The sequence below is a fragment of the Trichogramma pretiosum genome, unplaced genomic scaffold (genome assembly GCF_000599845.2).
Source record: "Trichogramma pretiosum strain Unisexual culture from Peru unplaced genomic scaffold, Tpre_2.0 scaffold3, whole genome shotgun sequence".
NCBI classification, from domain to species: domain Eukaryota; kingdom Metazoa; phylum Arthropoda; class Insecta; order Hymenoptera; family Trichogrammatidae; genus Trichogramma; species Trichogramma pretiosum.
Genome location: NW_019641698.1, coordinates 4,117,913 through 4,188,039, shown reverse-complemented (window position 1 = coordinate 4,188,039; position 70,127 = coordinate 4,117,913). Strand labels below are relative to the sequence as shown.

General features: G+C 39.1%; 8 protein-coding genes across 13 annotated transcripts in view; 4 read left to right on the top strand and 4 right to left on the bottom strand.

The window, feature by feature from the left end:
* Positions 1–3,474, bottom strand: part of LOC106650964 (MAU2 chromatid cohesion factor homolog) — a 4,634-nt gene extending 1,160 nt beyond the window's left edge. Inside the window, exons 1-8 of the mRNA XM_014369273.2 lie at positions 2,242–3,474; positions 1,970–2,152; positions 1,621–1,899; positions 1,299–1,545; positions 983–1,230; positions 697–902; positions 413–615; positions 1–343 (exon numbers count right to left, since the gene is read on the bottom strand). The exon at positions 1–343 is cut by the window's left edge and continues 1,160 nt beyond it. Of these exons, the coding sequence (XP_014224759.1) occupies positions 147–343; positions 413–615; positions 697–902; positions 983–1,230; positions 1,299–1,545; positions 1,621–1,899; positions 1,970–2,152; positions 2,242–2,466 (1,788 nt within the window). The 5' untranslated portion in view covers positions 2,467–3,474 and the 3' untranslated portion in view covers positions 1–146. The remainder of the gene's footprint in view (positions 344–412; positions 616–696; positions 903–982; positions 1,231–1,298; positions 1,546–1,620; positions 1,900–1,969; positions 2,153–2,241) is intronic.
* A 2,027-nt stretch (positions 3,475–5,501) lies between these two features.
* Positions 5,502–8,126, top strand: LOC106650895. Its single transcript, XM_014369151.2, has 3 exons — positions 5,502–5,839; positions 6,549–6,741; positions 7,697–8,126. Exons 1-3 carry the CDS (start codon positions 5,585–5,587, stop codon positions 7,885–7,887), a joined length of 639 nt encoding a protein of 212 aa, XP_014224637.1. The 5' UTR covers positions 5,502–5,584; the 3' UTR covers positions 7,888–8,126.
* A 395-nt stretch (positions 8,127–8,521) lies between these two features.
* LOC106650966 (transcriptional repressor p66-beta) lies at positions 8,522–17,327 on the bottom strand. Of its 5 annotated transcripts, none has more exons than XM_014369277.2 (9): positions 17,221–17,327; positions 14,097–14,145; positions 13,692–14,020; positions 13,384–13,621; positions 12,981–13,266; positions 12,747–12,806; positions 11,968–12,401; positions 11,554–11,882; positions 8,522–11,428 (listed from the first exon to the last, which is right to left on the bottom strand). In XM_014369277.2, the coding sequence occupies exons 2-9, from the start codon at positions 14,132–14,134 to the stop codon at positions 11,148–11,150; spliced, it is 1,995 nt and encodes a 664-aa protein (XP_014224763.1). In that variant the 5' UTR covers positions 14,135–14,145; positions 17,221–17,327; the 3' UTR covers positions 8,522–11,147. The 5 variants fall into 5 exon arrangements, with proteins under 5 accessions (XP_014224763.1, XP_014224761.1, XP_014224764.1 ...); XM_014369275.2 differs by lacking the exon at positions 17,221–17,327 and adding an exon at positions 14,496–14,591; XM_014369278.2 differs by lacking the exon at positions 17,221–17,327 and adding an exon at positions 14,408–14,488.
* A 2,800-nt stretch (positions 17,328–20,127) lies between these two features.
* On the bottom strand, positions 20,128–28,201 carry LOC106650845 (double-strand break repair protein MRE11). 2 transcript variants are annotated; one of them, XM_014369073.2, is made up of 11 exons: positions 27,927–28,201; positions 24,263–24,431; positions 24,046–24,182; positions 23,329–23,519; positions 22,510–22,717; positions 22,114–22,371; positions 21,602–21,683; positions 21,389–21,533; positions 20,794–20,957; positions 20,611–20,737; positions 20,128–20,519 (listed from the first exon to the last, which is right to left on the bottom strand). In XM_014369073.2, exons 1-11 carry the CDS (start codon positions 28,099–28,101, stop codon positions 20,334–20,336), a joined length of 1,842 nt encoding a protein of 613 aa, XP_014224559.1. In that variant the 5' UTR covers positions 28,102–28,201; the 3' UTR covers positions 20,128–20,333. The 2 variants fall into 2 exon arrangements, with proteins under 2 accessions (XP_014224559.1, XP_014224558.1); XM_014369072.2 differs by having other exon boundaries at positions 20,128–20,546; positions 27,927–28,191.
* Positions 28,202–28,477: 276 nt separating this feature from the next.
* Positions 28,478–31,208, top strand: LOC106650846 (dynactin subunit 4). Its single transcript, XM_014369074.2, has 9 exons — positions 28,478–28,767; positions 28,851–28,921; positions 29,144–29,334; positions 29,400–29,542; positions 29,644–29,809; positions 30,036–30,219; positions 30,291–30,486; positions 30,545–30,735; positions 30,827–31,208. The coding sequence occupies exons 1-9, from the start codon at positions 28,639–28,641 to the stop codon at positions 31,068–31,070; spliced, it is 1,515 nt and encodes a 504-aa protein (XP_014224560.1). The 5' UTR covers positions 28,478–28,638; the 3' UTR covers positions 31,071–31,208.
* Positions 31,209–32,235: 1,027 nt separating this feature from the next.
* Positions 32,236–34,022, top strand: LOC106650768 (potassium/sodium hyperpolarization-activated cyclic nucleotide-gated channel 1-like). The gene is made up of 4 exons (XM_014368970.1): positions 32,236–32,441; positions 32,511–32,675; positions 32,745–33,252; positions 33,336–34,022. The coding sequence occupies exons 1-4, from the start codon at positions 32,236–32,238 to the stop codon at positions 34,020–34,022; spliced, it is 1,566 nt and encodes a 521-aa protein (XP_014224456.1).
* A 9,719-nt stretch (positions 34,023–43,741) lies between these two features.
* On the bottom strand, positions 43,742–46,434 carry LOC111694381. The gene is made up of 3 exons (XM_023462328.1): positions 46,189–46,434; positions 45,423–46,113; positions 43,742–45,348 (listed from the first exon to the last, which is right to left on the bottom strand). The coding sequence occupies exons 1-3, from the start codon at positions 46,432–46,434 to the stop codon at positions 43,742–43,744; spliced, it is 2,544 nt and encodes an 847-aa protein (XP_023318096.1).
* Positions 46,435–53,386: 6,952 nt separating this feature from the next.
* Positions 53,387–54,658, top strand: LOC106650766. Its single transcript, XM_014368969.1, has 2 exons — positions 53,387–54,070; positions 54,134–54,658. The coding sequence occupies exons 1-2, from the start codon at positions 53,387–53,389 to the stop codon at positions 54,656–54,658; spliced, it is 1,209 nt and encodes a 402-aa protein (XP_014224455.1).
* The last annotated feature ends 15,469 nt before the right edge of the window (positions 54,659–70,127 follow it).

The following is a 70,127-nucleotide window of genomic DNA, read 5'->3' as shown; positions in this document are numbered from 1 at the left end:
TTTTGAAATGATTGACTTTATAAGCAATGCATATCAAAATAAGAGCCACATACAGAAAATAATTGTTTTTAAATTAGAGTATAAACCAACCATAGAATTATTTTCTGTCAAAATGTACAATTTCAATAATTTAGCAACTTTAGATTCTACAGGATTGCCTGAGATGTAGAAGCAGGTGAATTATTTGGTATCATTGGTATTGGACCATCAGTCCACTGTAAAAGATTATGTTCACTCATCTGCGTACTTTGATAATGATCTTTTAATAGAGTTTGAGAAAATGCACAATGCATTTGATACGCCTCATTTTCACGATTTTGATCTCCACAGATTTTGTGCAAATCTAGAATATAAGCATTATTAAAGCTATGTTCAAAATTATCGTTTATTATAGAACAATAATTTTACGTACCTTTTAATATTGCAGTTGCCCACAATTGTACATGTACATCAGGTATCTTAGAAGCTAACTGCATAGCAGGTGTTACCATATTCATTGACTCACGGTGATTGCCGAGAGACAAAAATATATGACCAAGAAGAACAAGACTACACGACGTCAATCTATTTAAATCTTCTGAATTTGCCATTTTCAAAGTTTCGCGTAGATACCTCCTAAAACCACAAAATAAATAATTTCAGTATAAATTTCAATGCAGCAAAATTTTTTTTTTACTATATTGTAACGAAATGTACTTGGCTTCATTATATCGTGCACCAAAAAATGCTTGGAGTCCCTGAACATAATATGCTGCTGCTCTCAAGGAATGTGATAGCGAAGGCAAAGATTCTGGGTTTATCCTTTCCATAAGTGTACCCAATTCTGTATCTCTTCTCATTCTCAAGTATACAATAGCTAGATTTAAATTTGCAAAAGTGACTAATTCTCTCTCTTGAGATTTCTGCAAAATAAAAAATAAATACAGGTAATATATTCATTCAACATGTATAAAGTTTACTAATATTTGAATTGATCCATTACATTTAAAGCAGCAATTAGTTGTACTTCTGCTGCTTCCATGCAATTCATAGACATTGCATAAAGTCCTAATAAAACATGAAGTTGCGGCCTATGGTTTTGCATTAATCTTGGCTGAACCCTGCATACTTGACATGCTTGAGATATTTCTGACAAGGCTAAACTTTTGTTTCCCATTACAAGACGGCACATTACAATATGCTCCAATAGCATCAGTTGAAAGACAGAGAGAATTGGTTTGTTATCAATTACTACAAAATTCAATTCATTATTAAAATGTTATGTTTTTATGACTTTTGATTAAAAATCGGAAGCTTACACTTTAAATTTTCTATCTGTGCAAGAGCTTTGTCTGTATATTTCTGGGCTTTGTCCATGTAGCCTGATTGCATGGAATGCATTACAGTAACTAAATAAACAAGCACAAACAAATATTCTTTTGGCATCCAAATAAACATATCGCCTACTTGAGGACCAGTAACATTTTCATCCGATGGCCACGTTGGTGCCATAATGACTTGAATACTTTGTTGCAATTGTTTTAGACAGGGTTTGACACTTTTTACCTGTATCAATCAATATTTTGTAGAATGCAAACTTTAAAGAATAATGAATTCAAGTAAACCATAATTCCAACATACCTGACCAGACATCAAGTAATGACAAACTTGCAAAACTAAGAAGAACACTTTTAGATATTCTTTTTGATGTGGATTTCCTTGCCAATTTTCCACTTGATGACCAGCAGTATTCAACAAAGGCAACACTTCTGTGAATTTTTTATCGACAAGTAAAAGCATACATCTACTAAGAATAAATAAAGCTCTTGTGTAATTGACATTGCTTATTTGTGAATAATCGGCACCAACAGCCAATAAGCCTACGGCTGCTGTGAAATCCTTTTCCGAAGCATGAATTTGCTACAAAATAATACAAGAAATTAATAACTTTACTCATAAATAATAAGATAAATAAATGTCATATAATTACAGCCAACTGGAATATAAGTCTACAATGCCAATAAACGTTGTGTTGAGAAAGTTCCACAGCTTTACGTAGTATAGCTTGGCTCATACTAGGCTGTTGATGCTGCTGTTCGTAGACATCTGCCAAAATACTGGCAGCTTCAAATTTGACATCATCAAAACCATTTATAGTCTGACCAAGTTGCCACTAGAGTGATAACAAACAAGAAATGTCAACAAACTTATCTATGAGCTATCAAATCACTCATGTTTAGGTTAAAAGATGACAAAACTTACAGCTTTCTCCAAATGAGTCCTGGCCAAGTCGATGTTTTTCGTATGGGATAACAAAATATTACCGAGCTGTAGGTGCGTACGAGCTTCAACTCGTGATGGGGGCTTGAAGTTGAAGACCGCCTGAAGACACTGTATGCAGCATTTTATGTTCGGTGGGTTTGTCGTCCGAAAGTTTTCAGCCAAGCCGAGGAGAGACAGGTACCAAGCGTCCTGAGACGACGCCATGATCAAACTCACATCCAGGTAGGGAATCGAGTTTTAAATTTCAACCTCGATGTGGCCCTTGGAGTTTTCAATCGTACTAATGCTATATGGGTCCGTACATGACTGTGAGATGGGTCTTGTTGTGGGTGAAAGGCGTTGTAGTTTTTGAACCGAGATGAGAGAGAAATCAAAACAGGACCGCAGCTGTAGCACAACACTTTGGCTTCTCAAACTTGCCTCATCGCCGTGAAGCGTTGAAACACTCACACATGCACAGAAAATAACAGCGGGCCCGAGAGAGAAACAAAGCTTTTTCAGAGTAGCAGCACTGAGTAGCACAACTCGGTAGCACAACTTATATACACAACCCAACGCTCGGCGAAAGAAATAAAACGAGATAACCGTAGGTGTATGTATACATAGATTTATACACTGTGCAATTGTACCAGCAGGCTTAGGTTAGAAATGCCTTATCAAACACAGTGGGAAAACATACAACAACGCGCGCGCGAATCCAAATTTTTGCCAACGCTTATGTGCGTGTGTACGTATACATATGTACGCTGTGTATATAGTGCATCAGCGAACGTCTCGCTCGGCGCAGATCGGAAAACGCATATATGTATATGTATGCGAGATCTATACTATACAACACGGCCGCACCACACGCGCGTCTGTGTGCGCCTGCCTGCGCTGCAATGTATATATGTATACAAGAGAGAAAAAAAAAGGAAAACTTTGCTCGACTGCAGCGAGGACGCGCGCGCGCTCGACACCCAACTCGAGCCCTATTCGAGATTTTTACCGCTCTAGCAAGCCATTGGACTCGTGCACATCTTATTGTGCTGGCCCTGCGTTTATATGCACTCGCAGTGTGTATGTACACAGGAATTTCAATCGTTGGCCTATACACGTACCTTGCCACCTGATCGTGGCGGTGGACGCATTTTTCTGTTAGAAATAGTTCCTTCTCTGTTTTTCTCTTTTGGCTTGATGTGTAGATACACACACGGAACACATACGCGTAACGCGACACATCCCTACCCTGTACTCGTATAGTCGTATCGTCAGTTGGGTGCGCGAGAACCATTCGCGCACCCATTTAAAGATATATATAGGTATAATCTTCGCGCTATAGCGTACACGTCCAAAAGAGAAAGACCAAACCTTATGTACGCTCTGTATGGGAGAGTTTGAGACGTAAAATTGTATAGCTATAGGTGCATGTGTAGTTACATGTCCGATTACGCTTGTATTATCATCGGTCTACTCAGCTGCAGCTCGAACCCAATTCCGAAGTTACACGCGATATTTCGCCAAAAAATCTATTTTTACATTACTTTATTTTCTTTCCGAATTTTTGACATTTTTCTTTCGCTCAAAGTTGACAAGATTACGAGTAGGAAGAAGTGCGCATTTTTCGTTGTATTATACTTAGTAAGCCGAATGTACGTTCGGTAGCCAATCATCCAGGGGTATTTCGCGAATATGTATATGACGTCTCGAAACTGCAGCAGGTTTGCTGTAATAGTTGCCGTGTAACGTGACAAGTAATGCGTATCTATAACTTTGCTGCTCTTGAATTTAATTTTTTCAAATACAATAACTTAACTTCAAACTTTTCTTCAGTTCAATCATTCCCATGTTACATAAAAACATTTTTTAATTCTTTTCTCCAAAGTTTGATTTATTCAATTTTAGATTAAATAAAAATTTCAAAAAGTTCATTTTGATTGAGCGAGGGTTTAAAGTTTGATTAAAATAAAAGCCAAATCGAAATGTAATAACTTGTTGTAGAAAAATTATATTCAAATGAAAGTAAGCTTCGTAAAAGCTTTGAAATATTATAAACTTGCAGATGATGTTACCTTTATTTATAAATTTTCCTTTGCAAACTGATACGGTACTTAACATTAATCACGATTGAATATGACGGACAAACCGATGTTTTGAACCGAAATTTAAAAATAACCACATAAATTGAAATAGTTGACATTTTTTTATGATAATAAAATATATTCATACTGCATCTGATTGACAAAACACTCCTACCTAAGCTCTGAAATCCGAATCACATTTATCTTTTTTCATAATACTAAATATTGTGATTGTGTTTGCTAGTTACGTGATTCTGACGTGAGTTCTTCATCAATATTGAACAGTGGGGTCTCAAAATCTTTAGAAAAGTATCTTCTTACACCTAATCGAAGCAAAATTTAGAAAAATAGCTCATAACTTAAAATTTACGCGTCAAAGTACAAAAAAATTTAAAAAAAAAACAATATTTTATCAACGGTAAATGCCATATTTAAGCTCTTGGAAGAGGAGCAAACAATTTTTTTAAATTCTGCTCCACTTAAGCGAGAGAGGATTTTACTGAAAACTTTGGGACCCCATAGATCAAAATTGATGGAGAACTTGCTTCAGGAACATGCAGCAAGTGATTATAGGAACACAATATTTAACATTATGAAAAAATTAATGATTGGAATTTCAGGGCTTGTTACTATCATAAAAAATTTCAAATATTTCGATTTATATGGCTATTTTTACATTTTAGCACGAAACACCGGTTTGTCCCCTTAATGGAAAAATAATCAGTATTAAAAAAATGTAAATTTGTAACTGTCTTTCGTGAGTGAACACGAAAAATACATGCGCAAGCTTTTTAAAACCTTGCTGGAACCGCTAGCTTATTGAAATGATTAAAATTTTTAACAATCGAAAAGTCCTTGTTGAAATTTTTTGAGCTCTCAGTAAGAAAAATTTAAGGAACTGCGACAAAAAATTGCTCGCCAACGAGTTTTACACTAAAAATGAAGCAATCGATTCGTGCCGATTACGCGTAGATGCACGAACTCGATCGACGCCACGAGGATATCGAGTTTATTGTACATGTGTGTGGGTACATGAGCCAGTACGTCGATTGGTTTTTAACACTCGTCGCGCACGTCGTTTAGTCGTACAGAATAGCTCGAGCGCAGTCACAGCAGCGTGCCTATGTGTGAAAAACGCGAGCGAAGGTGTACACGGCAGTGCACGCGCGAGTACTCCGTGTGCATATATACCGATTCAGTAAACGAGTCGCCGGGCGCGCGTTCGGTCGCCAAGAGAGGAGCGCGTCGATTATACAGCGCAAATGATTCGCGCAACTTGGACGCCGATCGCGATCAACATGGCCTCGCAAAGTTCCATCGTTTTAGGACTGACGCTTTGCGCTTTTGTCACGGCGATCGCGGCATCGTCATCCTCGTCGTCGAATTACCAAATCACGACGGAAGCATCGACAACTGAAGCAGCATCGACGACGATAACATCGGTCAAGAACATGAGCAGCGAGCATCGCCTGGCCAAGCTCGTCAAATTGTTCTCCAAACCGGGAGCTTTCAATCAGGTGAACGCAATACCTCTCGATCTTTTTTAATTTAACGAATCACCTCGTAACTCGTTTATAAATTGCGGTTCGCGTGGGAGGGAGGAGAGGGGACACTAAAGTTTCTAATTCATTGGCATTTTTAGTTCGCGCACGCATTCACAGACACACACATTGACAGTGTGAACCGCAATTCCTCCAGAGTGCATGACCAGTATGATATAATTTGCAGCGATTCGATATGTATACACCGTGTTTTACGTTCACGCGAACTCAATGAATCAAAAAACATCTTCACAGAGTTGAATCAACGGTTCGCGATCAGACTATTTCCTATGCACTTAAAAATAGCTAATTGTCGTTGGGATTACGCGATTGTCTGAACATGTACTGATAATAATCATACATTTCCGGATATACCGATTTTCTCTGAATTTCTCTGCTACAGTTGTATTTTCGTTGCGCGAGATTTTAATGTAAAAATTTAACTCAACTGCATATATGCATGCGGTTCGATTGAAATGTCGCAACCGATCGGCTGACGCGCGGCGCTCGCGGCTGATCCAGTCGCGGATTTACATTTTTATGACAGGTTGAAGGCTCGCGCGTGCATATTCAGACACGATACATTTACTTTTCCTATTTTCTCTAACAAGCCCCCTCGAAGACTATCTAAATACCCACACGTTGACGAATTATTAATTGATTTATTTGTCGCGTGCTTTTATAGATCGACGCGATATTCAGCGAGGAAGAGTCCGAGTACGAGATCAACAGTCGTGAACAGTTGCAAGCCGCGTCGAGATTTTCGAGCCAATCAGCGACTACGACCACGAAGACCACGACCACAAGGTGTCCCGACGGCGAGCAAGGTCTGGAATGCAGACGTGCGGAGGCGCGACGTTCCGTCGATTGTCCCCGAGGTATGGTATTAAGCATGTACACATTTGCACACACGTACGAGTGTACGGTCGAAGCGCAGTGCAGTGCTTCAAGTCTCTCTCGCTCGCTCGCTCGCACGCACGCACGTGATTTCCGCGATGCAGGCAGTGTTGTGTACTGCACGCTGTAAATCGGCGCAAATGTTGCAGCGCGCCGATGCCCTTGACAAAACATTGCGCGCTTCGCACATCCGAACGCGTATTACACATGTACGTGTATAAAACCGCTCCCCGGTTTTATTCTCGAATTAAAATTTTCATCCTGACAATGACATGTACGTACACGTACGTACATGGGTACGCGCGAGCTGCGTTTTGCGCGATTTTTTACACGCACGTGTCGGTCGTACCGTACCTGCACATTACGAACACGATCGCATCGGTAAATATGTTCGTTTTTGTCGCATACATTTTCGCGTTTATAATGTGTGGGTATATTTATATAGTAACTCGTAATCATTGCGAACGAGTGAAAGTATTATTGCACTGATTTTGAATATATTTTTTTTACCGATTGATTGTTAACTAGGGATATAAATATATCTTCATGATTGCAAAGTGAAATCGAAATATTGCCAGCGATCGGTGGGTCTTTTATCTATTCTCGCGTGCTCATTTTTCCCACTTCTATTGCGGGAAAAATCGGTAATCGGTTCAGATATGTCTTTCGAAAGTTTAATCACGTTTGGCGATCGAAATCCATCGCGTTTCGAAATTGGCCTTATCACGGTGCAAGCATCATTTTTACCTGAACTTAGCTAATTTAACAGCTTCGAAAATTCAAATAATTAAAAACCCCTCGAAAAAATAATTTGTTCGTCCGACGCATCGTTTCGTAATTTACGCGTATATATAATCGCAATCGCACAAATGCACACACGTACACATTGTATATAGACTTTCATATAAAAGTATAATATTTTAACATGCATCGCAGGTGACTGTTTCTGTTACAACTGCGCGAAGGCCGGACCCGAACTATGGGTATCTTGTTGCAAGGAGAGCCTGAAATGTTGCTCTCATCTGGCCGCAGCCTGTCGACTCTGCGATCAACCGGTCCTCTATCCGTTTTGCGCAAAAAGCTTCAAAAAGTGCCTGAATCAACTCAACGATAAAAAATTGCTCTGAAAAGAGACATACACCTCCTTTCCTTCTCGGTTCCAGCCTCGCTTCACGACAGGATCTTGACCGATTTTTTTTATTTTTTCTTTTGAATCAAATGCTCGTATACTCAAAATAAGTGTGAAAAATACCTCATGTTCGTGGTTTTTTTACGTTCAGATAGGAATTTATGAATTATTTATTGTACTGAATACTGGCATAAGATTAAAAATACGTAAAAATAAAAAAACTTATTTTCGATTAAATTTGAAGCTCGGTTTACTGAGACTCCTTCATTTTCTATTGTACTCCTAAGACTCATTATAAAAAGCGTTTTTCAGTTGTTAGAGTGGAATTCACTCTTATACATAGAGGTGTGCACGAGCATTTTATAATTGCATAACGGTCTTAGAACAATAAAACGAGCAGCCACTATAAATATATAGCGGTTGTACCCTGACGTCAAATTGTAATACAATCGTGTTTAGACACCTTGATTAGGGTAACAAAAAAAAATAATTTCAATATGTATATATTAAGTTGTGTAAAAATTTTTTTTTTATTGTCCAAACTAATGCTGTGTATCATATAATGATAATAATAATAATAATAATAATAATAATAATAATAGCAATAATAATAATAGCAATAATAATAATAGTAATAATAATAATGATAATATATAATAAAGAAAACCTACACTTATATTCATAGAATAGTTGTATGTAATAATTTATGTACAAATTATTTTCCTTTTTTGTCAATTAAAAGGAAAAAGTGTGGATAAATCGTTCGCATAAAGTGAATACGTATATAATAATTATATTATGTATAGTGTATATACGTATACAATAGATATACATATTTTTATCGTTAACTTTATCAAGTTTTTTTTCATGATAATGTAAAAATCGGCGATGATAGATCGTAAATTTATCCTATTAGATTGAATGCGGCAAGAACAGTCAAGTTTAATTTTCTTGTTGGAGCGGAAAAATTATTTGTCCATTTCGAGAAACTAATTATTCTTTGCTCGAGCTCTTGTCGTCATGTTTTGGAAACCACATGTGTATCTTTTCGACTGCTGTGGAAAAAGAACTTCTTAGCTATAGAGATGTTCATTGAGGTGCAGCAAGATTGGTTTATAAAACAATCAACAAATATCGAAAAGCAACATGAGCTCAGTCGTATAATACGATCGGGATACTGTAATATACACGTAATGCCTTCTCTTTCATAATCGCATCGTTTCGCCATTATAATATTATATATATATTATTTATATATATAATTATTATACAGACAGCGCGATATCATATTATTATATCAACACCCGAGAGAAAAACTAGTCCATTAAATAATTTGGCTGGGAATTGAGTACTTCAATTTCTATGACGTCAAAAAAGATTTTTTTGAACTCGAAAGAAATTCCAAATTTTTACTGCTCTTCAATAAATTATTTGGACATTATTTGAAGTAATTTTTGAAGTAGACTAGTTTGTTTCAGGTGACGATAAATACATACGTTTGTTAATGTGAATGCGCGCTTATTAAATTGCACGAGTTTTTTTTAAATACTTAATAATTTTTCCTTCTCTTTACGCATGTACAGAGCGTGATGTTTTTGTTTTTTAAAGGTATTTCGATTACATATGACTTCGTTAATTTGATTCAAGTATTTTAAATAGATAAACAGATGATTCAACCCTTACAGAGATATAATCATACGAATTTTTGTACCTCGACGTTTGTATTTTCGAGTTTTTGCTTTTTATGAAATACATATTTAAAAGAGATTCAAATACCTTATTACCTAAAATATAGTTATACATTAAATTTAAATTTGTGTCATACCAATGTACATTTATCTATAAACGATCAGCATAATTCAGTTTACTTGCTTTCACTTTTTCGTAATTAATAGTATGGAAAAAGTGATCATTCAATACTTATACACAAAGAAAAATATTTAGTATAGACGAGTAAAATAGACTTCCATGAGTTTTTATTTATATTATGAGTTTAAATTATAAGTTTTTGTTTAAAAACGCTGTCTTCCGAATGTTGCAGTACAATATAATTGACTTGAAAACCGATGGTGAAGTAGGTTCTGTGCGTGTGAGTGAAAGGTGAAGAAATGCGGTTAGACACAGCCAGTATTGTAATTGTTATAGAACATTGTAATAGTACTTGAAAAAAAAAATTATATTAGAAAAAAAATTAAAAAAAATTAAGTCCATTTTTGCTATAATAAATATTGTTTACAAATTGCTTGACCAGAGTATATATTATAATTTATCATTGCTAAAACAGCAGTTAAAAATAACCGATTAAAAATGTTCTTAAAGTATGGATACAAAAATGTATCATATTTGTTTGAAAACATATTTATCATTTGATTGATAATACGTAGTAATAGATCAGAATCCTAATACGTCATAATTTTTAAATAATAATCTGTGTTAATAAATTATCGCATAAATATTTAATAATTACACCTGATCACCTGATTATAGTTATAGAAAAATTTTAACATTTCGAAATTTACATTTCTGAAAAAAATCTTAATTTGATCATCTAAATTAAATCATTTTCGTGAAAAATCACAAATTGCATGCTTGCAAAAGCTATCGAAATACCTACGTATATATTATACATTTGTATTTTACCTTAATTAACCTTTACAACCTTCTACTAATTTTTAAGAAATTAATACTAATTTAATATTAAACCAGTCGATTGTCATTATGAATGTTAATCCAATCTTAACTCATAAAATACTCCTGATGGATTATTTTGTGTAATATTTTTTCCCAAATAAAAATTCAATTCTATTTCCATTTCATTGACACTATTGAATAATTATGTTTTAATTACAAACATAATTTCAATCAAAAGATAGATAAATTTACACACTCAACTTCACACCACTGTTTTTAATAAATAATCAGTGTTCAAAGCATGTTTTTATACTCGCTTTCGTATAATTTCAACCTAATATTAAAAATACACTTAACACAGTCAATTTTTTTGACGTCATTGTCAAAAATATTTGTATCTTCAGTTATAAGAAAAGAAAATGTTATCAGTATTAATAAGCACATTTTCAGAGACACAGGTGCAAATGTGTACGTGTGGCTAAGACAGCAGCGACTGAATTAAAATACAAGTCTCTCGGTCTCTCTTTTTTCAGCCTTTTTTATACTATCTGAATGTTGAAAAACTAGTTCAGAGCCTTACGTTAATCGAAGCGTGTCCAAGTTTAAGTGACGATTCACTACTTCTGGTTACGTTTTCCAGTTGTGCGGATGAGCTCGTGAAGGAGTTTGATTGGATTGATTTTGGGCTGCTTGAGAGGGTATCATATCCAACAAATATTGTCGTTGAATATCAGCAGTATGTCGATGAAGCTCTGCAGCTAAATTTTTACCGGCGTTATTTTGTGCGCTGGCCTGAGCCATTTGGTGAGCAAGTTGGTACGGGTACAGTAGAGGATTAAAGGTCATCATATGAGGCCCTATTGATTGATGTTGATTTAATCCACCTACTGGGGAAGACTTCGACAATTCTGAAAATTCATATTTTTTCATTAAATGAGTTCAAATTTTAAATTCAACAAAAATATTGAAAAAATTAATTTTGTTTTTCATGAAAAAGAACATTTTTTTTTAATTGCACAACACGACATCTTACCTCGTAAAAGCTGTTGTTGTAATTGTTGCGCAGCAGCTGCTGCAACATTTGCAAATCCTTGGTGTCCATATTTAGAAGATTCAACTAATTTAGCGAGTGCCTGCTGATCTTGCAAAGCTTTAGATGCAGGAGGAGTTGCTGAAATCTGTGGCATTTGCTGCGGTGGAACTGGTGGAGTGGAACGTCTTGTAGGGGTTGGTACTTTAGGTACAGATTTAGGTAAAACAGATATGTGTACAGGTGGATCTGGACTAGCGCTTGTCGTCTGCGCTAACCTTTCGTCAATTTCTTTTTCCTGTTTTAAAGCTTTGACGAACGCCGTCTTCAATCTAAAATAAATTTTAAATCAATTGAAATACCATTTTACAAAAAATAAAAAATATTTCATCATAATTGAATCAAAATTATACATACCGATTAGTGTGTTCAGCTTTGAGAGCTTTCTTAACATTGGTAGTTACACAATGTTCACAAATAACTCTAGGATCTCTAGGACCAGCTGATGGTTTTTGGAAAGTTGCATGACCCGTTTGTCCATCTTTTTTATTGCTACTAGCTGGTTTCTCCCATTTCCAGAGGGTTGTGAAGTCTGTTTTACACTGTGTGCACTCAAATGGTTCTGATGGTGGAGGTGTTGGAGGTACTTTAGTTATATAATCTACCACATGCTCTAAACCAAGAAGGTACACAAATTCTGGATTTGATGGGCTAGGTATAAAATGCATTTCTGGTGGTGGAGGCTTGGGAGGAGGAATCTGCAACAGGGTTTTTTCTAGTTGTTTTCTTAAAGCCTGTTTGGCTGCAGCTTGACGTTGCACAGGAGTTTGTGGATCTTCCCTGGTTCTTTCCTGAAAACATCATCAATTGAATAAATTACTAAAGAATCCATAAATTGAAAAACACATTAAAAATGGGAGAAAAAAACTTTAAGGAACAATCAATAAATAAGAACACTCAATTGTAGCTCTAAAAATGAAATCAATTGAGTAAAGCAAGTAATTATCTTATTTCTTTCAATGAATTTTAAAAATTATATAACTAAAATATATGATAAAAAATACTCAAAAATCATAATTTTTAAGCAAGCTCTGTGCATTAGTCAACTAACTATGCATTTGAGTAAATTTTTTATTACATATATTATGCACTTTGAGAACTTGTTCAACTCATAATGTAAAAGCATACATGTGTACCTGATCAGGCATCACAGGTGTATGAGGCACAGCAGATTTGTTATCTTGTGATCCAATAAGCTGGTTGATAATAATTATAAAAATATTTGTGTTATTGTGAATCAGTAAAGTTAATGTTAACTATTATAGGAAGTGAAACTTTGAGATAAAACATCCATATTAGTACTTCCAACACCATGCTAGTACAATCTCCACTAACCCTTTGTAATTATATATAAAATCATGAAAACTTACTTTTAAGTGTACCTGATGGGCAGGTGATGGCATTGGGTCTTTGGTTGATCTCTCTGTGCGGTCCGCAGAATGATAAGAACTTGATGTGTTGACAGTGTTTCTCCCTCTTGGGTGTGGGGGATGAGGTATTACCATATTTGAAACCATTCCAGTACTAGACATGGAGTTTCTACCACCAGTTGGAGTTAACAGCATTCCGGGGGGAGGACCATGCATACTGGTGCTACCTCTTGAGGGAGCTGGCTGACCTCTAAGCAGTGGTGGTGGACCCTTGCCAGTTCTGTGTCTGTGATCATATAAAAATTAACCATTAATTGCAATATAAATCAATTCCTCAAAAGAATATAGTAAATGCAAAGCTAAAATGAAAAAAGAAAAGTTTATAAATAAACACCGTACTAACCCATGCTGCGAAGGTGGTGGCACTGGTGACATTGTCACAGGCGGGGGTGGTAATTTAGTTGGTACTTTTGGTACAGCAGCAATATTTTCTTTAAGCTGTGATTGTTTAATTTTTTTTAAAAGCACAAGTAACATCTCTTCTGTTCTTACTTCTTCTCTCAATTTTCTCAATTGCTTTTCTTTTTCTTCTAATTCTTCAGGAGTGAGTTCTTTAATTGGATGCATTTCGACAGCATCATCTAATAAATTTGAAATTTAATATATACATAAAGTCACAGATCCAATTTATTAATTATTATAAAAAGTTACCTTTTTCATTGTCATTAGTGAGTGATCCATTAAGATAGCCATTCATTCTGTGTTCATCAGGACTTTCTGCATAACTTCTCTCAGTTCTAGGTCTGAGATTACGTCTAGTTTGGCGTTCATTGCGAGATTGATTAGCCAGAATCCCCCTCGAGGAGTTCTGAATATTTCTTGATGCTTTCGGCATGTTGCTTTCAGTATTTATATTATTTACGCAATTACCACCTAAATTTAATGGAACTGCCCTAGGCTCATTAGTTGCTGAATTGGTTGCATTCGATGATGCAGGAATTAAGTTAAGAGATATACTAGGTGACTCTCTCCTGCTATTCCTTTTATAGAAAGGAAAAGAAACCTTGAAAAATGGTATCTACCCTTCAAGATCATGTACTGCTATCAAAAACTTACCCCACGCTTAAATCAACCACATCAGTTTCGTATTCCATGGTGTAATAATCTGTAACAAAAAAAAATTCAAGTAAGTCATTTACTTCAATATAATCGAAAGTAAAATGGTACATTTGATAGAGTGCAAGTTGCTATTTTCAAACATAAATAATCAGACGACCTATCTATTCATGAATAACATTTATAAAAACAGAACAGTAAACTAACCAACAACAGAAAATAGCGTCTCACCGTTGAGTTAATTTAATAGCGACTAAAAATAAAAAGTTCTGTCAATCAATGAGCAATTACGAAAGAAGACAAAACCTAACCTTCGTTTGAAAGAGTTACCGTGCATCTCGGCAATTTTTGTGTATGTACGTACGAATATGCTATATGTACAACTTTTTTCAGACAAACCTGCCAAAGCGTTAAAGTGCATACAGATTCATACAGTTCATTATACAAAGCCTGTTTATTGCAGATCGAAACGACCTTGTGTATATGTATAACAAGTACAACAGGAGAAACGCATGTATGTATATTTAGTACCTGATATTTTGATCAGTTGCTATTATTTCCACCGACGAAGTCCAATTAATGATGTTTGTATAGTTGATTGACTTTATATGCGTGAGAGGTTTTTGTCCTTAACTTTGAGTAAATATAAGTAAGGAATTCAGCAGAAGCGACGAGAAAAATAGTCACCGAAACGAATGCACTTGGCACGTAACAACCCAAGTGTTGGTCGTATACTGTGCCACATCCATCAATTGATATCGGAACACCGTATGCGATACATGCCGAACGCCGAATGCGGCGGTATATGACTGCAGACCGTCGAGCGTATGATACGAAGTCACTTGCACACACGAACACACGCACAGCTTAAAGCGTGAAGATAAGTGCACATTTCGTGCGCGTGTGTGTGTGCCTTTATTTTAATGAGCGTCGCGGTGGCGGTGGCGACAGCGGTGCTCTGCGGAAGCGATGGTTCGACTACTTATACGTGCGCACGACTCCACGAGCGAACGAAAATATAATGCGATACATAAAAATAAAGGAGTCCGCGTAAGTAAATGCAGCGCCGCTGTTACTGCTGCTGCTGCTGCTGCTGCTGTTACTGCCGCGCGAGGCGAGGCGATACATATCGTGAGGCAAAGAGAGCGGGTGCGCGCGGCAGGGTTCAGCGCTCCAAACGGGATGGAGAGTCTCTTGCGGTCAAGAATAAAAAGTACGAGCATGCGTTGTAATATACACACGCGCCCGCGAGAGACACCGAGCTCTACTCGGAAAATTCATCAAGTGCGAGACGCCCTTTCGAGGGTTCGTAATCAGTACCGAGCGCAGGTTTTTAACAACATAAAACGAGCGTAAACTTCGACGACGAGTAAACACGCTTCTCTCCCCTCTTTTGCGAAATGGTATTTTTTTTTTCGTCGAAAATCATGAAAATGCAATTTCTCGCAAAGAAAGCCCACACCGCCGGACTTCTTTGCACGCATGTGTGCACGGACAGAGAGGCAATTATTGAAGCAGTTAAAGAGAAAGGCGCTATAGATCGGAGAGAGAGACCCATAATGAGAGCTACAAAAATTATATAGCATTGGAGCGCGAGCGCAAGGAGAGCCGCGCACGATATATACTGTGGAGTTTTCATTATGTACAGGACTGCATGTAAAAGTCCGTAGAATGCGGAAGTTTTAGCGAGTAGTCTTGCGCGAGACTATGCATCTCTAAATGCATTTTACCTATGTGTGCATACATAATATACATATAGGCCGTGTATTATAATATACATATGGGTATTGAATTAGGTATATGGGCTAATTTTTCATGTGAAAATTGACAAACAATCGAAATTATTAGTTAAAAACCATGTACGTGATTTCAAACCCCCATTGACACCAAATAAAATAATTTCATCAGTTCTTCAATGAAGATAAAATTATTACTTGAATATAGATTTCATTTTTTGGTTGTATCATATCATACTCAAAGTCATACAACCCGTATGTACGCGAATACTTGAAAAAAGTAATCCCCATAACAATGGCAAATTTATTTTTGAATTCGTTCATCGCGTCTTTCGTTCTCTCCACGCGTTGAACATGAGATTTATTAAAAAATGACATTATGAAATAAACGAGAAAAAATAACGTGTGCATTTATGCGGTCGATTTGTCGAGCTACAAAATACACGTATTTATGCACATCTACGTTTACGTAAAACACACATACGTGATAAACCAAGAAAGAGAGATAGAAATGAGTAGACAGCACGAAGCAAAAGAGAAGTAGAAAGAGAGAAAGAGAGAAGGCAGTAGCAATAATTAACGGGCGGACAGATGCGCGTTGCCAACGGTGTACCATGTATGTGCCATCGTTATACTCTCCTGCACATGTGTGATAGTGTGCACGTAATATGTGTGCATGTACATACGTACACTGTGGGGGCTCATGGTCATGGAGGTGGAAGCGGCAGAATACTGAATTTTACGAGTTTCAAGCCAGAGAGAGAGAAAGAGAGAGAGAGTGAAACAAACGAATTCGCGACTCTCTTCGTGCATTCGAGGCATATTAAAATTTTACGGAATCTCCGGTGACTTTTATGATATCGTCACGATTTCACACGCCTGCATTATTAAATATGCAGGTATGACTTAGAAAAGACCGCTCCGTTATTGTATCGAAGAATTAGCGATGGACACTATGTACGAATGATTCAAAGAAAATAATATTGATCAATCACGCAATCTAGACTCTTTTTTGAGTATCGACATCGAGTACGTGCTCGAGATAAGGCGCGAATTTATGTACTTTCGATGAGCCTCATTTCTCATTTACGAACTAGCTTATAAACTGTGTACATTTTAAAACGAAGCGCGTTTTTTCAAGTTTCCATTTAAAAAGATGATGGAAATGGTGAATAAAAATGTTTTAATAAAGAGACACTTTACCATTCAGAAAATGAATTGCCGAAATGAAAAAACATTTAAAAATAGAAAAATAAGTTAGAGGCACATTATGATAACAACTATCACTCGAGAAACCATAGAATTGTAAAGAAAAAACAAACAAACAGCAGAGCAACTTATACGCTAATGCTACTATGTTTAACATATCAAAAACACTAGTTACTTACCGCTGACGTTGGTTTGTTTTGATCTTCCAACAACAAAAACGAAGGTTGAGCCAAGCGCAGGAGAAAAGAAGCGATGCACAATCGCACGGATACTTAGCAGCCGTCTTGTGGTGGTTTTCTATGTCTCGATCTCGATTCGGCGAGACGAGTGCAAACTGCAAACCACTGCCTGCAGCAATTGTAACCTCAAAAGAGCGCGGGTGACGCGAGATTCTGCTTTGCGTGCATTGACACTGGCGTTGTTTCTGCTCGCAGCACGGAGAATGGTAAATATGCACACGATCGATGTAGCCTCGAATTCATGAAAAATTTGCAACGCAATGCCACTTCCGCGAGTCGCGGCAATATTCACAAATCGATCTTTAACTTTTTTTTGCCATCAATAATGCCAGACTGTCACGGTCTGATGTAGTGTGTACATTTGCCCTCGAGTATTGTAAGTGAGTGTAAAGGGGTACGTATGCACACGTCACTGTATCCAGAGTCACTAGTGGTCACTTATAATTGTTTTTTATAGTAATTCAATCATAAAAAATTTCACCGACCCTCAAGGATGCCGATGATCGCAAACTCGAGCAATATCGAAGCAGCCGATTACGATGCTAAATCGTCTGCGGTGCCGAAAAACACATACATGAATGGTTTGAACGCGGCAAACAGCATTGACTAGTAGCGAAGATTCAAGTTCGACTGTTCATCGGGGATACATGCGTACATTCAGTGACGCAGGTTTATTTTCAGTGACCAATACCTTCGTCAAAGAGTGTAGTTTTTATTTCTGATGAACTAAGCACAGATGTTATGTATCGTATACCGTATGATCTATGGTGTGCGTCTGCAGTCTGCGACTGCCGCCGTCTGCGAGTATACGATTGTCATCAACTGTATAGATATGTGAATAAATATGTGTGCGTGTGTGCGTCCGCCGCACGCACACAGATGCCAGCAAAATGGCGGCTACTGTCGAGCTAGAGGTGCATGGATCGAGACACGGCGACGAGTGGTGTGCGTGCGCGTGTATATTTGAACGTCAGCCTTGCTTACGAAAGAAAATAAAACGATGGGACTGCTGGCTTTTTGTATGATATCGTGACTCGCTAAGAAAATCGAAAAACAGAGCGGGTTCCGGTGCAATCGGTGAATTATTTCCGCGACTACTGGCCCACTGCAGCGTGAAACGGACTAGAGAGTACGCGGCATTCGTGTGTGTAAAAGCAAATACACTGACTAAACCTGTCACGACTTAATTAAAGTATGGATAGCAGTAAGTTAGCCTCTCCCGGGCCCACGTCCCGATGCAACTGCTACTGCTATGATACTGACGTTCTTTCTCTCTCTGTCTCTCTCTCTTTTTCTCCCACCTTTTGCAGTCGCGCGCGTCGAGTTGAAAAAGGAAGAGACAGAGAGCTAGCTATCTCCCTCTATTCGATACGTTGTATATGTAGTGTAATACCGGCTGCTCTGCCGGTCGCTGCTAATGCATCTATAGGATTTATACATATCGCCACCCCAGCGCGAAAACCCATTTTAAAAAACTTGAGGGCCAAAAATGTGCCTCAGTCCTATCTTTTTGACACAGGACTAAGGATATGAGAATGATCAGGGTATAATAAAATTGCATACTTCAAAAGTAAACATCAAAGGAAGCTTTCCAAAATTTGAGCTTTCAAGTTTCTTGATTCTTCATTAATACATAGGCTCAAAGTTGAATTCTCATTTTTTAAATTTTATTTTTATTTTATGGGAAAATACTGAAAAAAATATTGGTTAATGATTTTTTGTGTAAAGTTTGATGACCTCTCAATAGCCGATAAATTTTTCAGTCCCATTAGTTTCCATCGCTGGAATGTTTCCTTTCATAATGTAAGGTAAAGGACCCCATTATGGAACTTATGAGAAAATCAAAGAAACATGTACATAATTCCCATAAAAAATGTATGAAATATTTCATATGTGATTTAGTCGCTAAAACTTGTGCTTCTGAATATGAATCGACATTCAATATTCATTTTAAATAAAGAAAAAAAAATTATTAAAGTTGAGATCTTGTATTTAATAGCTAATTCATAATAGGGGCAGTTTTCAAAAATACTCCATAATAGGATCCGTTACCTCATGGGTGCAACTTATTGTTGTCTATGTATCGGTGTAACTTCTGTTTTTCTGTTTGTAGTCATAACTTACAATTCTATAAAGCTGATGCAGCCACTGTTGGCGCCTATGTCGGATTTTTACCCATTTACACATTATTGATAACGATGTCCTTGTTTTTTAATAACTTTAACAATCACTCCATGATACATGATCTAGCTAGTTTGATCTAAATTTAGTTTTAACGATAATATTCAATTTTATCAATTGTACAATGGTCTAGGTCATGAACAATGAGACCACTTGTTTTCAAACATTATTGTAGAATCTTCACAAAAAAAAATACTGGTATTTTTTTGTTTGATCGCATGGTCTTCACCTAAAATCATTTCTATTTTTATTATAAAGTCTACTTTATCTCACAAAGAAACAACTTTTGATAAAATATACATAAAACAAAAAATTTATGAATTAGTTCGGCATACGTTTGAATTTTTTTTAGAAAAAGTCTTTCAAGACCGTTTATCATCTACTTCTTTGAAGATTTACCATGAATTTCAAAAACCTCAGTGATTATGGAGAATACTTGATAAAGTTTCAAAGAAAAGCAATGAACAAATGTTAAAAAATAAAAGACAAGTCTTATTGTCACAATGATAAGTGTACCATTGTATATGGACCAAAAGGAATCATAAGTATTACGAAGTTAAAAATTCAAAGTACAGTTGATTTCAGAGATATTAATTACTGTCTTGAAAATCTATATGCTCCTTAATTAATACAATAAATTATGATTAATACAATAAATTATGAAAGTTTTTCAATATAAAAATGTTTTATTCACTCTTAGGAATTATTTTTGTGATTTAACAACGACATTATATTTAAAAACGTTTAAATAACATTTAATAAAAGAGTTTGAACAATAATATTGACACATAAATGTAAGAATTTGAATAACAATGTCAATTTTTTTATTCTGAATCAAAACTGATATTTTAAAATATCAAATAGATTCTAGTTTAAATTTTTTTAGATCCACTAGAAGTACTTATATCAAGAGCTGAAATTTTTTTTGATACTTTTGCTTTACTTCGTTTTGTATTATTTTGCAAGCAATCAGCTTCTTCATCATCAAGTTTTTGATACTTTCCTCTTTTTTTAGCAGGTGTGTCATCAGGAAGAGCATCATCGTTACTGTTTACATTCTTCACATTATGATTAAAATTTTTTTCCTAATAAGTTTTTATGATTAAATTTTATGAAGATAATAATAAATATCAGAATTAATTTACTTACTTTATTATCTTCTTCAGACAATTCACGAGCAATAGAATAATCTTTAATTCCTTCTAAAATATCTTGTTTATTTTTATAATCACGACCATCTTCTAGTAAATATGAGACAGTTTCCTTAACTTGATGCCTAAAAAAGCATTATGATTAGCAGTTATTCAATAATATGCCTACGGTCGTACTTACTCTACAAGTTCGTTGAAGGCGTTTCCATCATTAGTGTCTACGAAACGTGACAGTGCTCGATTAAGTTCATTCAAAGAGAGAACAGTGAGCTTGCCCACCTGGTCATCTTGTTTAAAGTAATCACTGATTCCTCCTTGAACAGATCGTTTCCAGTCTTTGTCCCCCTAAACAATAAGTACGGTTTAATTCAGTCGTACATAAAGTATGTGGTACTGAACTACAATAATTGATTTATAATATGACTATCTTTCGGTATTTTGACGCCGTATATTATCGAAAGAAGGAAGATTGATGTCTTAAATAAGAAAATGGGTGCCAGGACGGTTTGTGCTGTCTGAAGAAAAGTAGGAAGTTATAGTTTTTATAACGAAAATTGGGACTTTCACTTTTTGGCAAAGTAACTAATGTTCATCACACAAGTTATTATGCGTAGGGCAATCGCCAATTAATTTTAAATTATTATTATTCATTATTCATCAAGCATACACAAGTGGCATCCCAAATCGTTTGAACTTGCAATCACACAAAGCTAGAGCTTTGATACTCTCTTTGCTTCACTATAGTCAGCATAATCATAAGAAGTTAAATTACTTACCTCATCAAAACGAAATATTTCTTCTATTTCTCCAAGATCTTGATTAGATGGAATGATGTCTTTTTTTTTCAATTTTGACGAACATTTTCGGAAAAGAAATATATCATGTGGATTCGCAACAACATGGTAATACTTTTGAGAAAGCCTACAAGGAATTATTTTAACGTTCATGAAAAACAAACTTTATATAAATAAATATTTTAATAAATTTACCTTAATGGATCAAACATATCATTATCATTGCTATAAAATATTCTCAGTCTGATTAACGGTTTTTGAGGCTGCATTGGATGATCTGAAAATATCCGGAAAAAATGTAGTGTCACTCTTTGTGAAAAAATAAATTATAATAAGTGAGAGCACATATGGATTTATAAATATAAAAGTTATAAAAGACTCAAGCTTATAACCCATAAATAAATATATATGAGTCAAAATAATATTTTTTGAGAGATCACATTTGAGAGATTTTTTCTTTTTCAAGAAAAAGAGAAAAAGATTTTCAGATTTGATATCAAATAAGATTGCAATTAACTTCTGAACTTTTCAATAATTAAGTTCTTAAGTATCCGAAAAATCTGAAAAAATTCTGGTCTTATTGAACTGTTGAAAGTTACCTCTGTCAATTTTTTTCGATTTTTCAAGTGAAAATAAAACTTCAGAATCGGTACCGAAAAAGGGGCTATAATATTATAGATATCTTCTAAGAATGTAACAATACATACCAGTTAATAATTCAGTAGCTCGTGGAATTAACACGTTTTCAACGTAGTTATCAACAAACTCTTCTACGGCTTCAGTCCTACTTTTAAAAGTAGAAATTTCATCATTACATTCATTGAGTAATAAGTCCTCGAAAACAAAAGGTCTGACAGTTTTCAGTGGCAATTGATCCATTTTGAATTTATTTTTATAAATACTCAATAATCCAACGTGCTTTGGAACGGACTCTCCTTGAGCTAATGAAGTTGCTACGGAGCTTCCTTATAAATTGGATAGATTGGAAAATACCAAATTTGGAAAATACCAAACCAATTTGGAAAATACCAAATTGGATAGATTAATTTTATTATAGTATACGTATCAATCATCATTAGAATATAGTTAATAGACATATTTACCAGGTTGACACACGTGAATTTTCGGATTTAGCTTTGATCGTTCAGGCATTATTAAACATTCATGTTCATGCCCGTAAATAACAAGATCTAGAAAATCTGGCAGTAAATCTTCAGGAACAAATGAATTTTTACTATGTTGAGCCCTATTTTGATGCAAAATTAACATATTGAAGGGGTTTCCAGTTTCTTCACCTCGCACAAAATGAAACTAAAATATTTTTATAAGTTTTTATCACAAATATAAATTTCAATAATTTTATTTGAAAATATATCGTTTGAGAATTTTCTTTCTTAATTGTTACTTTTAAAAATTACATCATTTTCTAAAAACTACTTTGTTTCCCTTTTAGTTCCTCTTTTAACCTGTCCAAAAATATTTACTAGGTGAGTGGTGATTCTGTCCGATGGAACGCCGGAATTTCCCTATGCCTATACACGTTCTACAACTCTGTTGGACCGGACAAAATTAACGCTCACTTTGTATGTACCATGAATTCAGCGGAATATGAAAATCTCTAGCGCAAGTTCATTTAAAAATGTTGAATGTTTATGAAACTTTAACACTTTGCTAAATGAACCATTACTTAGGCCAAGCTGATGTATGAATGAGCATTTCACGTAAAAAAACTATTATTAAAAAACGAAATAGTAACACTTATAATCAGATGTTTTGAAACTGATATAGTTAAGTGCCAACGTTTTATCTAAATATTACAGTACTATGTATAATTATTCTAGTTTCTAAATAAACTGACTAAGAATTTGCGATAGAAGCATTATTTGTTTAGAAGTAATTTGATTAAAATTCAAGTTATAAACCTTATCGTTTCTTATCAGCCGGGAGAGTCGTTGGTCATTCATATAACTTAATCCGTAAAGAGCAACAGTAGTACTTCCTTTCCGAAAAAGTAAAGGAACGATTGAAATTTTCGTGACATCAGACCACTTTCCGAAATAATTTATGAGCCCAGTAGCTGCAAGAACGTCCATTGTTCCAACAGCTCCAAAACCTTTAAATTAGAAAAAAAACATGCAATATTTTGATTTATCTTGAAAGCTTTTTTTAGACTAATTCATCAAAATGAATAATGAAATAAGAAAGTAACCCGTCAATTCGTTTAGTCAAACTTATCCATTAGGTGCATTATACAGGGTGTTCCAAAAGTATAAAAACCCCTAGATATCTTGCACAACAAGCGCAATAAAAATTAAAAAACCCCGTGTTCGATGTAAATTTCGACGAGGAATCGAATGGTGACCTTGAATTTGACCTTGAGCATAATCTCAAAGCTACAGCAAACCAAAAATCGATTTTTCAAATAGGAACCCCTCTTTTTATTTCAAATTTGAAAAGAGTAAAAACTTTTACGTACGAATATGCTTTTGGTTTTTTTTAAAGGAAGCGCGTCTTTCGATAAAGTAACTTTGTAATTCTTTGTGATTCTTTGGAACTGAGAGCGAAAATTGCACAAAACGTAACTAGTATTTAATACTTATTATACTGTGTAATTTGCACAATATATAATTTATACATACTTGGATCATCGTGATTGCCATGAATTGAAAATACTGGAATTCCAACTTTGAAATTTTTATCTTCGTAATTAACTTTTTTTTGTTCGCAATGACTAAAAGCAACTTCTGGATCAGTGAGAAATTGAATTTTTACCTGCCTGAAGCAGCATACAAATTTTAAAGCTATCGCTAATAAAGCATATCTACATAGTTGTATGATGTGATATTTCATATTTACCTTTCATTTAAACAATATTTTCGCAATAAATTAATGCATTTCGTGACAACGTTATGTGAAGGTTTAGCTTCATGAAATAAATCGCCACCTAAAAGAATCATATCTACTTCATGTTCTTCTGCATACTGTAAAATTTCTTCAAAAGTTCTGAAACTGTCATCTTCTTGTACTAAAAGGGATACATTAATTAGTTTCATATAAATAATGTGAATAATCAAGATTAAGGAGGCTCTACACCAATCATAACAATAGTTCAGCGAGGCATCTATCTGTCTCTTTCTCGCATTAGGCAGACAACCGCTCGCACTATTCGAAATCAATGATTTTGTTTAATTACTCATTAGTTAATTCGTTAAGGGGTAATTTTTAACACACCAATTGAAAGCTTGGAACTTTCTCTTTCAGAAAATATATTTTTTATTAAGATGGTTGATCTTTTAAATTAGTTATGAACAATAAAAGACCGCGTCCCATAAGAGCCCGTGTTAAAATCGCGATTTTCAAACTTGTTTATCTCGAAAGTTAGTTCGTCAACCACATTTTTTTTGGAATCTCATTTTGAAAATCTAACAAATCGATTGATATAAGTTTTATCGTGTTGGATGATCTTTTGCATAATGTGTTGAGCCCCCTTAATATGCGTTGATCTAATTTTTTTAATGTAGATTTAAAAAGAGCGGAAATTTTTACGTTCGAATTTAACTTTTTTTTTAAGGTCATTTAGTGTCATTCTTTATATGAGCATTATCATAGATTAAATTGTGGTTATTTTTCGTACTAGAGTGACCTTAAGATGACTTACAATAGAAAACAACAGTTAAAATTTAAAATTCTGAGGATTGCAATACGTTAAAAATACACTGTTTAATTTGCTCTAATTTTTAGAAATTTTCCAATAATTGACAAAGAAATTTAAATTATTAAAAAAAAACAATATCGGGAGCCATGTTCACATTTCGGAATGATAAATATTCATAATTCCTAATATTTATCATTTCGAATTGTGACCATGGCTCACGCACGCACGTAGTAACAATTAGAAAGGGTATGTCCAGAAAAGTGGAGTTGGGGAATGACTCCGTGTATATAAAGATTATACAAGCGTATGTATAGTCAGTTCAGCTATCAGTCCCGAAGAATAGACAGCAAAGAAAAATTTCATCGACTACATCGAAGGATTTTGTGATTTTTAAAAAAGCTTAGCTTATATTAGCAATCGTGTTTGTGTGTGAAAGATGTACCTGCAGACAAGGGGATACATTCACGATAAGATCATGGATTCAGATTTTGAAGTCATCGACGGTAATTTTGACGTACACTCAAAATTATACCAACTGAAGCAGTTACTAAAAGGAGTGAATTGGCAGCTCGCAACGAAGCGACATCAATTTCTCTGTCGAATTGACCCTTTAATCGGCAATTGGGTAGATCAATTTCCAGACCCCCGCGAAATTTTTTGTACCGAACAAATTGAGCATCTGCTCTCGCATTCTACAGATTATTATTTTACTTGTGAAGATCGGTTTTTAGAATATGGAAGGAGAGGATTCATCGGGTTTGTAGCTCGCACCGGTTACAAAGACGAGCCCCGCCTTGATAAAGACGGCAAGCCACTTTTGCGTCGCACCACACCGATTCATCTTGCGGCTCAAAACAAAGACTATGACGTCGTCCCTGACCTTTTTACAATATATAATAGATTTGATCTCAATTACATACACGAACAGACCAATTTAACTCATTTTCAAATAGCGTGCATGGCTCCTTGTAAAGATGCTGTCAAAAAATTCCTCGAACTCGGTCAGGATCCGAATTGCACCTTGACAACAACTGGTGAATCGCCCCTACATTTGGTTCTGAATGTACATTTGGATTGTAAGGAAATTTTACAACTGCTACTGACCAACAGTGCCGATATGAATTTAGCAAATACAGAAGGATCGACGCCGTTGCACATTATTTGCCAGAAATACGGGGACGACGATGACCTGGCGAAAATGTTATTCAAGTTTAGCCAGAAAAAATATAATTCGGTGCACATTAGTGCTCAGGATAAGTTTGGCAATACACCATTGCAATTGGCTCTGCGCTGCGGCAACGAGAATTTGTCCAGATTGCTGACAACAAAAGATGCGATTCGAATTTGGCCGATAATGACGAAGGTGAGGATCGATTTGAAAGCCAGAAAAGTTCCAAAAAGGCTCCAAAAAGGCCAAAATCGTAGGAACATAAATTGTACAAAAATTTCATAAAATTCAAATAAATAAATAAATAAATAAATGAATAAATAAAATTAAATGCATTAATTAGTTTGGATTTTAATTTATGTATTTTAATTATATTTCAGTTTTATTTATGAATATCTTACATAGAAATTCGACATTGTGCACCTATTCGAAAGGGCCTAATTATTTTACAGCACTAATTTGTACAGTACTAGGTTGTTTAATAAAAGAAAATATTTCGAAAAACACAGATAGCAGCCTTTTTCAATACTCAGCGAGCCGTCACTGTTGTTTTTTAGATCATATTACAAAGTACAAGAAAGAAAGAAATGCTCCTTATTGGTCCATCAATCAAATAGAAAACAAATATCTTACAAAATGTCTATGAAACTGTTTATAAGATAATTACATAAATTTGAAGAAAAGTCTCAACTATTTTATGTCACTATTAATCTTAATAAGTTTTGTCAAAAGCGAACAAAATCTACTAGCTTGTACTAAACTTTTTGGCGTTTTACAGTTATTATCAGGACAATTTTTTAATAAAACATTACCAGCAGCAATTTATTGATATTATTATGTTAAACTCTGGTATAAAGTGATTTAAGGGGTCCAAAAAATATGCACAAGTTTTGTTATATCCAAACATTGTGGGCTTTCATGTAACTTTTAATGGTGCAACGGGCAGATATGAGTTTAAAAAGAAAAAACTTATTCAACTGCTACTCTTTCCTTACAGTAATAAATGTGAACAGCACTGTAAACATTGTCCTGTAACACATTGTCAAAGAATGAAAACTGTATTAAAGCACACGTTGACAGGTCCGTAAGGACGAACGTATAATTTTTTTCATTGCAGAAGTTTTGAAAAATAGTATGTCATTGGAATAAATGTATTAGGTTTAACTGTCCTGTTTCTATGCTTCTTAGGCAGGCACTAATAAGTTAGCCAGGTAAAATTTTTTCAAAGTTTTATTCATGCACCTTTGGTTAGATAATTATTCATCAATCTTGTTTAATATTGTGTTTTATTAGTTTTAATCTATAATCAATCTTAGACCATGATGTACCATGTAAAATATCTGATTACTTACGATCATGATTTTAGAAGATATTAAAGCTAAAATTTACATATATATTTCATTATCAAAGGTGCAACTTTGTTTTGAGACTCATATGAAAAAATAATTTGAGTGATTGATTGTAAAAATCACTACGGTATCTAATTATTGATGCATTGATGCATGTAGTAAATATAAGTTGTAAAGTTGTCTTACATTTAAATACTATACACTAGGCATGCAATTTCAAAAACAATGCAAACAACTTTGTTCATATAAAAATATGGAATTTAGTATAATTTGGAAAAATTCAAATCAATCTTAAAAGAACAGAACTAGTGGCTACAACAATGCATACATTAAGTATTAGTGACAAACCTCTTTTTGTTGTTTGTTCATAACCTAAATGAAGATCTGTAGCAACAAGAATTTTCATAACGTCTTTTTCATCCAAACTTTCATCATTTAACTTTTCTGGACTTTCATTTTTAGAATTATTTTCATTACTAAAGGACTCTTCTTCGTCACTGCTACCCATTTTGTTTTTATTCATGTTTAAATGAATTAATATTCAATGTTATATCAAAAATCAAAAACAGGAATGGTTTGATTTAGAACAACCGCGCCAAACTTGTTAAGTGACAGTAGTCTCAAGCTTCTTGTGAAAGGAGAACACAAAATAAGGAATACGAAGGAAACTCAAATTTATATGGTGCTTTTATTTATCTTTGAAATGCACTCAAGTTTGATTGTTATTTATTGGCTGAACGGAAAAAGAGCTGAGACTCCTGATTACAGATTTAGATGAAGCTCTTCAAATTAACATTGAAATCGAAATTTCTTTCAAATATTATTTTCGAACGTGTTCCTTCATTCCTATTCCTTAATTGTGAGACGGATCGACGTTGTTATTTGTTATTATTGTCTACCTTAACGTTTTTGACAGTAGCTATATTAAACACCTTGTAGATATATAGTCATGTATCTTATTGCCAATAATTTTTGAGAGCTGCAAAAATGTAAAGATTGCTCCTTTAAACAGTTTTTCGTAAATGAAATAAAATATTCTTACTCGCGTCTGAAGTACATCATGGCTTACTTACGTCAACCTGAATATGTACAATATTCCTGCAGTTGTGGATCCCTAAAAAGTATTTCAAAAATCTACTTTTGTAGGCATTGTTTAAGTATTAGATGCGGATTTTGTGTATGCCATGAGGTATGTATTTATAAATTCCATTACAATTGAGTATAAATTTATTGATGTGTATATATTTATAATTTTTATTTCGTATCAAATAGGTTGACTCGTATTACTGTCCTAATTGTTTAGAAAATTTGCCAACTTCAGAAGTGAGACTAAAGAAGAATAAGTAAGTATTTTCAGTTTACACACAATATAATAATGTTTTAATTCATTTAACTTTATCAAAGATAAACAATTTGCAAAAATTTATCAGACCTAAAAATAAAAATGTCTAAAGACTATACAAAATTTAATCTAACACAATTTGCTAGAAATTATAATAACTTAAATAAAAACTTTCGAAACTAATTAATAATACCAAAGTTAACATAAATAATTGTTTGATTAGGTGCTCTAATTGTTTTGACTGCCCATGCTGCTTACAAACCTTATCAATTCGATTGGGACAAAGTTTCTCAGTATCATCTCAATCAAAATCTGAAGAAGAATCTAAACCAACTACAAAGAAGGTTTATTATTTAAGTTGTTCGCTTTGTCGATGGAGTTCAAGAGATGCGGGCATTCCAGACCAGACTGTTGGTAAGATAAATGAAATTTATATTTAATTAAAACATTCAATAATTCTTGGTTTCTATTAAATTTAGCCACGGGCAGTTGGAAAGAACAAGAAAATCCATATTCAAATAGAGTTAATGCACTTATCAATTATTACAAAATATTAGCTTCATTTGAAAAACAACAAAAAGAAAGGAAAAAGTTCCACATTAAACGTTCATTTTTACAATTTGTAGGTATTTTTTCAAAGTATTTGAAATTTGGTTATTTTTTTTAATATATAATTGTGCCTAGTAATTGTTATTTATAACTTTGCTTTCATTTAATGTATAGGAAAAATTTGGAATTACATCTGCTATGGCTCGGAAACGATCTGGTCGACCTCCACTAACTCAAGCCCAAAATCAAACAGTCACTACACCAACCCCTTCAGTAGCTGAAGAAAATGTGGATGAATCTTTATCTGATTTATTTACTAAATCAATAGATATAACAAGAAGTAAGTTACTTGTTTCATGATTAATTATAAATTTACCAGTTCAAAAATATCAAACTCATTTTTTTCTTTCTAAATTTCAAAATTAAAATTATATAAATTTGAGATACCTAAAAATTATTTTTCAATTTATATATTATTGTCAAAGCTTGAAAAATAACAATTATGTTTAAAACAATTTAAACACTTTCAGAAATAAAAATTTTGATAATGTATTTTATTTCCTTAGCTACTACAATAGATCAGCGTTTGCAGCATCCAGAACTACAAGCTGATACCATTGATAAATTAAGACCTCAAAGAAAACAATTTATAATTAAAAGATCCCAAAGATGTAGGACATGTGAACACAATGTTAGTAAACCTGATTATTGTTCTACATCAACAAAATTTAAAATTCAATTAGCAGCTTAGTAAGTGTTTTGCTTTTTTTTGTTGACTCTGATAATTATTAGTAATTTACATGAAATAAATATAATTATAGTTATCACCTACCAGAAGTTCGTATTGTTACATATGAACCACTTCAATTTGGAAAGTCAAGTGAACTACTTTTAAAACTATCTAATCCAACTCAGCATCAAATGCAAATTACGTTTTTATCTTTGGAAACACCAGTTGTAACAACTACAAAAGTACAAGGAGTAGTAGAAGAAATTAATAAAGAAAGGATTCAAATGGTACTTATTTTTTTTTTTGATTATTCAACATTTTTATTACTCTCATAATGTAATTTAGGGTTGTGACTCTCCAAATCTATTACCTTCTGCAATTCGTCAAACAGCAGTCATTGAAGAAGTAAAACCAATTATTGTTGTTCCAAATGGTGAAATATTATTACCAAATTCATCATTCACATTACCTCAGAAAGATGAAACTGCTGAGTATGATGAACTTAATGAAACTCAGAACTTCCAAGATGATCCCAAGTAATTATTCAAATTTTAATTGAAACACGTAATTAAAGTATAAATTATAGTCATTTTCAAATTATATTTTTATTATTAAAACATTTTTCAGGGTAGTTGTTTGGAGAAGAGGTAACAAGTTAATAATACGCTTACATGTTTTGCCAGATGTTACCAAAAGTTCAGGTGACATGCCTGAGACTGTAATAGTTGGTTTTGTAATGCAATTCAGTTATATCAATACAATTGCAACTTTAGAACATAAAACTCCACAAAAGCTTGATTTGAGAGTTAAATTATACTTAACTCTTGATAATTCAAGTAAAATTGCAAGAACTGCGTCTATGTTGAAATGAAATAGAAGCAACAAATCTTTTTTAGTGGAAAAAAATATAGCACAATCTGATTGAAGAATGATACTTACAATGTATTTTTAAATTTCATGTGCAAGTGAATATTCTTTTTATTTTGCAACATTTTATTTTTGAGATAAAAATTTTTTTCATTAATTAAAGAAGACAATCAAATTTTTATTAATGATAATACCAAAATTTAGTATTGTTTTATTATAACTAATGATCTAATTTTCGTACAGTAAAGGTTTATTAATCAGCATTGATTGACTTATAAATTCAGAGAGACTCAATGAATTGAAAGAGTTCAAACTGAATAATTTTTTACAGATAATTATAATTTGTTTTAAAATGAGTAAATATATTATAACATTTGAAAAATTTAATAATAATAGAATTTTTATATATGTATCAATTCAGACATATTTAATGTTAAAGAATGCAATAAATCATTATGCTTCATACAAATATAATTTTTTTTTTTATTAAATTTTCATACTATACACTGAAATTTTTTGACAATTTTTTGATTTGATGACAAGTAATGCAATATAAAAAATATTTCTCTTAGAATTTAATGACTATGACTTCAATATACTCAATATTTAATGAAAACCTAGTTGATTATAAGAAAATTTTCCAACTTTTATTGAATTATATCTGGAGTTTATCAACCAAGAATATTTTCACTTTATAAGCGCAAGAATGTTAATCGTTCGTTCGAAAAAATCATAATTTGAAAGAGCAAAAAAGTAATTTAAAATGTTTCATCCTACAATCAATTTCATAAAGTTTGGCATAAATATAAACAATAATTTTTTTTATAAGAAAAAGTCGTAAATTTAATTGAAATAATTAAGGTTTCATAATTATATCAAGAAATGATGAACAATGACTTTGAATTAAAAACCTTTTAAAATAAAAGTGCGAAATTAATAGTTTTTAGAAAATAATTACAAAGAAGGCACTATAATGGGGTGGATTTGATGTGATTCAGCATTCATTAACTGGCATGCATAATTCAAGTTGATTATCTAATGTTTCATGAATTATCAATACGATGAAGTATGTATAGGGCATGGTTCTCTATTTACTCTTAACCTTATAACTTTCTTCCTTCTCGCGAGCCTATGAAAAACCGATTAACAATGTTTTGAATGACTTGAATATGGGGCAAAAAAATAAGCACTCATTTCTTTCGGATATTCTCAATCGTCTTTCAAATACTCCAATTTGTTTACGAGGATGTCTCACAGTATCGCACCAGAGTAAAAGTGCCCAACGTTACTTACGCAGCCACGCATCGATAGATTATGAAAAGCGATATCACCAACGGCATCACGTTTACATTATTCATCCATTCAGTTTATTTAGGTACCCAAGAATCTTGATTATTCTTTGTATCATAGCGTCTGATTATTATAAGACAAATAATGTTTACAGGCAATGGTGGAATATTTTCATTATTGTATTAATTCTGTACAATATGATCAATTTTCCGTACCAAGCAGGGTTTAACATGAACAGGGATAATTTTTCATGGACCATTCAAAAAAACTTTCTGCTTTTCATATGTTGCTGCGATATATTGGTCAATTTTTTCACTGGGTTAGCATAAAAACATAATTCGAGACGATCATTAAAAAAGTATAATGATTCAATGGTTTTTTTCAACAGATATTTTGATAAAGCTCAAAACGTGGTTGAATTGGAATGGAAAAAGATAGCGATGCACTACGTTAAAACAAGATTCGTATTGGATTTTATTGGATCTTTTCCTACTGATTTGATGTTCATTCATTGCTGGGAGGAATGCATCGTTATCAGAGAGATTTTTTCGTTGCTATTTGTCTTTCGCGTTTGTTCTTGTTCAAATTACTTCGGCGGCTTAATAAGGGACTGTGAATCACGACACGCGTTGTACGATTTCATGAGTTCGCTCTTTTGGTTATTGATAATATTGCACTGGCAAGCCTGTCTCTATTGGATTATTCCGGTATTGGTCAAGTCGCGTACTATACCGCAGCGTCCCAATAACGATTCGTGGATCAATTCAATCAATCTTTGGGAAAATGACAACAACGCCAATAAATACGGTCACTGTTTTCTGAGAGCTGTCGTGACTTTCATGCATTCGGGTTTTTTGGCCCAAACCGAACCAAAGAACGAAGAGGATCAGTACTTGGTAGCAATGGGCTAGAAAATATTTATTTTTCATCAATTGAATTTTCATTTGGAAAACTGATAATCTGACTGGTATTCTTCCAGGTTATTGCGTTCTATTACATAGGAGTTCTCATATTTTGTTTGCTCGTTGCCCGAGTAATGCAATTTTTCAAAGGAGCTAACTCCTCGAAACTGAAGTATCAAGCGGCCATAGCTCACTTATCGCAGTATATGAATCACAAGCAATTGCCACGCAGAATGCGAAAGAGATTAGTCGACTATTACGAGTTCAGATTTCAGAGGAGGTTTTTCCGAGAGCCTGAAATATTGAGTGTTTTATCCGCTCATATGCGGCAAGAAATAAGGATGCACTCCTGCCGCAAATTGGTGGAGAATGTTACATTTTTCAATAATTTACCCATCTCTTTGTTATCGAAAATTGTGGCTCTACTGAAGTCGGAAATTTTTCTCGTCAATGATGTTATTGTGAAGGCAAATCAAACCGGTAATTGTATGTACTTTATAGCCACCGGAACAGTGGCAATATACACGTCCTCGGGAAAAGAAGTCTGTCATTTAACCGATGGATCGCATTTTGGAGAAATAGCTCTAATCATGCCGGATTCTAAACGAGTCGCCAGTGTCGTTGCGATTGAAATTTGCAAACTTTATAAACTGGAGAGGGCCGATTTTTCGAGGACTATTCATCCATATCCAATGCTGTGGAATCGAATAAAGAAAATAGCGATTGAAAGGCACGAAAAAACAACGATATTAAATAAGCAATGAATTTTTAATGTAACCATAATAAGTTATTTTACTTCTATGATGTCAAATGAAGATACCGGACATGTTTTGATAAAAATAAACTTAATCGTAAAAATTGTTTGACATCCAAAAGTGCTATTTATTGTCGATACTAGATGTCACTGCCATTGAAAATATAGTTGTATAAGACATTCGTAACTGAATCATATATCTCTTTCATACATAATTTACACTTTTATTATTAAAAGTAACATTCATGCGAATTTCACATAATACCTTTCAGTTGGTATTAAATAAATGATATTAATTGGATGTGCTTTATATTCGATGCGTCATTTGTCAAAAATTTATGCCATCAACTATAAATTAAAAATAGTTTTCATCTACTAAAAATAATTACACTATATATCAATAAAAAATGATTTTTAATCAGTCTCATATCGGATCATGGATATAGTTAATGCAACTGTTGGATATAGAGAACTATATACGCGCACACATGAGTGATTTTATTGAAATGACAAGTCAATCCATCGGGTTTCCATTAGTTGTCAGCCGTTGTGGCGGCGGTGTGTACAAATTGCATCCTTCGGCGCAACACAAAGTCAAAATTAGCTTCGGATCCGCCGCTAATGTTTACTCCATGAATGAGCTTTCGATTCATTTCTATTTGTTGCTGCTCCGCTACTGCCGTTTCCCTCTCCTCTCCTCTTTATATGTAAAACCCCGCCTTTCCAGTTGGCAATTCACGTAGTCGCAGCATTATTATTAATCTCCCTTTGAAGTGGCGTGTTTGCTTATTAATACGCATAGGTCCCTACTCTCTCATTCCCTTCCTCTCGCTTCTCTCTCCCTCTTTCTCTCTCCCTCTCTCTTTCATTCTCATTCTCTTACAGCATTTGCGTATGATTGATTTAAACATCTACATAGTACCGAGTGGTTGGTACGTACGCCTGGCGCCTTCCAATATTTCGACAGATACAAATGAATCTGCATCGCTCGATGTTCATGTAATCCTTTCAAGGAAGTTTTTCGTTCGAAAATTTCGGTTAAGCTATACAAATAGATAAGGTAAATTTTCAATCATTCTTTACTTACGAGTTGATGCACGTTAACAATTCCACCGAGGAAAATTTATATTCTTTCATATTTTTCTAATTGTATTGAAAAAATACAATGCTAGAATAATGATGAAAAATAAGTTCAAATAAATTGTTCGGAAATCTATGATTTTTTTACTTGCAAAGAAAGTGATGGATTTAAAAGTAAATCATTTTAGATTGGCAACAAAGTTAATGGTTTCTAAACCATGATGCTTCAACTTATACAATTATTTTTATTGTGCCACTTGCAGATTTACCAATAAAGGTACACGCCATCTAGTATGTCAAATAAGAAATTAAAATGTAGTAATTCGCAAAGAATAATCATATTTATCTTGCATCGAAATCACTGGAGCTGTTGGACGAAGTCGCTTTAAAAGTTATTGCGAATTAATTGTTGCTATAAATCAATTAACTTCAATAATTTTATGAAAGTCTTATCTCTATATGAAATAAAAATATTTGACTTAATTAGTTATTTTGAGCCTTGATAGTTTTAATTTGATTAAGAGGATAATAATAATAATAAAATAAGATCAAAATAGACCAAGGAATATCATTTCAAGGACGTCAGGACATAGATACCAAGTTGATTAGCGAGCTCTATTTTAGTTTGAACCATATCAAAGGGAGGAGAAGAGAAACGGGAGATAGAGAGAACGAGAGTGAAAATGAAAATGAGAATGAGCGATAGGAAAACAGCGGATTTGAGAGCTTTTAAAGTTGAGGGTTGAGCTAGTAATTACTTCCGCTCGTGAAAAGTGGAGCTTTTAATTCGGAACGCCGTTAAGGCTGAGGGCAACCGCAGATACCCAAGCGTAGTATACACGTTCTTAACAATTATGCTGCTTAAGAAGAGAGAAAACAACGAGCCGAGTCATCGAATCTCCTCACTGTTTCACTGTATAATACCGTTCTTCGGGGCTCACTCGACGAATTAATGCGCCACTGCCGCCGTCGGAACGTAAATTTCTGCTCGTGCGCATTATACTCCTACTTTGTGTATCACACCGACGGCTTTTAAAGGGCGGACGATAGCGCGGCGGTTTGCTTTGCCTCTGCCTTGCCTCTACCCTTTACCTCGTCAACCCTCGTCTTTTGAAACAAGCACACAGATCCACAAAAGATGAGTCCTTCGGAACGCCCCTTTTTGGTTAGTCGTATTTAGCTAAATGTTACTATTACAGAATTTATTTTTTTTTTTGCACTCTGTATTAAATAATTACTTCAACAAAAATGTTTTGCCGTTATTGAAGTTGTTAAAAGTTTAATAATTGTAATGCAGAGAAAGTATGATGTATTGCTCGAAAATTTTTCAGTCATCAAATGACAACACGTTTTTACAATAACTAAAATTTACATATAATTACGAAAGCTTGGAAATTTAGAACCAGTTGCTTGTTTATGCCAGTTTTTAATTTACATTACTCTCGATGCTTTTAGAATATCAAAAGAATGTCTCGACAGAAGCAAAAAAAAAAAAAATAGCCTCAGCAGCCTTCCTGACTCATTTTTGTTTCCATAAAGTGCGGAACCAAGAATAACAGCGGCATCAGCCCCTGTATAGAATATATAGTAGCAACAGCAGAAGCTTCTAGATAAAAGTAATAGTTGCAGCAGCAGCTGGAGGCTATACATATACGCGCAAGCAACCGCAGATTCATCAAGTAACTTCGTTTCGGAGTTGCGGAGCGTCGCGCGCGCGGGTACGCGGATGAGCGTCGTGCTGCTGCAAGGAGTATGCGCGCGAGCAAGGCGCAGATAAAGCATTAGTCGCATCGCTAACTGCCAAATCAGTCACAGTTGGCTACGTAGTTTCCGCCATCAAACGGAAAACGCCTCGCGCAAACATACCCTTGTTGATGTGTGTGTGTGTGTGTGTGTGTGTGTGGGTGTGGGTGTATACGTGTATGCACGCGTATTAGCGTTAGTTTACAAACTAAGCTCAACTGTTTCTCTATTGAGGGTGATAGTAGAGAGGGAGAAAGCAGCATAGAGAGAGAGAGAGAGAGAGCTTGTGGATTTAGTCAAAGTTCCTTGGGTCGTATAGAGAAAGACATTGCCTGCAGAACTGCAGATTTACTTCCGAGGCACAAGTCTATACATGTGTTTACAACAGTATACTGTAACTACGCTGCGTATGCACGTGTACACATATATCTTATCTCGAGTTTTACGTTTGATATTTGCTCGACATAAGAGCGTTACCCTAGGGTCATCAATTTTACCTCGAATTTAAATGATATACTTTTAATTACTAATTAATTCGTTCAGTTATCATTGTGTTTGTCTAAAATCTTTTGACATAATGTTATGCGATTCATTATTAATGGAGATGTATAGAATCTCGTGTAGTTTAAAAAGAGATTACGTGCAAAAAATTCAACATTTGACCATTTCGATCATAATAACATGTGACTGTAGATTAATGAATTACTAATAATGTAATATACAATTTATATAGATTTGATTACAAGTAAAACAGTATAATTTTGCACAATTTATAACTTCAATCCACGAAGTAAAAATGAAACAAACTCTCCATAGCTTTGATCACTTCAAATGTAAAGAAACGATCTTAAGTAATAAGTTCATGCAGAATAACAATTTTTCTGAAAAAAAAAAGAAACAGAAAAAACGGTCAGAGCTGCACAAAGTAAGGTTCAAATAAAGCACGAGAGAAAGAGAATAAAAGCAGTCTTAGTGATTGAATGAACGACGCTTCGATCAGATGTAGCTTACTGATATCATTGGACACGCCGATCGTGCGACTCCCTTTTTCCCAACAACCGTCTGGAATACTCGAGTCTGTTGAATCAATGAAAGGAGGGTAAAATGGAGATGAATAAAGCAGCACAGCAAATGAGTAAGTATTAACAAGCAAAGGTAATTGATCCTTTTGAAGATTTCTTTTAATGAAAAACAAACCTTTTCAGCTCAAACATTTTAAATTCAGCTGATTTGACTTCACGAAATTGTCTGATTATTCATTGCTTGCGTCGACTAATTTCAACATTTAATGTCAACTTCATGCATTATCTTTATTAAAATTAATCATTTCTTCGCTTTACTCATAATTTCGATGACAATAAGGTAATGTATTGTAATGAATCATTATCGTACATTTGTGTGCTAATAATGTTGAACTGAAGAAATTCGGTAATAATAAATTTAAATGAAACGATAATAGAAATATTTAATTCTTTCTTTTATCATCCGATTAAAATAAAAAAAAAACACGATTCTTTCATTTACTTGAGCTCCTGTGATGGATATACAGCGTAAATACTAACTGAACTCATTGCATAGATTCGCAATGTCAATAGGCTCAATTTCCCTTTCAAGTTGTCAACTCTTTTTGTGTGCTCGGCAAATTGTCGCCAAGGGTACGCTTTGGGGCTTGCCCGCTTGAGGGGGGAAGAGGTCAAATTAACATTATTGTTGTGACAAAGACGATGGCGACGAGTTGCGTGCACGCGAGCAGGGGCCCGTTCGCCGCCAACTCGACCCGCGGGACTTCAGTCAACGCTGTGTGCGGCTCAGGACAAAACTTGACTGGGAGACAGATAGAGATTCTTCGCTGAGCAAACAATTCCGCTTGATGATCAACTCGTTTGATGTAGGTTGATTAACTTTGGCAAACAATTGCTCTGAATATACAAGTCGCGGAGCATTTTCGTGCAAGTTTACTGCCACCCTATGAGATTTCAAGACGTAAAAATAGAAAGAGAGGCTTTGTGTAATTTCAACTAAAAAATTGATTAATTACCTTTTGGAGAGATACGTTTCGACTTTAACTTTAAGTACATGAATTTTAACAATAATTCATCAGTAAAGGTTCCTTCAAAATCGTTATAAAAATATAGAAATTTATTTTCAAATTTTAAATTGTGTCGCGGGGAAAATTAAAAAATATTATGATATAGTTTTGTGACTGCATGAAATATTTAAACAAAAGTTTCAGAAAATCCATTATTTCATTCGTTCCAAGGAATAATAATATTTGATCATCCGCAAGAAAGCTGCATCGCCAGCTTTAATCGCAATTGATTGCATCATTTTATTTCTTCTACCGCGGTACCCTACAATGTTGCGAGCAATTAGATTTAAGAATCTCGCGAGGGGTTATAATTTACAGAAAAAAATGCAAGATTGAGACGATCAATTTTTCAAAAGTCCGCACAAAAATAGTCGCTGCTACACGTACGGACTACGGCGTAGTGCAGCAAATCGAGGCGCGCAATGCCAAGTGCGCACAGTTACAAAGGCAGTAAAGCGCGCGCGCGCCTAGCCAGCCACATTTATGAGCGGGTAAGTAATCTCTCGCGAATAACGTCTTCGATTGCAAGTTTCGCATTAATACTTATTGCTCATTAAGCGCGAAACGGTGGTATATATGTGCGTATGCGCACGAAAGCGCGCGACTTATATTATATGCGGCCGCGCGCGTGCTCGGATCGCTGGGCAGGGTAGCAAGTCGAGGATAGAGCGTGCTGCAGTTGCTAACTCTTTCTCTCTCCGCGCGCGCGGCTGTCTCGCTCCCTCTCGCGAATGCACAACAACGGCAGCGAGAAAAGCAAAAGAGGGATTTTTTTCTCGAAAAATGCGCGCAACGAAGCTTCTCTCTCTCTCTCTCCTCGTGCGTTGCATGACGACTGCCGCAGCGCGCGTGGATATGTATGCTATATGTATGCATGCTACGCCGTGCCATGTGCATATGTGCGTGCACATCGGCGAGTACAGTATGCGGTGGTGGCACGTAAAACCTGTTTCCGCGTCAACCGCTTGATCAATCTTGTTAATTAACACTCGGACCATGGCAAAGAGCCAGTTAGAGAGCCGCTCGTAGGAATTTTCATTGCAGGCCATCCTTCATCCATGCTGTATACTCGCGCGAGCGCATACAGCGCATACGTATATGCATACGTACGCACTCTAAATGTAGAGCGCGGCTCGTCCTGTTGCTGCCGTCTCACACACACAAACACACACACACACACACAATATTTAATGCGCGCGCTACAAAGATGTATACAACGTTTTAACAGTTGTGCGCGTTTTTTCGACGCAAACGACGGGCTGCTCGCTTTGAAAAGTTTGCGCGCCGTGCATATATACATGTACACACGCATAACGTATAGGCCGGGCTCGTATACGCGGCTCTCGTTTCGATACGCTTCGGGAGCCAACGAACTGCCCCTGGAATATCAACATTGTAGCATTTTTCGATTCGCACTTGAGAAAGAGAGAGAGAGAGAGAGAGAGAGATGCACACTGGCTCGAACAAAAAGGAAGAGTTTAATAATGTCGCTGCGTGTGCTGCGTTACACGCAGGCAGGGAGATGATAGTCGAGCGGGCGCGCGTAATACTTAGGACCGGCCGCAAGGCTTGTGTGCGTGATATCCCCGTGAATATACATACTCATATTATATACGCCTGTTTAAAGGCTTGTGGGCATACGCAAGCGGTATCGGCTAAGGGTGTAATTAGTGAACGTCGTATAGACTTTTATAGCGGCGTACGATGAATATTGATCTTGTTTAGCTTGTGACTTATATTGATTATTATTTTTGTTATTGTTTACTTCAAAGTAGTCACATTTAAACATTTTTTGTGATGCCTGTACTCGCTTGATAAAATAACGAAGAAAGCAATAATAATTTATGTTTATATCAATTCAAATGCATCTTCTAACAAAAGCTGAGAAACCTATGGATTTAACGAAAAGTTCGCCTTTATTTTGTTATCATGAATTTTTTTATTGAGTAAAAATTATGCGATGAAAAGCAGTGTGATTTATGACCTCTGTTTCAACTCAGATTGTACATGGAGAGTGTGGAGAGCAAGACAGAGAGAAAGAGAGAAATAGGTACTACGTAAACGAAAACCCGAGGATAAATTTGCAGCATAGGCTACATTTGCTTTGAGCATTTGTATACTTTTGCATGCGTATTATAACTGGGAGCAAAAAGTTCTCTCGTCCTCGATCGTCCTCGTCTTTGCTGCGCGGCTCAAGAGTTCGGCCGGCCTAATTAGTGTCTCTCCATGGCGATATCTGATTGGAAGAAAGCGCAATAAAGTGAGAGACGGCAATATAGAGGAAGTGGCATGAGGGGGAGGCCAACAATAGAGAGTCGGCGATGTCCAATCATAAAGAGATTCACCGCCAGTGCCGCCGCCACCGCCGTCCTGGCCGCGCGCTGTAATCTGAATAAAGTATATACTCGATCAGATCGATAGATAAGAAACAATGCTCTTTTCACCGTGAAAAGTCCTCGACTATGCCAATAGCTGCAGCAGATTTTGCAGGCTATATATGCACACACACACACACGCGAGTGCGCACTGCACTACGGCGCACAGTGGCAGTCGTAGCTGCAACAGCCGCAAAGACGGAGACCATTGCTCCCGTATTTCCCGCGACTTATTGCTCTTCCGCAGAGAGCGAGTAGCCACAGTCAACTATTCTCGGACTGGGACAAAACTCCGTTGATACCAGATCCCAGGGGCGACCACGTAGAAAACATTATTCCCATGGAATATTTTTGTTGTTTCTTGTGGAAAATGGTCGTCTGAATCCGAATCTGTGTAGTCCAGTAAAAACTATGTTGGAACGTACATGGGTTGCAAACAAGATGAAACCTACTATACTTTATGTTTTCGACCCTCAGGAATCTGAATCTGCAATTATTTTTTACCTACAACCCCGGCAACAGGGTGAAAATCGAGGGTGTAGGAGTTTTTCGCTTATATCTCGCGATCTACGTAAGATAACAGAAAATGGATTACGCCAATTGATTCCTCGTGAAATTTTACATCGATATGCACTATAACATTTTCAAGTGTCAGTGCAAAATTGTCGACAATATCGAAAAAACTAAAAAATTCTGTGCAGCGGTGGTGGGGGCCGACGGCGTAGAGATCGGCAGCCGCTAGGCGCAAGAGGGAAGGCGGCTGCTGGCTTGTTTACATCACGCGTGGCTCGCGTGGAGGCTCTCATCGGGCCGTGTTTCGACTTTGTTGTCTCTGTTGAATCTATAATAGTTTATATTAATGACAACCTTATAAGCGTCCAACATATATCTGAATATTTCGTACAGAGTGAGCTCTGTAAACGTACTAGCGTATACGAGTGAAGCAGTCGTTTAATCTGCTTTTGAACAACCTCTGTTACTTAACATATGTTACATATAAAACACAAGTAACCCAAGATAGAGAGAGAGAGAGAGAGAGAGAGAGAGAGAGAGAGAGAGAGAGAGAGAGAGAGAGAGAGAGTNGGGGTAGAACCCCATGTGGCCCATAAGAACAAATATACAAAAGTATAATACAGTCAATTGCAGAGCAATGGTGGTAATATTTACATATCGATCAGTAACAATATTTACAAGCAAAATTAACAATAGAAAGCTTGAGATCGAATGATAGCAAATTTCAAGTATTGAGAAATATTACATATTAGAGAATAATTGAAGGCAGAAAAATACATGAAAAAGACAGCTCAGCTCAACTGGGTACGTGAATAAAATCATGATTTCAAAGCCACTGCATTTAGATCTTCTTTAATGAGTATTGGTATGAGCTCCGACTGAGGTGATATACGCATGAAGACAGTCAAATTTCGGACGATTGGGCTGGGATACTGGTGATGACGAGATAGCGATTTGGCTTCACGAAGCAGATGATATACATTTTTGGGCCATAAAAGACTCAGAGAAAGATGGGATTCACCGCCAGTATCAAACAGATCCTTATTTCCTATTCTTGCCAGCCTATGTGATTGAGCAACAAGGCCATCGCGCACAATCGATGAAGAGCACTGGAAAACGATGGCACGAGTGCGTTCCTTGACAGAGCGTGGGTTCCTTGGTTTCCAGCTTCGAGTCCCAGTAATGAATCGCTCGTGATGTTTTAAACCCATAGTTGAAAAAGTCTTTTCAAGGACCTTGTCGTCGGAGAGCTCTAGGCCAGATGGCACGCCAGACAATAGCATTTCGCACTGGTCAGTCTGCAGTGAGCAAGGTGCAATAAATCCAGGAATTTTGCCTATAAATTCAGAGCACTCTGCCGTGGCGACTTTCAAATTTTCAAGATCCTTTTTTATTGGCGATTCAGAAAGAGTAGATGACTTGACTTCCTGTTCCGAAACACGACGGTCGAGATCTTTAACCGACGCACACAAGCTTTCAACCTTATCCATAAGGCGATCCATAATTCCATACATTTTATCGACCAATTTTTGGTTTGCCATATCGACATATTTGATAATGTGCTCGGTTTCGCCTTGAAAAGTTGCAGGGCACGACGTGTCCGACTGAGACNACGCGACCCCCAGACGACGAAGCCGCGCTTGTAGGTTTCTTTATCCGCGTGTGGAACTTCCAGCACCTCGCGCGCAGCGCTCCTCAGTGCGCGACTCGTCGGCGCTCGTCTAGTGAAAAGCTCACGCAAATAGCTCGGGTTCTCTTGGCGCAATACTCGATGCATCTGCACGGCGACGAAGTAACCTCGTCTCGAGGACGGGGTGAGCCATCCTAGGGTCCGTTGATATGGCAGCATTCGGGCGTCGCGACGAAGGCCGAACACAAATCGAATGGCAGTGTTCAGCAGGCGGCGCATTTTAGTTTCCAGTTCATCTGTCAGGACCGGAAAAACAGCGCAGGCGTAATCGAACTGCGGCAGCACCAACGCAGAGGCCAGAAGACGCCGTGGACGCGAGAAGACACCGCACCAATCTGGCTGTCCCAAGACAGATTCTGCTGAATCATGAGGCCCAAATTGCGGATCCTGCTCTGGTATGGCACAACTTCACCGCTCAAAACAATCGGCACACGTGGGCCGTACGGGAAGCGCATTCGTCGCTGATCAGAGGCAATGATCATAGCCTGGGTTTTTGGCACGCTAAGCAACAGGCCACAGCGTGTCGCCCACTCAGCAACGGCCTGAACGTCGCTGTTTATCCTGGCTGCAATGAGATCCAGGTCCTCGGGTGGGCCGGACAGGTAGATCTGCAGGTCATCCGCGAAGAGCATGCAGGACGAGTCACAGTGCCGCAACGCACCGATGACTGAGTCGATGAAGGCAGCAAAGAAAATCGGCACTGGAGATGATCCTTGTGGTACACCAGACGTCAAAGGCAGGAAGTCGGAGGCGGGGCCATCACGACCAGCCACAGCTTGAGATCGGTCGCTGAGGTAGGAGTGTGCAAAGCGCAGTGCATCAGCCGTGAAACCCAACTCATGCAGCCTCCTCAAAAGCACAGTGTGATCAAGCGTGTCGAATGCGCACTTGAAATCGAATAGCACACTGATCGTCATATGCCCATCCTCGACTGCTCTTCGGGCGTCCTCGACGACCCTCAACAGTGCCGTCTGGGTGCTGTAGCCCCTTCTGAATCCGGATTGCCTTGTTGACAACAGCCGGTTATCCTCCAGGTAGGCGACCATCTGCTCGGTGATAAGCCTATCACAAGCCCTGGCCAAGTGGGGCAGGTTGGCTATCGGTCGTGTCTGCGCGGGCGAAAGCGGCCGGGGCACTTTGCTGAGCGGAACAATTGTTGATCGCTTCCAGAGCGTGGGATACTTGCCAGCGGCAATAGAAGCATTAAAAATGCGCGGCAGGAAAGGCGCAATTATAGTGTACGAATGCTCCAGGTATCTCAAGGACACACCATCGCAGCTGCTACCGCGAGCGATATGTCCCACGTGCAGCAGAGCCTTGAGTACCTGCGCCTCTGTCACCTCGATGAGCCGAAACTCGCACTCGAGAGCACGACCAGGCTCATTGAATATGGCTTCGAGGATATCAGTGGGGCACAGTGGATGACGAACGCTGATTGACTGATAATGTCGCATGAGATCATCCGCCGGGAAGTAGTCAAGCGGCGACGGATTCGGCGCATCAACGAGGCCCAAGCGTCGGAGACACGCCCAGCGCTGTGTATAATCAGAGCATGACGCAAGGCCATCGCGCAGGTAGTGCTCTCTGGCGAGCTCGATATCGCGCTTAAGCTCCTTTCGCAGACAGCGATATCGATAAAGCAGGTCTCGGCTGCCCCGCCGCCTCGCGTCCCTGTACATTCTATCACGCTCATTACACCTCGCACGCAGTGCTGGCGGGAACCACGGGGCTGATGCTCTTCGTTTCCGAGACAGGCCAATGGGAGCATGCTCGTCGAGCAATTCGAGCACAGAAGAATTGAACTCGTGACGCAGTACATCCGGGTTGTCACAGTGGGAAAGAGACACTGAGAGAGTCGAGAGGTGAGTGCTTAATTGGCAATTGAACAATAATTTATTGAATTTCGAGAAATTACGCGACAGGCGGGGTTCAAGCACCACGGCAGATGAGCCCACAAAATAATCAAAACAAAAATAGTCATGCCCATGGATGAACGGTGCAGAGGACTTTGTATAATTCCGGACTCTTGAAAGGGAGTCCACGAACGCCAGGTCAATCCAAGTGTCGGTGAAAGCGGTGTGATGCGTCGGCTTGGACGGGACCACTCCAATGAGCATTCACCGGTGAGCGCTCTCAAGTTCCTGGCCTCATCACTCTGCGTGAGCATATTTGCATTGAAGTCGCCAACAAATACAAAGTGGTCAAATGATTGACAAATCGATTGGTAGTAGTCAAATAGCTCAGTGCAGTAATTACCATGTGGGTGGCGGTAGACGGAGGTAAGCAATAATTTCTTAGCTCTGAACTTCAATTCAATTGCCAGGACCTCATTTTCATCGATGCAGGAAATGTTAGGGCTGTAGACGATCCTGGCTGGTAGATCGCTACGCAAATAACAAGCCACACCACCACCGAACACATAATCCTGGTTGGGATTCGGTGAGGGCAAGCCTCGGTCGTTACGGAATAATTTGTATCCAGGCACCTCCACCGCTCGCGAGTCGACATTCGGCGTGAGCCAGGTCTCGCAGACAGACAGTACATCGACCCGCAACTCGAGCATCTTGTCCTTGACAACCGCCATTTGCTTGCGCAGGGAGAATGCGTTGACCTGCATCACACGAAGTTGAGAGTGAAGCTCCCTTACGCTAGACTGCAAGTGCCGAAGCTTGGCCTGCAGTCATGCAATATTGGCCAGGTCGGCCCAGGTGACGATCTCGATGCGCTCTCCGTTGGCCGCCTTTCGCGCGAACAGTCGCCCGTCATCAGTCCATACCCATGCATATTTGTGTTCCCTACCACGCTCACATGCAGCCTGAAACAGCTTAAACACGGGTCCAGGCAGCAGCTCAATGAAGCGAATCTCGTCACTTGATCCTCCCGAAATGATATCGGGGACTTTGAGTTTTCCGTGGTGGCGTTTACGTCTCATAACGAAGGCTCGCGAGGCCGGCTGCTTGAATGTCGCTACAAAGGAGAATGTAGGTGCATGTGCATCGCCGGAAGCGTCACGGGGCCGCCGGTCGTCGCCGAAGACTCTGAATTCGAGGACGTGTGACACGGTGATTGTGCCGAGCAGCTACTGACAGAGAAGCCAGACGAGCCGCCGCCAAGAGCCAGACCGAAATAAAACAATTCATGTGTCGCGCCGGATAAAGTTGTAAAAGAAGCCGCCAGAGCGCGCCGCGCCGAACACGTGATGCGTGTGAGTAGGAGGCCAAGCGCAGATTCACGTGTCGACCACGAGCGAGAGGACACGAGCGAGTTTTCGAGTGAGGTTCTGTGCCGAGTGAGTAGAGGCACGAGTGAGTTTTCCTGCCGAGTGAGTTTAGGCACGAGAGAGTAAGAGAGGAGTGAGGAAGAGTGAGTAATGAGAGTACGTGCGAGTACCGTGTGAGAATTGTGTGAGAGAAGCGAGAGTGCGTAGTGCAGTGAAGAGAGAGTATCGAGTTCCGTCGTGTGAAGTAGTGTCGCGTGTTAGAAAGCCGGCTACACGAGCTGAGACTCTGGTCTAAGACCGCCGTTCGCGACATCAACCAGAACTAATCACCGTTTCGACCCGAGCCAGACCATAGCCCAGCCGAGAGCTATTTCGCCAGAGCCGGATTGTAGTCATCCAATTTGTTTGGTACGGTAACATTATTTGTAAGGTGTGTGTGAGAGTGTGTATGCGAGTAATATAAAGCCGGTTCAGTTGCGCCTTTTCTTTTAATAAACATTTGGCATAATTATTTAAAAGTAAAATAAAAGAAAATTTTATTTATTTCACCCAATGTTGCCTTTCCTTTCCCTTCCATTTCTCGCGTAAACGGCCCAGTTCGAGTCCACGCATTCATCGTGCGGCGGTGGCAGGGCCTCGAAAAGCCACCGTGTCGCAGACGTCATCGAGTACCTGGGGGATTCCAAGCTGGTCCATCGCCGATCCAAAAAATTCTCGAAAAGCCTCAGGTGTGCGCTCGATCGCCGCGTCGGGCATGCCCCGTATGCGCAGCTCAGTGCTGGGACGCGCCGCCGTAACGATCGTCTTGATGTTGCTGATCTCGGACGACACCAGGGTCAGCGCAGACTGGTGCTCGTCAATCTTCCTGTTGGTAGTCGCGATGAGCGCTTCCACTGTGTCCAATCTAGTTGTCATGACGCGCATTAATGCGTCGTGTTGGGCTTTCTGCTCAGCGGCGCTTGCTATATTGGAGGGCTCGTCTTCTTCGCAATTATTTGGAGAGTCAGCAACACCTCTACGCGCGTCCAGAGCAAGAGAGCTAGACCCAGCCCTGCCAGCAACAACAGGCGAGTCGGGAGCAGCAAAGAAGTGGCTTGTCTTCTATTAGACGTAAAAGACACCTGGAGTGGTATAATTTCCCACACTGGGGGCAGAAAGCAGTTGCTAAAGCACCGGTAATATCTCTTATCCTTTTGCAACGTCCGCACGACACCATTGGCCAACGGTCAAAGCACCACACAAGCCGTTGCGACGTTCGACTCTTCAATTTAAATCAACCACACAATGTTTCTATGCCGCGACTCGGACACTGTATAGTCACTTTCACCACAAAGTCAAACGTCAACAACACAGCACTCAAGAAGCCATGCGGAGAAAAAGTAAACAAAGGCACTATTCCTTATTTCTTGAAGAGAGGTCCCCCTCTTTAGCTCTGCAGGTGATCTGCGCAGATCTCGCCGACGTCGACGGTTGATGATAATTATTTTTCTAACCTCGAAGGTGGTAATCCATGCAGATAATTCCTGTTTTTTTGAGAGTGCAAGAGTGGCTAAGCTCAGAGCTTGCGGCCACACCTTGCAAAAGAAGCCGCCCGAGGGCACAAAAAGCAGCAGTAATAGGTTCAAAGGCAGGAGCTCGAAAAGATGTGCGTGTTCACACTTACCAAGGAGAGAGAGAGAGAGATTGATTGATACACATTTTATTTCGCCTAGGCGTTTCCACCGTAAGGCTGAATTAGGGTATATACAAGGTAATTCACTGTAATACAACAATAAAATAATAAAACGAAGACATCATAAGTGCAACAAAGCAGAAGTGTAAGCAATGAGAATTATAAGAGTAAACAACAATAAAGTAACATGAGATTTAAAATGTAAAATACAAAGCAATATTATAACAATCGACGACAATCGATGACAGCTGAAACAAACATCAGGCCAAGCACGGCTCAATCCCTCGATGCGCACTAGATCACCGGAGCAGATGACATTTGAGGGCCGTCTTGAACACATCGATAGACTGGGTATTCACCAGGGTAAGTGGAAATGAATTCCATAGTCGCGCAGCTTGGATGGTAACGCCATGCTCATAGGTGCTGGTGTTGAAATCGTTTTCGGCGAGGTTCGGCCTGGTCGCGCTACGCAGGCTGTAGCCTACAGCAGCGCGAGGCGAGAGGAGGCCGGCGAGATAGGTCGGCCTGGCAGTCCGGAGCACTCTATGTGTGGTCGTACCCAAGAAGTAGCTTCGCCGCTGCGATGGAGTAAGCCAACCCAGTTCACGCCGACGGGGCGCAATAGCGGCATCACGTCGGAGATTGTAGACGAACCGTATGGTGGTATTTTGCAAGCGTTGCAATTTTTGCTTCAGTGTTGTCGTCAGGCCTATATAGACAATGCAGCCGTAGTCGAAGTGCGGCTGCACCAACGCCAAGACGAGCAGTCGCCTAACATCAACGGACAGCAGTCGCGAGTGGGCACGCAGACGATGGAGGACGCCATGGACCCGTGATGACAGCTGATTGACATGAGCCTTCCAAGACATATTTTGGGTAATTGTCATCCCAAGGTCGCGCACCCTCTCCTGGAATGGAACCGTAACTCCATCAATCCGGCATGTGCCTCTGGTCCGAAGCCACGACAATCGCCTGGGTCTTTGGAATACTCAACGCGAGGCCACAGTCCCGTGACCACCGCAGCACCGAGTCAGCATCAGCGTTGATCCTGGCAATAGCATCGTTCAACTTATCGGGTTCGCACGATAAGTAAATTTGAAGGTTATCGGTGAACAGCATTGCCGTAGTACGGCAGTGCTGGAGCGCATCAAGCAGTGAATCGATAAACATCGAGGACAAAACTGGCCCAGGCGACGATCCTTGTGGGACCCCTGACGTGCAGGTCCTGTATGTCGAGGTCTCGTCACCCTCGCCGACCACAGCCTGCCGGCGCTCACTCAGGAAAGAGTGCACAAGCCTGAGCGAGAGGTCCCCAAACCCAAGCTCGCGCAGGCGACGCAGCAGGACTGTGTGATCCAATGTGTCAAAAGCACACTTGAAGTCAAACAGTACAAGTACTGTCACAAGACTTTTGTCGATTGCCTGACGTATGTCCTCAGTGACCTTCAATAATGTAGTCTGCGTACTGTAGCCCGACCTGAATCCCGACTGCAGTGGTGACAACAAACTATTTTCTTCAAGGTAGGCCGAGATCTGAAGTGTGATCAACCTGTCGCAAGCACGAGCCAAATGCGGCAGGTTGGCGATGGGGCGAGTCTGCGCAGGGCTCAGAGGCTGAGCCACCTTGCTCACCGGTGTTATGGTAGACGTTCACCAAAGTGCAGCATAGCGTCCAGTCGAGATAGCGCTGTTGAAAATGTGAGTTATAAAAGGCGCAATGATCACCAGCGACTCAGACAGATACGTCAGGGAAATGCCGTCGCAGCTCCGTCCACGTGCGCCGCGCGCAATCCAGCGTAATGCCTCGAGCATCTGTATCACGGTGACCGGCCGAAAAGCAAATTCGGCGTCTCGACGCATCGGCGGTGTCGCAATAATCGCTTGAAGGGCATCCTCAGTGCATGCCGGGTGCGAGTTGTTAATGGTAGAGTAATGCGCCATAAGCTCTTCAGCTGAGAAGCGAGCCAGCGGGGACGGATGCGAGACTGACACGAGACCAAGTCTCTACATAAACGACCATCTCTGTGCATCATCCACACATGCAGCTATGCCTTCGCGCAGATACTGTTCGCGGGTCCGCTCGATGTCGCGTTTTATCCGTCTACGAAGCTCGCGGTATCGACCCAGCAGCACGGCGTTACAATTTCTGCGTGCACGCTTGTATAGTGAGTCGCGCTCACTGCATTGCGCACGAAGCGCAGGCGTGAACCACGGTGCAGGATTTCTTCGCTGCGTTCGCGACGTTAAAGCGGCATGCACATCCAAGAGTCCGACAACAACACCATTGAAACACGCAAGCAGGTCGTCAACATCCTCCTGAGAGCAATCAAGACGCTGAAGAGACGCCAACTCACCACCAAGTTGCTCATTGAATAAGCTATAATCAATGTTCTTGAAAGAGCGAGTTAAGTACGTCTTTGTTGTAGGCACCGCCGCAGCTACTGAGTAGTCGAAAAAAAAGTAGTCGTGTCCAGAGATGAATGGCACGTCGGATTTGGTGTAATTGGAAACAAGTGAGATGGAGTCGACAATGGCCAAATCGATCCATGTTCCAGCCTCGCTATCATGGTTAGTTGGCTCAGAGGGGATCAAATCCAAGGAACATTGCTGGATGTGAGAGCGCAACTCCTTCGTATGATACTCCTGTATCTCAGCCTGCATGTCAACGTTGAAGTCTCCGACCATCACTACATGGCCATATCTGTGACAGACAGACTGGTAAAACTCGAACAGACCGTTGAGGACTCGGCCGTCTGGCGGGTGATAGACCGATATGAGCAGCAACTTCTGTCGATCCAGATGCAGCTCGAAAGCCAAAAACTGGACATCATTTATGTGCTTGACTTCGGGCGAGTAAAGTATTGTGAATTTTATTGTTTCGAGCACATAACATGCCACGCCACCACCCTGCCTCCACTGACGATTTTCGGTCAGTCCAGGCAGACCTTGATCAGTGCGCAACAAAGAGTAGCCAGGTATCGCCACGCTCCGGTCGTCAATGGACGGCGTGAGCCAGAACTCAGACAACGAGAGTACGTCGGCACTGACAGATGCAAGTTTATCGGTAACAGTCGCCATATGACCTCGAATCGAATTAACATTCATCTGCAGTATTCGCAAACACGAGCGCGCCTCCACCGACGATGATCGCAGTCGGGAAAGCTCCTCCTCGAGTCATGCGATCAGATCCAAGTCGGCCTCAGTGATTAGCTCAACGCGCTCGGCGCCACGGTTCTTGCGAGCGTAGACGCGTCCGTCATCGGACCAGACCGAGTCGTAGGCGGATCGCCTTCCTTTCTCCTTGGCCAGGCGCAGCAGCTTATAAACGGGACCGGGCAGGATCTCAAAAAGCCCAACCTCAACATGCTGCCCACCAGCACGGACATCGGAGAACATCAGCTTGCCATATCGTTGCTTAAGTCTCACAACATGATTGCGCGTGACTGGCTGCTTGAAGGTCACAATGAACGAAAAAGTGGGGATGACACTCCGGTTACCACTCCTCCGAGGCAGCGTGTCGTCGGCAAGGAAACGGCACGCCTGAACATCGTCGATGCTCCTCTCAGAGCCGATGCACGCAAGCACCTCCTGGACGACACCATGCAGAAGCTCTGGCGTGTCATGCGGTATAGACAGCGGTACTTCCTTTATTCGGACATCAGTACCAGGACGTGCGGACGTCAGGCGCCGCTTCACGTCAGCAAGTTCCAACGCCATCGCCGAGAGGCGCGCCGCCTGGTCAGACAGCGCAGCAGTGAACATATCAATTTTGGCGTTGGTCTGGCCCAGAGCAGCGGCGAGCATATCCGTTTTCATGGTGATGAGGTCGCCAACAGACGACATCAGGGTCTGAATTTGCGATACAATGGCCTCGGATTCGCTCATTATAACGACTGTCTGACAGCAGAGTTCAAAGATCAAACGATCACAACAACAATTACAATAGAGCACGAGTAAGACGTAAACACAACACAGGTCGCACACTTCAGTAGCAGTTTCGCGGTTATTTTTCGGTTTAATCGATAACTTTTTACGGGCACAGATCACAGTACCAGGTCCACCATTAACACGATCCTTGCAACGAGCACTAAATGCACAAAAAAACGTCACAATTTTTGGGCGCTATTTACGGCGTCGAGAGGCAGAATTGTCGGAGCTCGATTCAAACGCGTGTTTACACTTGAGAAGAGAGAGAGAGAGAGAGATTACCTCGGCGATCGCGCTCCTTTCATCTGGTACCCGGGATGGTTTCGGCTGGACATTTGCGGCCTTCCACTTCTTCGCCTTCAACGCCGCAACTCTCGTAGCCTGGAGCGAATGAAAATTGGCGACGATTTCGAAGCGGAAGTCGCAACAGTCCCGAACCTTGCTGAACCATGCTTGGAGCTGATGAAGACTTTTTATGGCGTCCATGCACTTGTTGTGGAAGCTTGTTCCTCGTGTCAGGGCGAGGACAAGCACCTTATTTGCTCTGGCTTGGTGGCGCTTCAGTAGCTTATCGTGCCGCAAGTAGCAGTGCGCGTAGCTTACCTTCGGAAAGCGGGCAAGTTTGTCGGCACCGTGCATGTGCCCAGCTTTCTGAAGGTAATAATTCTTTTGCTGATAAAAATTATCACTAAAAGTTTTGGCGAATTGATCGTAATCAAGGAATATGTTGTAGTCACTCGATTGGATGACGCAGCCGAAATTAACCTGCAGCAGCAGCGGCGTCTCACTTTCATTGCTGAACTCGCACCTGAGGTGCGCTAAGCCCTTCGTTGGCTCGACGAGAAGGCCGTGACGGCATCCGTAGTACACCACGTACATCAGTGTCTGGGAGTGGCTCGCGCGGAAGCGCGGCAATTGCTGGGCCACTGCCGACGCAAACTTCTGAAAGTGCTGTGACGGGATGGCATGTTGCGCGAAGCAGTGTTCCAGATCTTTCATTCTCCTGCACATCGCGGCCCTGCGGCTACGAATAAAATCATTCGGAGGAAATATGTATGGCCAAACATGTCTAGGCAAATTAGCACCTGGTGCAAAAACTGCTTGCCATGCCAAAGAGCAAAAGTTTCTCGGCACAACAAATTTATTCCCTTTAAATTTCTATTGCCAGATGCGCGTTTCTCTCATGTTCATCTAGACATCGTGACGCTGACAGAGAGTGAGGGCTTCTCTCACGCGCTCACGATGATCGACCGATACTCGAGATGGCCAGAAGCAGTTCCCATTGCAGACATGACAGCTGACACGGTGGCCAGAGCCTTCGTCGAGACTTGGGTCGTGCGCTACGGCGCCCCCAAAACGGTAACCACGGATCAAGGCAAACAATTTGAGGGCGACCTGTTCAACAATCTTGCGATTCTTCTGGGGTGTAATCATATCCGCACCACCAGCTATCATCCGCAGAGCAATGGGGTACTCGAACGCTGGCATCGAGACTTCAAAGCAGCTCTCATGTGCCAAGCGAATTCCGATGAGTGGACCCGCACCTTACCTTTCGTAATGCTGGGCTTGCGCACTCGAATTCGCTCCGATATCGACTGTAATGCTGCAGAGATGGTCTTTGGATCGACCCTCAGACTCCCTGGTGAATTCTTCTCTAGCGAAGACGAGGAACACGACAGAAGAGTCTTCACTTCTAAGTTCCGTCCCTTCATGCAGGCAATCAGACCCATTTCCGATACCGATCACGATGTTACTAGACCCTTCGTACACCCATAGCTGGCCTCGTGCTCCCATGTTTTTGTTCGTGCACAGCCAATCAAAAAAGCTCAGGATCCGCCATACTTGGGCCCATACAAGGTCGACAACCGTCTCTCGGAAACTTTTTACAACGTGCTTATCCCCAATAAGCTCGGACGTGAGGAGTCTAAAACCATCACCACGCTGACACCAGCCTTCAGCTCTTACTTTGATCACCATCAAGCACTAGACGCTGACGATGCCAACCCCGGAAATCTTATATCTGCGCGCGAGGAAACCACTAAAAAATTGAGTGACAACGACTGCAATCTCCTTGAGAACTTCGATTGTAATAACGAAATGTTACCTTTCGATAATCGCGAGAACTGTATTACGGGTGAATGTGACAGGAGTGTGCATAATTCAGCGTTGGATTGTAACGTCACATGCAAAGAAGTTGTTGTTGGCGAGTCAGGTGTGAGTGAGGAGCTCGTTGTGAACGAGTCCGATGCGAATGACCGCGGTGGCATTGTTAACCTGAATGCAGAGTGCACGAAGCGTAATAATCGTAAAAAAAGCTGCTTCAATAAAGACTGTTAATAAATGTACAAAAAATGCAGAGCGATAACGCCAAAGAAGCCTTGCCATTGATTAGCTCTAATTCAAATGTTAAATGCAACAGTATTTTAAATGTAGAAGGTAAATCGAGGCCCAATAATTCAAAGCGCGTCAAATTTCACTAAGAACATACTTATTGTAAGCAAGAGTAAACAAGCTCTGTTCGTTAAAAAAAAAAAAAAAAATTTAACACTATTTTTGTACTTAATCTAAGATCTCAACAATTTTACTCTATATTGTTTGTAGTTAATCTTATCTTTGTTAAAAATTCGCGCTTCTACTTCGCGAATTTTTCATTTCCCACCCTATAGCACTGTGGGGATTCTCCCCTTCTCCTCTCGAGCGGGAGGGGTGACGGGCTCTGCCGCTGCGCGGCGATAGCCTGAGTCTGTATGCGACACTCGAACGGCGCAGATAAGCGACTAATAAAGAGAACCTTAATTATAATCGATCCGGTGTACTCTTTATTTGATCCTGCTACTGGAACCGAGGATTGGGACCTGTACCTACGAGCATTAAGCTCCTTCTTCCCAAATATCTAAGGGGTCTTCCATTAATTACTTAAGGGTTTTTTTTGGGGGGGGNTTTTTGGGGGGGGGGGGGGGGGGCGGCAAAGTTCCTTACTCACCATGTTGTGGGATAGGAAAACCATACACATGACCACATATGATGCCATATACTTTCACTGCTAGGTGGCGACGAATCCCAGAGCACGTGTCCGCAAACGGGAGGTCCCCACCAGTGCTTAAGAGCAACACCAATCATTTATTTAAAAAAAAAAAATACTCCTCACAAACGCTAAGTACACTGATTGATCTTATCCATATTTAATATTAGCTTATTGACAAAAAGCCAGGAGTAATTTTATCCAGTTTCTGAGAAATTCTGTTTGACAAATTATTCCACGAGTCAGAACACATAAATACGGCGGTGTCATCTGATCTCGATGATCTCGCCTGGATTGATCTCTCTCGTAGGGGGGTTAATAATCGACTAATTATAAAAATTAATATAACCTAATTAAACCTTACATTTTCATAAATTAATTATAACTAGTGGCAATAATTGTTGGTAAAGCTGAGCGAACAATTTATTTTAATAACTGTGATTGAATACAATACTTATATATCAAATGATCAATTAATTTAATCAACTTACGTATATTAAATTTGTTAGAATATATTAATTCCAAATAATTATTTAATAAATTATAATATAATCAATTAATTTAAATAAATTAGTATATTTCAATCGATACGTAACAACTATACAAATGATTATTCTTTGAATTTTTCAGTTTTATCATTTTTGATTGTTCATCCTGAAAGATTTCAAACAATCTCGTTGATACAATAACTGTTGAACCTCCATCGTTGAAATGTCCTCTTCATTGTTCCTGGTCTCGATGATGTCGCAGTACCTGAAATAATAAAAATTAAAAAAAAAGATATGGACAAACATCAAATACGTTGAACAACAATACAGAGGTCACACTTCTAAAATCATGTGAGAATTTGGTCCAAAGACAAAGATGCTTATGAAAGTATCGCTTTGCAGAAGAAAAAGTAAGCGATCCATCGAATGAAATGAGTTGCTCGCGCATAGGGAGTGCACTCACGTGGAAGTTGGAGCTCTTCGATAATAATCAATATCGGCCAAACTCTCGTGGTCTTGTTTCGCAGTTTTTGCTCTCGCCTTTTTGGTTGCTGTTCGTTTGTATATGACTTTCTTTGATAACACCATTCCGTTCATTTGCCAGTGCGTACTTCAACTTTCCCTTCGCTGCTTTATTGAATTCGACCAAAGTGAATTACATTCAACCATTTGTATGTTTTCTTGCGAGTTCTGTTTATTCAACTTTTACTTAATCAAGTACTTTATTGTTAAGATGAAAAAATAATTCGCCAGCGTATGAAAAATTACAAAAAATGAAACTCGAATGTAACATTAATTGTAGAACGTTCATCAGTTCAAGAGAGTTTATAGTTATTTTATTACATAACTATAACCAACCCACATAAGGCACTTTGAACCCACGTAACATATAAAAACTTTTAAAGACGTCCTCTCTGATTCATGCCAAATGATAAACCCCGAACCCAAATGGCTCTCTTGAAATGATTTGAAATTAATGGCAAACTGTCACAATTTTCACTCGAGTAACCTGATAAAAATGTAACGAATCTCATGTTCCAGGAACTTTGATTTTGCGATAGATTGAAGATCGTCTTTATGCGTTGTATAAAACTGTTTCATGCGTTTAATACGGTATTACAATCTATGACGAATGCTTATTGGAGCATAGTGGATTTAATATTGCAACGGAGTAAAAGTATGTAGAAAATATAATTAGAATGGAACTCGAAAAGGAGCGCGCGCGTATAATGCACGATGTCAAGAAGCGCCAATACGGGCAATATAAAACTTGAATAAATGGAGTAATCAAAAGGAAAATTCTGAGCAAAGTAAGCTTATTCCTTGCGATCGAGGCATAATAAGGGAAAAAATGTTCAAATCCAGTCGTTGCATTGCTTTCGCGCCGATTAGCACAACATTAGCCGTGCATACTTTATAAAACCTGAATGCGAGCGAGCGGTCAAACGAAGCTTAAAATCGAGAAAACATGCAGAAAGCAGAGCGCAGAAGAGGCAAGCGCTTAGCCATGCAGATAATCAGCGCGCGCGCGAGAGAGAGAGAGAGAGAGAGAGAGAGAGAGAACGCGTGCATCGACGGAACGACACGATGAAAGAGAATAAAGAGCTGCGAGAGCCAACCGACGTGGGGCTAGTTAGCAAGGCGTTTCATTAGGCAGATAAGGCAATCAAGCACAAGTTTCATCTCATCCGCTCGATCTTGAATCCTACTGCAATTACTGCTACGCACACACACGCGAGCGCACATATACGAATGTACACGCACACATTGCTGTCCTATAATTGTATATCACATATCTATAAGTTCATTGTACATCCACGCACTATGGTTAGAACGAATTCGTGCCATCGGAGGATGCAGCAACTCTCGACTCTCGAGGAAGCTTGTAACGATGAGCGAAAAGATCCCAGACCTCGAGTGGTCATGAAAAATGTCCTGCGAGTTATAATAAAAGAGTTAAATGAGCACTCGAGGTATTGCACGATCTGCCCTCGGACCAAGGTGCACGGCGCGCGCGTGTGTGCAGTTTCAGCCCAATAATACGCACAATGAGCTGTTTCTCAAACTGCACGAGACGTGAGTTATTAGCCTGCATTATTCGCCGTATCAATCACCGCGGAAATAAAGTAACGCGCGCGAGGCCTGCCGCAGAACTAACTATATGTGGGAGCGCGCGCGCGACTATGATTGAAATATGAGTGATGAGTTGAAAGTTTGCGTCTGTGAAAAATGACAAAACGGATTTGCAGATTAGTCTTCAAACTCGGGCAGAAAATTATGTATACACCATTAGCATCGAGGAATATCATCGTGGGGAAAAAGAGGGTAGGCTATGGCGAGGTCAGCTCGATGCAGCAGCAACCCACAGAACGTTGAGGCTACGTAATAAAATAATAAAAAAGGTGGTAGAATGTGTTCGAATGAAAAGGGGTGATAAGCATCATTATTAAAACATCGAATGATACAAAAAGAAAAGCATTACCTTTCAAGGCGTGTTTTTATACTTTTATGCAAATAAATTTTGAAATGTAAAGGGCTCAGAACGAGGTACAAAATCCCTCGATTTAAATTTTACACGTTAAGCAGTGATCTCGACAAAAATGTACCTCAAATACAATTTTTGAGCTCTTGACACAAAAGTTTTTCAAAGACTTTGAGTTTTCCAGAATTATGCGTGAAACATTAAAGCTACAAGATGTAGCACTAGCTTATTTGAAACAATAAAATGATTTTCCATAAAATGTTATTTATGAAATATTTAGACGTATTCGCATTAGCCTCTCATTATTCATAATCTCTTATGCAAAGATTGAGTGTCGGCAAAAGGTGCGCCCGACGAAGGCAGCGGAGATATATTATGCTACATTATAAATATCTTTAAACCAATGAAGTTGATGAACCTCGATATTAACTGAAAATAAATATGAAAATAAATCCTAAAAGGATAAAAGGTAGTTAGGTAGGATCGGAAAATACATACGCGCGTATAGCTGCACATTGTCCTTCTATGCACCGAGAGCCGGGAGGACTCGACTGCGAGTAGTATATGTATGTATTTATAAGTAAAATCAGTCTGGCGCCTTTCTCGTCACTTTAGCGCTAAAGCAAGTCGCGGAACAAGTCGAGTGGCGATAAGCGCTGGCCGATCGAAGCTCCGCTTTTACGAGGCTATTTAATCAGCAAGCTGTTATTTTCCAAGTTTATCTTGTATTGAATTGGAGAGAAGAGAAGAGATGAGAGAGAGAGAAAAGAGGGAGAGAAAGAGTGAGAACCTTTCTTGACTGCAGTCGTTGGCGCGATGGAACGCAAGCAACTCAATTGCGTGCGTACGTACCTTGGCTTTCCTTACTCCTCTTCGTCCGCGAATGTATATCTATACCTGATTTGCATTCATCGAGTCTTGCATATACATACACACTTATACACACACATGCTACATCTGACACTGGGCGCTGCAGCATAATGCGTCAAATTATGCAGAGATGCGCGTAAGATGCTTCTCTTTCTCTCTTCATCTCTCTCTCTTCGGCGAGAGCCTCTCTCTCTCTCTCTCTCTATATACTTCAACCCAACTGCACGCATTCTATCTCATAAGCGGATTTCATGTTGCTGATATAATTTTTATAGCTATCAGCTGCCGTCGCCGTCTTGCCGTTGTGTTACTGCTCAGCCTATGTGCGTGTGCGCACGTGAATGCGCACATTTTTCCGCGCTTGCCTTGTTTTAGCTTTGCTCAAGTTTTATATGTAACCTCGCGATCGTGTGCGCACTCGTTGCATGGCACATAGGACGTGTCGAGCGAGCGCAGGCAAGGTGTGTGTTCATGCCTCGTGCACGCTGATGCGATGTGTCAGACTAAAGAGATTTCGAAATTCCTAGGCCTTTAGACTTGGCATGGAAGAAAAGCAGATCCACTACTTGCGCGCAAGAGCTTTAATTATTCCATTTTGCACACAAGACTTCTTGTCAAAGTATAGGCCTCTGCAGAAAAGAGACACGACGAGAAGAGAGAGATAGATAGAGAGAATCTAACCGACACTATTTCTGCGATTTTTCATAATTCGACTTACCATCCCCTTGATAAATTGCTAGACGCATATAAAGGAGGAAGTGGACTCAACGATTAATTGTTGACCATTTGATAGATACGTACAAATGTATACAATTGTATTCAATGTGTGCCTATCATCGTAAAAGCTTGCAATAAATCAAATCTTTGATAATTCCTGACGTTAACGAATTCCTCTGTAAAGTAGTAGCATCTTAGGCCAATGCCGGCTGCAAATCTATATTGCAGAGCATCCCACATGAAAACGACTTGTCCTGTCAAACCACTTCTGCATCGGCGAGCGAAAGTTCGAGATGCTGTAGTCATCCTAGAATCTAAGTACTTCGCGTTAACATAAGTATTGCACCCTTGTTATTTGGAGTTTTCGAAATTTAAAAATTTTTTTGTCAAACAAGTATATGTGTTTTCAAAATTATAGTGGGATGTTAAAAAACAATTAAAAAGGATAATCAAAAGGGATTAAAATGAATCGACTTAATAAAATTTCTCCATATTCTTGTTCAGTAACATCATAAAAGTATATCTGACAAGTTTTGAATTGAGTCAGCTAATATGTCTCCTTTTAAACCAATCACCTGTCGCTACTTTTTCATTTATGTAGCAGCTTTTAAAGTGGCAGGTGTTTTTTTGCTGCTTCTGTGACCGACTATGGCATGTGAAATACATTAACCATTTACCTGCGGTATTGCATAACCAAAACATTGTCACAGTTTTAATTATATATCATTATGAAAGTTTGTGGATTTTATTTTCTCCAAAGCTTTTTGCATAAAAAATCTCTTTAAGTCGTTAAAATGTTAACCTTTCTTTTTTATAATCTTTTGCAGGTGTTAGATTGACTCGAATATACTAAAACTCGATCGATGCAGAGTAGCTACAAGATTCTGCCTGAAACGGTGTTAAATTTTAATTATGAAGCGGCATCGTATCAATTAATAGGATCTTATCAATCTCTGAATTAATGGAATTTTCGGAGGATATTGAGAGTGGAAGATTTATTAATTTCACGAAAAATCCGCAGCAACGTTTGGCACTGTAATTATGTCATATCTCAATAAACTGGTAGATTCAATTTCAAAATTGAAATTCGTAATAAGAACGTTCGTAACGTGAAATGCTGTTGTTTTATCATCATTCAAGTTTTTTGGCCCGTATGACATATCGACGACAGTTCACGTGCAAGTGTAGCTGGTTTGAGTTGGTCGAAATGAAAATGATTTCATACAAAATCCAATAACTCAAGTTTGACAAAAAATTGATGATGTTCCGCGAGCTTGCGTGTCCAGCATTACGCGACGACACTAAAAATCATCACAAAAGCTTGGAAAGGATATAAATCGTAGGCGACTGGGCGTCACAATAAAACTGACGAAACATCGTATTTCCGCACGAGTGACGCACATTCCTTTGCACTTTTGTGCCCTGGCGAGAGAAAGAAAGAGAGAGAGAAAGAGAGAGCAAAGAGCATACGACACTACTCACATATGTATGGGTATCAACGCCTGCAAGAGAGGCGAGAATCAGTCGAGCATGAGGCGACCCTCGTATCTCTGAATATCCACGGCGGAGCTACTGCTCTCGACCAGTATAATAATGCCATAAATCGAGTAGGCTGTGAAACTTTAGTACGTCAATCCTTGCCTCGCCAACGTCTCCATTAAAACGCCTTTTTTGATCGCGCGTACTTGTACCGGGTCACGATTATACGGTCACCTGCGCTTTCGCCTTTTTTCTTCCTTTTTACTCGCTTATTTTCTTCTCCGAGTTAAAAACTTGCTGATCTTCGGATAAAACTTTGGCTACTAAAAGTATACTATCGCATTAATTATAGTTTCGTTTCGATTATCTCGTGAAATATTATACATTAAAAGCGTCAATCAAGAATAATGTAAAATTCAGGAGTAAAGCAAGTGAAGTGTAAAAAAATTGTTGATTAATTTGTTCAAGAATATTATAAATGTATGTAATTTGTCAAATTTTTAAATTATTTTAGTTATAGTATATTACACGATAATTTATTTTCAAATTGAATATTAAGATTTTCACGGACGTATTTCTACAATCAATGAGCATAAAAGTTCCATTTAGATCAAAAATAGAAAATCGCTGACATTTGTCGAAAGGGAAAAGCTTGCGGGCACATAAAAGAGAAATAAGTTGCGTCAACGAAAGATTCAGAGCGAGAGAGAGAAGCCAAGTATCATGAGTTTTTGCACCATTCAAATGGAAGACCAAATCGTTCAGAAAGGAGAAAAAGAAGAAGAAATAGGACATTTCCGTCGTATTCTTCGGAGAAAATAGAACGAAGGAGCAAATAACCGAGGATTTTTTCAATATAAGCAAGAGTAAAGAATATAGCAGAACCTTCCTCTTTTTTCCAGTCTCTCTCTCTCTCTTTCTCTCTCGTTCTATCGGCCTTTCTTATCGCCTTTTCACCGGTCATATTTCTCTCTCCTTCTTTCTCTCCTCAAAATCCTGATGCAAGACGTCCGCGCAAGATGAAGAGGCGAGCGCAAAGAGAAAGACCACGGCCGCGCGGTAATAAATTATGAGCCACGTCGCGCCGCGGTATAAATAAATTCTCGCCTGCATTGTTATTGTTTTCCAGATCGAGGAAAACGTAGGAGCTCCTGCCTCGGGGCTGTATGATATGTGTGTGTCTGCGAGTGCAGCACGAGCCAGTGCAGTCACGGCTACTGCAGCAAACGAGCGACAAGCCGTGGTACGTACGCGGCCATGTGTGAGATGGGGATTCGCACGAGAATAGCGAAACGAGACGATAAAACCATATATACAAGAGCTTCTCGCGCCTTTATATGCGCGAACCTCGCGAGTCCTGCGAATGTATAAGTCCGCGGCGCGATTGCTCAGTTTCGTTCGCGTATGTGTGCATACGTAGATATCTATATATATATATTGAAGCGCATTATCGGCCAAGCGCGAGGCTCGTCGCGCGTACGTATGTGCACGTTGAAGCTATCTCGAGCCACGCGACGTTCCTCGCTTTCTGTGTGTGTTATATGCATGTTTGGCCGTGGATACTTTTGCATATACGTGTATATATGTAGGGAGCTGCACTATCGCCTCGCGCAAGCAACTGGCTGCGCGGCTCTTTCAATGCGTGTGCGATCTCGTGGCAGTACATAAACTATGCAAATACAAGCCCAACTGACCGACGCTCTTGTACCCAATCCACCATCTGCCGCTTCTCATGCCCCTTCTCTCCTTTGTACTTTGTGTCATATAAATACGTATTTGGGAACTCGTATCTGTTTCGTCTCGATTTAAGCTTTACCATTTCATTTTTTCCTAAATGTACTTTATGAACAAAAAAAAAATGCTCACCAACCTTTGTGAAAAGGTAACAAAGAAGAAGAAATTGATTTCGACTCACACCTACGCCAACAAAGAAATCTTAATTGTTATTAGAAGGCAAGGGCTAATATCGCATGGTGTAAAAAGAATGCGTAAAGCTATCATAAATGCGCAGCGCCGACGCATACCTATAAAATGAAATAATGTATCGTCGAGCCAACAGAGAAAGAGAGAGAGAGAGAGCAAAGGGGAAGTCTGCATGTATAGGTCCGGGAGTTTATAGATTCCTATTATATGAGGGGTTATTTATGTCCGGAACATACTCGAGAGGAAAATGCTATGTGATAAATCTGTACGACCGAATCTTGAGTCGGATAATGTTTGAACACTATGCGTGTATGCGCGTGTATATAGTACGTACATTATATGGGTATTCGCATGCTCACATGTGTATACGATGTGCTTGCGGTAACAATGCCGCGTATTCGCAGCCGCAGAGAATATACACAGACACTTTATACACAGCGCGTATGTATAATGCACGAGCGTCGAGCTTTTTTTTTTGGCTAAGATATGGATTTTCCTTTCACGTGGCTCGATTTGTCAACTCGAGGGCTTTGGCAAAAAAGTTCCGCTCTACTCACCGTACGCAGCCCGGCAACAGGCGGAAAGCTCTCCTTTTCACCCTCTAGCTTCCTTTCTTGTATATTGAATGAAACTCGCACACTCGTACGAGCGATTTACAATATAGTCCTTGATATCTCTCTCTCTCTCTCTCTCTCTCTCTCTCTCTCTCTCTCTTTCCTATGCTCTTGCGTAGGCGCGCACAGCCTGAGAAGAAAAGTAGTAGAAATTCCAAGTATTTCCGAAACCCGACAAAAATGTACTTACCTACGAGCGGCATTGTGTCATAACTCGGAGCAGGGATAGGGTTTTGTAAGTACACAACGACGCACAAGTCGCTCTTCTAAGGTGTCCGAATAACTGCATTACACTCCATCGCCCTCGATTTGGCTTTATTGGACTCTCAACGCTCACGCGGCTTGTGTGTTTTGACAATCGAGCAATTTCCCAATATTCTCTACCTCGCTTCCACCGCCTCGCTTTGTACTCTCAATTCCTTTCACTCTAATGCAATGATTCGGTAATTTAAAAAAGAAAGCTTTTGTATATTCCTGTCACGAATTCGTAAAAGCTGTGCCAATGATTAAATGAATTCGTATCACTAATTTTAGAATAAATAATGCATACACCAACCGCAAATTTATCATTCAAAATTTCATGTTAAAAGTCAGACGTAATGAAATATCACCTCAAATGTTTCGTAATTTGTGGCCAACATGAGAATGCATCTAAAAGTATTTTTAAGAAATTATTTTAAATTATTTAGGTAAACCTTTTAATGGACTGTTTTGATTCAGATTTAATACTGAATCATTACATTAAAATAGAAATAAACAGTACTGAATTTTGTTTTAATACATTTCTAAATGAAATCATTATTAAAAAGTAATGTATGAATAATAATTTTTTTTAAATACACTGCAGAAAAATTCATGAAAAAGCGATCACATTCATTTGTTTTAATGCAAAAATAAACAAAGAGATTTAACTCCATACTCAAATTCGAACATTTTGATTGAAGCTGTTCAAAAAATCACAATTAAACAAGCATCTACCACCAGATGGCGAGTACCTTTATCTGAAAATTTGCAAGTGAATAAGTTTAAAAATAATAATAAAGAAGTATAATATGTATATAAGTATTTATAGTTTTTTGCTATTTAAGTGAAGCACTGGATAATAAAATAGTGGGTAGATTTTTATATTAATTATATGAGCAGTTTATTCGGTGACGTCGTACCAAAGTCGGTTACAAGTGCCCAGCGTAAGCTCAGTCAAAGCCCGCGACGACGCATAGCATAGCGCTCATACATACACATGAGAGGGGATGATTGAAGAAATTCCAACACTTGCATCTATTCGTACAAATGTCAAAATAAAAATAATTGTACAAATAAAAACAAGATATTAAACAAAAATAGATTTGTAGTCAACACAGATAGGATCTCTAATCACTCTGCAGCTTTGATCTCAGTTTAGATATTAACAACCACTCAAAAAAGTTATGAAAATTGAATCATAATTAAAGCCAGTCGCTACCACTAGATGGCGAATATCTCTATATCTGTAAGTCTGCAAGTGGCATAGTTAAAATAATTTTATAAATAAAAGAAATGTTTCGAAACAAAATTATAAAACTTTCGTTTTCATGTCTACATTTTTACATTAATTTTAATATAAATATTTTTAATGGCGTAACTTATTTATTTTAAAATTAACATCACTAATGATAAATCAATTTTGAATTAAACTTTTAATATCGATTTCATTCGATGAAATAATTGTCAATATGAAGCAATATCTATATAAAGTGACTAGTATAGACAGGTTCGATACGCTTGTTAGTCAAAAACACGAAATAAATTTCAAACATACAGCACAAACTGCTCAAGTGTACCGGTGTGTGTGGCACAAGCTAATTTTTTTCGCGTTTCTCTACTTGGACACGAGCATAAAACTTTTGCTTAAAAAAAGTTCAATAAACTATCTTTACATTATTATGTATCTGCATTAATACTAAAGATTAATTATGAACCATTTACTTAGGAATACTCGATTAATTGCTCATTACATTATTTTATTTTATTTGTTATGAGATAAAGTTTACAAAAAATTATTTAAAATTGACAAATAAAAAACATCCTTTCATTGCGTCATCCGCAGATATGATAAACACTTCGTCTAGAGCGATATTCAACCATCATAAAAATATATACACGTTGCAATTAAAATCTTAATCAAGAGCTTCGACTCAGTGAAAGCTCAACTTGTGCACCAAAAGTGAATCCGTAATTAAGAGTAATGCCATTTTAGGTACATGAAAATATTTGCAGCGCAAGTTAGACATAATAAAAAATGACAAGTTAATGGCGTAACGTATTTTTGTCTCAAGTACGAAGAGGGGTGCGCGACAGAGCCATTATAGGCCTTGGGTTAAATAAGAATTAATAATTCAAATTAAAATCACAAGTACGTACACAAGGGTGGCCGATGGACTCGGTTCGTTTAAAACAGAGATTTCATGATTTCATTTTGCTACAGAGACGTCAACTACAATTACTGTTTGCATAAAATATGTACGACTATCGTATTTTTATCAGTTGCATTGACTATTAATAAGAAATTAATAAGAATCACTGATTCTACTAGTAATGAAAACACAAAAAGCAACTCGTACAACACAAGTTTTCAATTCTATACCGTATTACAAAATGAACCAGTGGTAGGTGACCCTTTTCCTGCAGTGCTAATTTCAAGAAAGTGACCATGCCAAAATGAGTCAGGCTCGCTTTACGCAAACATAATACGCAGGGGTAGTAACTTTGAACAAATGTATTCAAAGCAGCCAAAGGAGCAGCTTGTGTAACAACTTGGACGTATCGCGTATAACGGTATACACGTTTATATTTTACGCTCGTGTATGAGCAGTCCTCCCAATTTGTGGGCTCATAACATACAAAAGCTGATAGATCTGTATTGGCGCGTATATGTTTTATATACGAGTATGAGTACCTACACGCAAGACAAGCTCTGACGCGCGCAGCCTGCCGCATTATTTATGAACGACATTGATCATGCTCGGGAGTCGTCGTTTTGGAGACTGCCTGCTAATCACCATATGACAAGCGCATTTATTATTTCGCAAGCCCCAGCCGAAACACTTGGCCACGCACGCGCACCACAAGGATTAATTTTGATTGTTTTGCATTTTGCACGACACATGCGACGACTGCGGCTTGTACACTGCGAGGCTGGTCAAATTTGCTAACACTCCGTAGGTGCCTACGGCAGCCCAGATTAGGTGTTGCACGTGTGACGAGATTCAATCCTGTTTCATCCTATTAGTCTATGGTCTACCAATATCCTAGCTATATAAATCAAACTTGACTCTACATTTAGGTACTTTAACTTTAATCGACGTTTCTTTCCATATGTCAGAGCGAGCTTTTGTATTAAATTTTCTCACGACGCGCTTGTCATTTTCAGCTTTTAATTCACAAAAATTCATTCAAATTACGTTTTACGACACAGTGGCGATGGCGCGCCGCGCGGCACGTTTTAGGAAACAGGTTCGCGCGGAGCAGCGTACATTGTAATTCAAAGCGCGGCGCGCGTCGGAAAAGGGCAATATAAATCAAATAATAGCATCGCTCAGTGTAAAAGCTCTCGAGAGCCTCGAAGAGAGATTAGCTTTTCTTCGCGCAAAAATGTAAGACGATGCATCTCGGGAAATAGCTGAGTTAGATAATGAAAGAGCACACGATGCTCGTGTGCAAGGATGATCTTCGTATACACACACACACTCATAAAGCGATGTACAAAATGCGCGGGCTGTAAAAGAGAATGAGTTGGTAGTGCGCATATATACCTACATACACACACGCCGAGGTATGGAAAAACAAGCAATAAAGCCTTAAATGCGCGCACCAGCTGAAATGTATACATATACGCGCGCGATCGGTACATGCACGTGGGCTCATCTCTATGAGAGACAAAGATTACGGAGCGGATCGAGCCGAGGCAGAGCCCAGCAACGAACAGCGGCAGCAAAGGGGTCGTGGGCTGACCTCGGCTATGTAGCAGCGGCAGCAGCAGCATCAGTACGCGAATAACCCCATGCTCGTGGCGGCGGCGGCGGCGAGCGCAAAACCATTATCTCCGCACAACATATGTACACGCACTCGGCGGCGATTATGATTTATGATTCGCGCAAGCGAGCCTCCTGTATCTGCCGTATATGTGCTATGTGTGTATGCAGGCCGTACAGGCAGCAGCAGCATCAGCAGCACGGCAAAAGCCTCCGATTTTTTAACGAAGCTCCGCACTGCTCTCTCGCTGCGGAGGCAAGGGTAAAGAAAGACCGAAGGAGAGGGAGCGAGAGAGAGAGAGAGAGAGAGAGAGAGAGAAGCACACACGGCACGGCACAGACTGCTGCGAGCGCGCGCGGATAGTGTAGCGCGGCATTACGCCGTTAAGACCGTAAATTAGATTTAACTTAAACATTGGAAATTTCATTGGCGGACTTCCATAAATTACGAAACGCGCGGCTCGGCGATTTACGACTCTCTTCCCTTTCTTTCTGCACGTACTATACTCTCTGATGCATAATGCGCCAAGCTCTCTCTCTCTCTCTCTCTTTCTCTCTTGTGCGCGAGCGAGCACGCGTGTGCGCGCACACACAAATACTTTCATGAGCGTGCACGAGTATTAAGTTGCTGCTGCCTCTGCCTGTGTATATTTATGCGCAAAATGTGCTTGAACGATCAGAGGCTTCTTTTTCTACACTCGACGTACGTACGTGTGTGCATGTGTATATGTTTGTGCATAAGCACACATACACACCGATGCACGTAGGAGCACGAGAGAAAGAAGAGAGAAATAGATAGAGAAAGAGAGAGAGGAGACTCGATGTGCGTACTAGATAAGCGATCTGTATAGCTACCAATAGAGTCGCGAGATCTCGCGGTGTACTGTTTTTGCTCATGCATTCGCGTCGTTGATGTTGTCGATTTGTTAATAGCATTCGAAGGAGCCGCGCCACTATATACCCCAGCAACAGCAGTAGCAGCTGCGGATGCGACTCGCCATGCAACAGAGAGCTACCATGTACTTTCCGTGCAAAATTCGCCGATTTATACGTAAGGATGTTGCAGATAATAGCCACCGCATTTTGCTGTTCTCGTCCTCGTCCTCGACGTCGTCTACACGCAAACAATGTTTTTCAGTTTTCTACTTTTGAGCAACAAGACGAAGAGGAGCTGAAAGAAAGAAAAAAAAGGGAGGATCGAACAAGCCAGCCAAGAGTATGGCAATTTTCAACTTAATATGCTAATTATATGCAGAGCGTTTGTCAAAGTAAAAGAAGGAAAAAAAGTGCAGCGGCAGCAGCAGCAGCAGCAGCAAGTTGCTTTGCGAATGACTCATTCTGTATGTAGAAGGAGTAGCCACGCACAAGAAAAAAAGGGACGAAATAAGAAAAGTGGAGCGCGATGCCTAGAGGCGAGTCGCGTACGGGCACACAGCAGCAGCAGCGGCGGCAGCAGCGCACGGCGATCGCTGACTCCCGGGCAATTCGGTTGCAGCTCGGCAACGGCACTCTAATAATATTCTATCCGACAGCGATTTTCCTTCTCACTTCGGTGGCTCGAGGGCTCGAGAGACACACAGGCAGAGAGCGAGAGAGTGAAAGAATGAGAAACAGCGAGAAGAGCGGATAAGAGAGGAAGAAAGGAAGAGAGAGAGAGAGAGAAGTACGTGCAGCGCCCGAGCTCTCTCACACGATTATAAATCATCGTTCGAGGATAATCGACGCAGTTTAATCGTGATTCCATCTCTGACGCTCTTACTTGACTATTATTACACGAAAAGCCTACCCTCGATGAAATCCGCCTCTTCACCGTCGCTCTTGATCATCATCTATCTCTCTTTCTCTCTCTCTTTCTCTTTCGGGCTGTATAATACGCAGACCGTATACGAATTGCAAGAGAGAGGGAGAGGAGAGACAGAGAAGATACCTAAAAACGAGCGCCAAATTAATTACGAGACATTCCCACACGATACGAGCTTCCTACGCGTTTATGGAAGCGAGTTATACGGAGTGCGCTTGGCTAAATGCAACCCTGCAGGGCTTTTAATTGAAACTCGGTCTCAGTTAATGTATTCGAGCTAGATCAATCGCGAGGAGAGCTTGCGGCCATCCAAGTTAATTTGTCAATCATGGAATCGATGCATAACCTCCGATTCTCTTGCGACGCCGTTTTTTAATATTATTATTCGAGCTTCATCAGC

Coding starts and splice junctions, on each gene's coding strand:
- LOC106650895 (XM_014369151.2), top strand. CDS start 5,585: ATGATTCGCGCAACTTGGACGCCGATCGCGATCAACATGGCCTCGCAA. Junction 5,840..6,548: donor AACCGGGAGCTTTCAATCAG/GTGAACGCAATA, acceptor GTGCTTTTATAG/ATCGACGCGATATTCAGCGA. Junction 6,742..7,696: donor TTCCGTCGATTGTCCCCGAG/GTATGGTATTAA, acceptor CATGCATCGCAG/GTGACTGTTTCTGTTACAAC.
- LOC106650966 (XM_014369275.2), bottom strand. CDS start 14,517: ATGCACTTTAACGCTTTGGCAG. Junction 14,146..14,495: donor GCACTTTAACGCTTTGGCAG/GTTTGTCTGAAA, acceptor TTTTTGTTACAG/ATTATTACACCATGGAATAC. Junction 12,402..12,746: donor CACCTGTGATGCCTGATCAG/GTACACATGTAT, acceptor TGATGTTTTCAG/GAAAGAACCAGGGAAGATCC.
- LOC106650845 (XM_014369072.2), bottom strand. CDS start 28,101: ATGAATAAAAACAAAATGGGTAGCAGTGACGAAGAAGAGTCCTTTAGT. Junction 22,372..22,509: donor AATTCACGTGTGTCAACCTG/GTAAATATGTCT, acceptor CCAATTTATAAG/GAAGCTCCGTAGCAACTTCA. Junction 20,547..20,610: donor TGTCTGAAGAAGATAATAAA/GTAAGTAAATTA, acceptor AAAACTTATTAG/GAAAAAAATTTTAATCATAA.
- LOC106650846 (XM_014369074.2), top strand. CDS start 28,639: ATGGCTTACTTACGTCAACCTGAATATGTACAATATTCCTGCAGTTGT. Junction 29,810..30,035: donor ATCAATAGATATAACAAGAA/GTAAGTTACTTG, acceptor TTATTTCCTTAG/CTACTACAATAGATCAGCGT. Junction 30,487..30,544: donor ATAAAGAAAGGATTCAAATG/GTACTTATTTTT, acceptor AATGTAATTTAG/GGTTGTGACTCTCCAAATCT.
- LOC106650768 (XM_014368970.1), top strand. CDS start 32,236: ATGGGGCAAAAAAATAAGCACTCATTTCTTTCGGATATTCTCAATCGT. Junction 32,442..32,510: donor CATCCATTCAGTTTATTTAG/GTACCCAAGAAT, acceptor TAATGTTTACAG/GCAATGGTGGAATATTTTCA. Junction 32,676..32,744: donor TTGGTCAATTTTTTCACTGG/GTTAGCATAAAA, acceptor TTTTTTCAACAG/ATATTTTGATAAAGCTCAAA.
- LOC111694381 (XM_023462328.1), bottom strand. CDS start 46,434: ATGAGACGTAAACGCCACCACGGAAAACTCAAAGTCCCCGATATCATT. Junction 46,114..46,188: donor GGGCCGACCTGGCCAATATT/GCATGACTGCAG, acceptor CGTGTGATGCAG/GTCAACGCATTCTCCCTGCG. Junction 45,349..45,422: donor GTGGTGCTTGAACCCCGCCT/GTCGCGTAATTT, acceptor CGACTCTCTCAG/TGTCTCTTTCCCACTGTGAC.
- LOC106650766 (XM_014368969.1), top strand. CDS start 53,387: ATGTCTAGGCAAATTAGCACCTGGTGCAAAAACTGCTTGCCATGCCAA. Junction 54,071..54,133: donor TTTCCGATACCGATCACGAT/GTTACTAGACCC, acceptor GTTCGTGCACAG/CCAATCAAAAAAGCTCAGGA.